The 70,853-nt window shown below is 46.6% G+C and overlaps 4 protein-coding genes across 10 annotated transcripts in view; 1 reads left to right on the forward strand and 3 right to left on the reverse strand.

Annotated features, from left to right (window-relative positions):
- Nucleotides 1–40,103: 40,103 nt before the first annotated feature.
- LOC103629711 (zealexin A1 synthase-like) lies at nt 40,104–42,673 on the reverse strand. The gene is made up of 2 exons (XM_008650824.3): nt 41,564–42,673; nt 40,104–41,119 (listed from the first exon to the last, which is right to left on the reverse strand). The coding sequence occupies exons 1-2, from the start codon at nt 42,482–42,484 to the stop codon at nt 40,481–40,483; spliced, it is 1,560 nt and encodes a 519-aa protein (XP_008649046.1). The 5' UTR covers nt 42,485–42,673; the 3' UTR covers nt 40,104–40,480.
- A 953-nt stretch (nt 42,674–43,626) lies between these two features.
- On the reverse strand, nt 43,627–47,690 carry LOC100217263 (Putative methyltransferase family protein). 5 transcript variants are annotated; one of them, XM_008649254.2, is made up of 10 exons: nt 47,496–47,690; nt 47,267–47,338; nt 47,067–47,123; nt 46,918–46,988; nt 46,738–46,840; nt 46,550–46,600; nt 45,805–45,958; nt 44,691–44,832; nt 44,491–44,596; nt 43,627–44,388 (listed from the first exon to the last, which is right to left on the reverse strand). In XM_008649254.2, the coding sequence occupies exons 1-10, from the start codon at nt 47,614–47,616 to the stop codon at nt 44,207–44,209; spliced, it is 1,059 nt and encodes a 352-aa protein (XP_008647476.1). In that variant the 5' UTR covers nt 47,617–47,690; the 3' UTR covers nt 43,627–44,206. The 5 variants fall into 5 exon arrangements, with proteins under 5 accessions (XP_008647476.1, XP_020394408.1, XP_020394407.1 ...); XM_020538819.2 differs by having other exon boundaries at nt 46,750–46,840; nt 47,067–47,144; XM_020538818.2 differs by having other exon boundaries at nt 47,067–47,144; nt 47,496–47,688.
- Nucleotides 47,691–63,713: 16,023 nt separating this feature from the next.
- On the reverse strand, nt 63,714–68,621 carry LOC103629712 (uncharacterized). Of its 2 annotated transcripts, XM_035960096.1 has the most exons (5): nt 67,233–68,621; nt 65,912–66,128; nt 65,777–65,832; nt 64,606–65,193; nt 63,714–64,519 (listed from the first exon to the last, which is right to left on the reverse strand). In XM_035960096.1, exons 4-5 carry the CDS (start codon nt 64,783–64,785, stop codon nt 63,911–63,913), a joined length of 789 nt encoding a protein of 262 aa, XP_035815989.1. In that variant the 5' UTR covers nt 64,786–65,193; nt 65,777–65,832; nt 65,912–66,128; nt 67,233–68,621; the 3' UTR covers nt 63,714–63,910. The 2 variants fall into 2 exon arrangements, with proteins under 2 accessions (XP_035815989.1, XP_035815990.1); XM_035960097.1 differs by lacking the exons at nt 65,777–65,832; nt 65,912–66,128 and having other exon boundaries at nt 63,743–64,519; nt 67,952–68,551.
- A 28-nt stretch (nt 68,622–68,649) lies between these two features.
- The window catches only part of LOC100501213 (probable E3 ubiquitin ligase SUD1), a 7,707-nt gene continuing 5,503 nt past the window's right edge, over nt 68,650–70,853 (forward strand). Inside the window, exons 1-2 of one of the 2 annotated variants that reach the window (XM_008650826.3) lie at nt 68,650–69,159; nt 70,172–70,849. In XM_008650826.3, the coding sequence (XP_008649048.1) occupies nt 68,923–69,159; nt 70,172–70,849 (915 nt within the window). In that variant the 5' untranslated portion in view covers nt 68,650–68,922. Of the gene's footprint in view, nt 69,160–70,166; nt 70,850–70,853 lie in introns of both variants that reach the window. The other variant, XM_020539372.3, reaches the window with a different exon arrangement.

Genomic DNA, 70,853 nt, shown 5'->3' on the forward strand with positions numbered 1-70,853 from the left:
CCTGACCATAGCCTTTAGTCTTTTGGGACTCTTTCCTCATGCATTATTAAATTGCTACTATTTGACCATCTCTATTCCATTTTGTTATTGACATGCTCGTATCCTTGCATTTTTAATACCCTTATCCCTTAATCTAAAGCACTTACCCTTGTACCTCTACTACCTATTTAAACATTTTAGTTTATATGTCCATGATCTTACTGTCTTTTGAGACCCTTTCCTATTCTATTGATAAGTCGCTATCTTTTTGGTAATTTGTACTTTCTTGGTCTTGGTATGCTCGTACCATTGGAATCTTGCATACTCTTATTTTTATATATGCTTACCTTTATGTCCCAATATCTGTTTGAAATATTTCAGTTAACATGCCGTTGACCACCCTTGCTTCCTAATGATCCATGAGTGATCATTTTATTTTGCACACCTGTAGTAATCTCGTCGTTTCCTTGTAACTCCACTCGGTAATGAATCTTTACTTCAACCCTTATGTTGGAACCTTACCAATCTTACCCTTGATTGTTTTCTCCACTTTGTCGTTTCGCGAGTCTTGTCTTAAGTATATCCTTTGTTATGTTTTTTAATTATTATCATATGCACCCTTGACACCTCTATATCCTACATTGATGTTTGTCCTTCTGCTATGACTGATTTGCTTCTTTGGAATGAGTGTTGATGTGTTGTGGCTCTTGGACCGCAATGGAATCTGTTTACTAGGTGAGTGCCATAGAGTTAAGTAGTTGGGTTCTCCCCCAGCTCTCTCTAATCCGTCTATACTTACCTTTTCTCGTTATTCTTTCCTCTTGCACCTGTCCTTTTGGCAACCTCCAACTCCTCCAAATCAGTCAAGATCAGAGTCGGCAACATCTTCATCAAGTGTGTATCAATGCTCTTGTTAAGGGGGTTAGCCGCTAACCCTGATGAAGACAATGCGATCAACATCAACCAAAAAAATCAGAGTGGCGCAGCGAAAGTGTGTGTGGGTCCTAACCCACAGGTCCAGGAGATCCTTAAGAATTGCATCAATCGGTCTCAAGCATCTGATGGTCAAAGCAACCAATTCACAAGTCAAGCCGGCGGAGGCAAAGTTGAGTTAGAAAAAGCTATGAAAGACTAATGAACCAATCTCATTTTCTTGCTAGCCTCTTCTTGAATCTCGAGGACGAGATTCTGTTTGTAACACCCTGAATTTGGGGGTATAAAATTTCTTTTCTAATATCCACCAAATTCAGGTGTTACTCTCTCAGTTCTTCGCTTTCCTTTCTCTTTTCCCTAAAAATGGAGAATTATTTTGTTTTATATTAGCGTAAACCTAGTGGAATAAGCCTTAGAGGCACTTTGGTTGTTGCATTCATGCCGTTGCATGGTGTTTCTAAGTGCAAAATGGGTTTGAAACATGTTAACATATCTTATAGAAGTGCTCGGTAAATTTTCATATTTTTCGGAATATTTTTCTATTTTCCGGAAACCAAAATCTATTTATTTGTGGAACTTAAAAATGTTTTTATAAATTCTAATTATGTTTTTTGAGTTCATTAGGTGCCAAAACATTTATAGGAATTTTTGAAAGTATCTATAATATTTTGAGCACAAAATATAGATTTCTAGGCTTTTTCGAATTTTAAAAATAGTAAAATCCGAATTTTAACTGAATTATTATCTCATCCAAACCCTAGATATATATACATGTCCGGCTTCATCTCGTCGAGCCCGTTCCATAACACAAAACGTTTTCTCCAAATCCAATCCCTAGCTCCCGGTATTGCTCGCCGAAGTTCGGAGCGGTTCCAACTCCGGCGAGCAATTACTCCCAATCCGTGCATCATCTGTCGAATCCGAGGGTACCGCTGCGTTCGTCTCGTTGAGGGCTTCGTCGCAGCGCATTCGGTTCGTCAATTGGATCCCCGAATCTCCGGCAATGACGGATTTCCTCTCGGCTCCGGTGAGGGTCTTCTTCCACGGTGAGAACCTCAATTGTTGTACCTAGGGTTTCTTCGTGTTCTTAGTTTTCCCGTCCGCGCAGGGCCTCCCTCACTCTCCCCTCACCTTCCCCGGCGGCGGCACCCCTCCCCCTCCGTTTCCCCTCCTCGACGACGCCCCTTTCCCCCTCCCCGGCGGCGGCGACGGCGGTGGCCGGCGGTGGCGTCCGCGTTCCCGTGCTCCCGCGCCCGCGCGCCCCTCCCCGGCGGCTGTGGTCGTGCCCCGCGCGCCCGGTGCGGCCGCGCCCACCCCCGGTCGGCCCGGTCTCGTCCTCCCCTGCGCAGCCCCCTCCTCTTCCCCTCCTCTCTCTTTCATGGATGGGAGGAAGAAGATGAGAGGAATAAGACGATGGCAGTCTCGTAAATTTAGCCCGCGCGAATTACAGTATGGTTTAAAACATTCATAACTTTTGCGTTTTAAACCCGATTCGATCCATTCAAGTTGCGCTAGATTCGTATTAAAATTATCTTAATTCAGATATATTTATCCCAATTTTTGCATATTTAATTTAATTTAGTTAAACGTTTGTTTAACCAGTGGCTACTAGAACGACGTTTCAATTTAAAAACCTAATTTAGGAATTCGATTTACGCATTTATAATTAGTCACCAATATGATTAACCTTAACTGAAATGTTATTTATTAATAATTATTTAGTTTAATCACGTTGTTTATTTATTAGTTTCGCATATCGGTCCGCGCGTGCCGCGGTGCTGTTTCGTGCACGTCGTCGCGTGTCGTTCGCGAGTGTCGCGCGTGTTGTTCGCACGCGTTGTCGTGTGCCGTTCGCGTGTGTCGTGCGTCTTGCCGCGTGCCGTTCACGCGTATCGCGCGTTGTCCGCGCACTAAGTCGTTTGTGTCCGTGCGTTGCGCACATCGTGTTTGCACGTCGTGTGTCGTTAATTCGTCTCGCTTAGAATCGACCATATTCATTAAGTTACTTGCTTAACTGTCAAATATTTAAATAGTAAGTTAGTCAAAACTAAGTAGTAGTAGTAATTTACATTTGATTAATATCCATTAATATAGAAATGTCGGATTAAATGTTCTAATTAGTACTTGTTTAACGTAAACGCGCTAACCCCCTCGACCGTAGCTTCGACTATCGTGGTTCTTTTTCTCGCGTAACCGTAGAGGCGCTCTCTATTTTATATTGCTCGCTTTTATAACATTTTATCTTGTATGGTGTAATGTTCTTATGCACATGTATATGTTTGTTTGCTTGTGCCTGTTCGTCTTCGCTTCGCGTTGCGATTAGATCGCGATTCGTTTCTGAGCTTCGAGGAATCGACGATCAAGCATGGCGACCAAGTGATCAAACTCTTCGAGTTCTATGAGATCGAAGACCCTAAGCATCTGTTTGGTGAAGGCAAGTGTCCTCTGACCTATTATGTCCCATTTACTTTATAATTCATCAACCCGCATACCATGATCAACCTAAGGATTGACTAGCTTTGTATTTACCTTGTCCTTGATTACCTTTTGGGTTATTATTGCTTCGTTTTATGCTATTGCTCAACTCTAATCAATGAACATGATGAGATTTATCAATGATACGATGTTTCCCTTCTTTATTATGATGTTATACTTGTGTCATTCAAGGGGGCTCGAGCGGTTTCTCGAGTGCCTCTCCGTAAGGACCTGTTCGTTGGATGACCGTCCGGGAAAATAGTGCAACCATGAGGGTGGAATGGGATGCCCTTAGCTGAATAATTAGAGGAACCGGGGTGTAGTTCACTTAGCCGTCGTGCCGTTAATGGGGCTCGGTGTATGCGGCTCGCTCTGCCAATTTTGGTTCGCCCCTTGGGGAGGAGTGCGGTGCATTTAGGAAACCTAACGAGCGGCTACAGCCTCGGGGAATCTTTGTAAAGGCTACGTAGTGAAACCCTGCCTATTCACCTTGGTAGTGTTTAAGGATTTGATCGGCCCGAGGCAAGAGGGAATCACGACTTGTGGGTAAAGTGCGCAACCTCTGCAGAGTGTTATGAAACTGATATATCAGCCGTGCTCGCGGTTATGAGCAGCCAAGGGAGCTCCATTGATTAGAGATACTTGATCAGAGATGTATGGTTTACAGGTGGTGATGAGGAGGATGGTTATGATTATGACTATGGTAATGGTAAGTGTTATTCTTTCCGTTTGGAAAGGGTACTTTGGGTTAATAACTTGGGTTAACGCTAAAACATGGCTTTCTACTAGTAATAATAACCAGACCAACTAAAAGCAACTGCTTGACTTAACTCCACATAAAGCCAGTCCACTACAGCCAAACGGGACATTTGCTGAGTACGTTGATGTGTACTCACCCTTGCTTTCACAAAACACCAGGTTGCCTTTGGTGCAATCTATGCTCAGGTAAAGAAGGAGAACGGTGTCGAGGCAGATCTCCGGGAGTTCCAGGACGTCGATGAGTTCGAGGATTAGGCTAGCGACCTCCCCCAGTCAGCTGCCTGTGGTGGGTTGTTTACGTTGGCTACGTTTCGACTCTGTGTACTTTGATTTATACTATGTAAATGGCTCTAGTCTGTAATATTATTACTTACTCTTTATTGTAATTCGAAGCATTGTGCTATGATGAGTCATTTATGTAATCGCTATGTAAGTGAATTACTGATCCTGGCACGTACATGGTTCGCATTCGGTTTACCTTCAAAACCGGGTGTGACACATTGGTTAGTCCTAACACATGCTCTCCCTTTAGAAGTTTGTGAAGGTTCTTCATCCCAACATGTGCTAGACGGCGATGCCACAGCCAGCCCATACTAGTCTTAGCGATTAAGCATGCATCTAGATCGTCCTCCTCTTTCGAAAAATCAACTAAGTAGAGTTTGCCATCTAGTACACCCTTAAACGCTAATGAACCATCACTCCTTCTAAAGACAGATACATCAACATTTGTAAACAAACAATTGTAGCCCATGTGGCACAATTGACTTACAGACAAGAGATTATAGCCTAGCGACTCTACTAAAAATACATTGGAAATAGAGTGCTCCCTTGTGATGGCTATTTTTTCCAAACCTTTAACCTTGCCTTGGTTCCCATCTCCAAAAATAATTGTATCTTAGGAATCTTTGTTCTTGACGTAGGAGGTGAACATCTTCTTCTCCCCCGTCATGTGGTTTGTGCATCCGCTGTCGATAATCCAGCTTGAACCCCCGGATGCATAAACCTGCAAGGCAATTTATACTTGGGTTTTAGGTACCCAACTCTTGTTGGGTCCTACAAGGTTAGTCACAATAGCCTTTGGGACCCAAATGCAAGTCTTGTCTTCTTTGCATTTGGATCCCAATTTTCTAGCAACCACTTTTTCATTTTTACATGAAAGTACAAACGTAGTGTTGCAAGCATGAAAGACAGTAATAGGTTTATTACACATTTTCCTAGGAGCATGAGACACAAAATTTCTCCTAGGTCTACCATTAAATTAGAACTTGAAGCAAACATAGCACATGAATCACAAGCATCATAATCATATCTCCTATTATGACTAGCAATTTTCCTATTATACATGAAAGCATGATTCTTTTGAATGCTATACTAGCCATAGGGGCCTTCCATTTCTCCTTGTTGGGAATGGGAGCCCTTTGGATTGTTAAGTTCTTGGCTTCCTTTAGAAAGCCAAGTCCATCCTTAATAGAGGGGTGTCTACCAATTGTGTAGGCATCCCTAGCAAATTTTAGCTTATCAAAATCAACCTTGCAAGGCTTAAGTTGGGCATTAAGACTTGCCACCTCATCATTTAATTTAGCAATGGACGCAAGATGTTCATCACAAGCATTGATATCAAAATCCTTGCATCTATTGCAAATTACAACATGTTCTACACATGAACTTGATTTATTTTCTACCTCTAGCTTAGCATTTAAATCATCATTCAAGTTCTTTAAGCTAGAGATAGATTCATTGCAAGTAGATAACTCAGAAGATAGTAATTCATTCCTTTTAATCTCTAAGGCAAGAGACTTTTGAACACTAACAAATTTGTCATGTTCCTCATACAAGATGGCCTCTTGCCTCTCTAGCAGTCTATCTTTTTCATTTAAAGCATCAATCAACTCATTAATCTTTTCTACTTTAGCTCTATCTAATCCTTTGAACAAGCTAGTGTAGTCTACCTCATCATCACTAGAATCCTCATCACTAGAAGTAGAGTACTTGGGGGAATCTCGAACACTCACCTTCTTTTCCTTGGCCATGAGGCAGGTGTGGCTTTCGTTTGGGAAGAGCGAAGATTTGTTGAAGGCCGAGGCTGCCAGTCCTTCATCATCGGAGTCGGATGAAGAGCAGTCCGAGTCCCATTCTTTTCCAAGACGCGCCTCGCCTTTAGCCTTCCTATAGCTTTTCTTCTTCTCCTTCTTCCCATGTCTTTCTTCCCCCTGGTCATTTTCATTGTCGGGACATTGAGCAATAAAATGACCTGTCTTACCGCATTTGAAGCAGGAACGCTTTCCCCTTGTCTTATTCTTGTTGGGGTACTCCTTGCGTCCTTTTAATGTGGTCTTGAAGCGCTTGATGATAAGCGCCATCTCATCTTCATTGAGGCCAGTGGCCTCTACTTGTGCCACCTTGCTTGGTAGCGTCTCCCTGCTGCTGGTTGCCTTGAGGGCAACGGTTTGAGGCTCGTGGATGGGAAGTGGACCATTTAGAGCGTCGTCCACATATCAGGCCTCCTTCACCATCATGCGCCCGCTCACAAACTTTCCAAGAATCTCCTCGGGCGTCATCTTGGTGTACCTGGGATTCTCACGAATAAGGTTAACAAGATGGGGGTCAATTACCGTGAATGACCTTCGCATTAGACGAACGACATCGTGATTCGTCCATCTTGTACTTCCATAGCTTCTAATTTTGTTGACCAGGGTCTTGAGCTTGTTGTATGTTTGTGTTGGCTCCTCTCCCCTGATCATCGCGAAGCTTCCCAGCTTGCCTTCCACCAACTCCATTTTGGTGATCATGGTGGTGTCGTTTCCCTCATGTGATATTTTGAGGGTGTCCCAGATTTGCTTGGTGTTGTCCAAGCTGCTCACCTTGTTGTACTCGTCCCTGCACAAGGATGCTAGCAAAATAGTGGTAGCTTGTGCATTCTTATGAATTTGCTTATTGATAAACACAGGGTTATCGGTACTGTCGAAATGCATTCCATTTTCAAAGATCTCCCATATACTAGGATGGAGAGAAAATAAGTGACTATGCATTTTGTGACTCCAAAAAGCGTAGTCCTCTCCATCAAAGTGTGGAGGTTTACCAAGGGGAATTGAAAGCAAATGAGCATTGGAATTAAAAGGAATACGAGAATAATCAAATGAATAATTTGAATTAACCGGTTTCTTTTTCTCGTCGTCGTCTCTTGGTGAAGAAGAAGATTCATCGCTGTCGTAGTAGACGATCTTCTTGATGCGCCTCTTCTTATTCCCGTCCTTCTTCTTGTGACTCGAGCCAGAGTCAGTGGGCTTGTCGTCTCTAGGCTCGTTGAGGAAGGACTCCTTTTCCTTATCGTTGACCACCATCCCCTTTCCCTTAGGATCCATCTCTTCGGGCGATTAGTCCCTTACGTGAAGAGAACGGCTCTGATACCAATTGAGAGCACCTAGAGGGGGGGTGAATAGGTGATCCTGTAAAATTCAACACTAAATAGCCACAAGCTTGGTTATAAAGATGTTAGTGCAATAGAACCAAGTGGCTATAGAGCAAGCTCTTGCGAACCACAGTAATCACAAAGACAACACAAGAGACACAGTGGTTTATCCCGTGGTTCGGTCAAGTAAAACACTTGCCTACTTCCACGTTGTGGCGTCCCAATGGACGAGGGTTGCACTCAACCTCTTTCAAGTGATCCGATGATCAACTTGAATACCACGATATTCTTCCTTATAGTTTTCTTCCCATTTGCGAGGAATCCCCACAAGTTGGAGCCTCTCGCCCTTACAAGATTGATCTCAAGAAAAGCGTGGAGTAAGGTTGGGAAGAGCAACGCACACTAGAATTAAATCCACACCGCAAACACGCACACAAGTGAGAAGATGAGCACACAAAACACGCGCGGGGAGTTTACAACTCGAAAAGTGCTCCAATCTCAAGAACGATGAACGATTGCGTGAAAGTGAGGACTAGAAGTCTTGGAATGCTTAGAGTGTGCTTGGGTGTCTCCTCCATGCGCCTAGGGGTCCCTTTTATAGCCCCAAGGCAGCTAGGAGCCGTTGGAGGCCAACAAGGAAGGCCAAAGTTTCCTTCTGTCGGGTGGCGCACCAGACAGTCCGGTGCACCACCGGACAGCCACTGTTCATGTCCGGTGCGCGATCTCCTTCCTTTTCGAGCGCAAACGACCGTTGCAACTCCGAGCTGGTTGGTGCACCGGACACTGTCCGGTGCACACCTTACAGTCCGGTGCCCCCCGCCGACTGTTGGCACGGGCCACGCGTCGCCCGCGGATTGCGCGACCGACCGTTGTGCTGGCGACCGTTGGCTCACCAGACAGTCCGATGCACCACCGGACAGTCCGGTGAATTATAACCGTACGCCGCCAAACATTCCCGAGAGTGGCCAGTTCGCCGGAAGCCAGCCTGGCGCACCGGACACTGTCCGGTGCACCGCCGGACAGTCCGGTGTGCTAGACTAAGCTGAGTGTTGGCTGCTTAGAGCCAAGTCCTTTTCTTCTTCTCTTTTCTATGTTTCTAGCACTTAGACAAAACATGTTAGTACTCAAAACAATGTACTAAGTCTAGAAACATACCTTGTTACATGATTTGCACTTCTCTTTTCATTTGGCATATACTCAACTTACTTACTATGTGTTGGACACTTAATCACCAAAATATAATAGAAATAGCCCAAGGGCACATTTCCCTTTCAAATCTTAGTAATCAAACTAGCATTATCATTTCTAAGACTAACAATTGAATCATCACAAACATCTAACTTCTCAACCTTAGCAATTAATTTGGCATTTTCATTTTTAAGGTTTGAGATAACATCATGGCAAGTGCTTAGCTCACTAGTCAATTTTTCACACTTTTCTACTTCCTGAGCATAAGCATTTTTAACCTTAACATGCTTTTTATTTTCTTTAATTAGGAAGTCCTCTTGGCTATCCAAGAGTTCATCCTTCTCATGAATAGCTCCTATCAATTCATTTAGTTTTTCTTTTTGTTGCATGTTTAGGTTGGCAAAAAGGGCAAGCAAATTATCCTCATCATTACTAGAGTTATCCTCATCACTAGATGTTGCATATTTAGTGGAGGCTCTAGATTTTACCTTCTTTTTGCCGTCCCTTGCCATGAGGCACTTGTGGCCGACGTTGGGGAAGAGGAGACCCTAGTTGACGGCGATGTTTGCGGCGTCCTCGTCGGAGGAGGAGTCGGTGGAGCTCTCGTCGGAGTCCCACTCCCGACAAACATGGGCATCGCCGCCCTTCTTCTTGTAATACTTCTTCTTCTCCTTCCTTCTTCCCTTCTTGTCGTCGCCCCTGTCACTGTCACTAGAAATAGGACATTTTGCTATAAAGTGACCGGGCTTACCACATTTGTAGCAAACTTTCTTGGGACGGGGCTTGTGATCTTTCCCCTTCCTTTGCTTGAGGATTTAGCGAAAGCTTTTGATGATTAAAGCCATCTCCTCATTGTCGAGATTGGAGGCGTCGATGGGGAGCCTACTTGATGTAGACTCTTCTTTCTTTTCTTCCGTCGCTTTGAATGCGACGGGTTGCACCTCGGTTGTAGAGGTGGCGCCTCGCTCGATTATTTGTTTGGAGCCTTTGATCATGAGTTCAAAGCTCACAAACTTTCCTATCACTTCCTCGGGAGACATTAGTTTATATCTTGGATCACCACGAATTAATTGAACTTGAGTAGGATTAAGAAAAACGAGTGATCTAAGAATAATCTTGACCATCTCATGGTCATCCCATTTAGTGCTCCCGAGGTTGCGCACTTGGTTCACCAAGGTCTTGAGCCGGTTGTACATGGCTTGTGGCTCCTCCCCTTGGTGAAGCATGAATCGACCGAGCTCCCCCTCGATCGTTTCCCTCTTGGTGATCTTGGTCACCTCGTCTCCTTCGTGCTCGGTCTTGAGCACGTCCCAAATCTCTTTGGCACTCTTCAACCCTTGCACCTTATTATACTCCTCTCGACTTAGAGAGGCGGGGAGTATAGTAGTGGCTTGGGAGTTGAAGTGCCGGATTTGGGCTACCTCGTCCGAGTCATAGCCTTCATCCCCCATGGATGGCTCCTGCGCACCAAATTCAACAATGTCCCAAATACTAGCGTGGAGTGAGGTTAGATGGTGCCTCATTTTATCACTCCACATACAATAATCTTCACCGTCAAAGACCGGTGGTTTGCCTAGTGGGACAGAAAGTAAAAGAGTGTGTTTGGAAATGCGAGGATAACGTAAGGGGATCTTACTAAACTTCTTGCGCTCATGGCGCTTAGAAGTGATGGACGATGTGTCGGAGCCGGAGGTGGATGGCGATGAAGAGTCGGTCTCGTAGTAGACCACTTTCTTCATTTTCTTCTTCTTGTCGTCACTCCGGTGGGACTTAATGTGGGGAGGTGATTCCTCCCTCTTCTTGTTGCCAGACTCTCCCGATGGAGCTTTCCCGTGGCTTATGGCGGGCTTCTCGCCGGTCACCATCTCCTTCTTGGCATGAGCTCCCGACATCACTTCGAGCAGTTAGGCTCTAATGAAGTACCAGGAACTGATACCAATTGAAAGTCGCCTAGAGGGGGGGTGAATAGGCAAATCTGAAATTTATAAAGTTTAAGCACAACTACAAGCCGGGGTTAGCGTTAGAAATATAATCGAGTCCGAAAGAGAGGGCGAAAAACAAATCACAAGCAAATAGCGAGAGCGACACGATGATTTGTTTTACCGAGGTTCGGTTCTTGCAAACCTACTCCCCGTTGAGGTGGTCACAAAGACCGGGTCACTTTCAACCCTTTCCCTCTCTCAAACGGTCACCTTCACCGAGTGAGCTTTTCTCTTCAATCAAACGGGACACTTAGTCAACTACAAGGACCACCACAACTTGGTGTCTCTTGCTTTGATTACAAGTGAGTTGAAAACAAGAATGGAGGAAGAAGAAAAGCGATCCAAGCGCAAGAGCTCAAAAGAACACGTCAAAACACTCTCTTCTAGTCACTATTGCTTTGAGTGGAATTGGGACTTGGAGAGATTTTGATTCACTCTATTTGTGTCTTGTATTGAATGCACTAGCTCTTGTATTGAATGTGTTGGCTGAAAACATGGATGCCTTGAAGTGTTGGTGGTTGGGGGTATTTATAGCCCCAACCACCAAAGTGGCCATTGGGGAAGGCTACTGTCGAAGGGTGCACCGAACAATCCGGTGTGCCACCGGACACTGTCCGGTGCGCCAGCCACGTCACCCAACCGTTAGGGTTCGACCGTTGGAGCTCTGACATGTGGGGCCACCGGACAGTCCGGTGGTGCACCGGACAGTCACTGTTCACTGTCCGGTGCGCCATCTGCATCTGCTCTGACTTCTGCGCGCGCAGTCCGTGCACTGTAGCTCACTGTTCACCTTTTGCAGATGTCCATTGTCGCTGTTAGTCGTTACTCCGCTGGCACACCGGACAGTCTGGTGCTACACCGGACAGACCGGTGAATTATAGCGGAGAGGCAATTTTAAAAAGCCCGAAGGTGGCAAGTTCGGAGTTGATCTCCCTAGTGCACCGGACACTGTCCGGTGCGCCAGACCAGGGCAGCCTTCGGTTGTCTTTTGCTCTTTTTATTTGAACCCTTTCTTGGACTTTTTTATTGGTTTGTGTTGAACCTTTGGCACCTGTAGAACTTATAATCTAGAGCAAACTAGTAAGTCCAATTATTTGTGTTGGGCAATTCAACCACCAAAATTATTTAGGAAAAGGTTTGACCCTATTTCCCTTTCACCGGCCCCCAAACGGTAGCCTCGACTGGGACCTGGACCTGTTCACAGCTTCAGCTAGGAAGTGTTAGTAGCACACCCATAGGGCCCATCGTCTGGTATCAGCCATCCTTTGATTCACGCAACATGACTTGCAGGATTTAGCCTGGGGAGCCAAGTCGTGTGTCCGGACCCCCTGAATCATAGCTCCAGATACTAGGACACCCATCGCAGAGTGGTGGCGCGTGTAGGCTTAGGGTACGGAACCAGGCTAAGCAGCTACACAGCTCTGGACCACCCCAGGAGACGAGCGTCCATTCTCTAGGACCGGACCCCAGGTTCTCGGACCCATCAGGCTATAGTTCAAATACTAGGATACATGTCGCAGAGTGGTGGAGTGTGTAGGCTTAGGGTACGGAACCAAGCTAAGCGGCTACACAGCTCCGGACCACCCCAAGGAACGGGTACCCGTTCTCTAGAACCGGCCCCCAGGCTGCCGGACCCCCTGCTTTCGTAGAGGGGTCCTAAACTGCAAGCCTGGCTACTCAATTCGGATGTCATGATACCAGCAAGGGTGGAGAGCTGTATGGGTGGGTTAGATAAAAAATGATATCTAGAAACTGTAACAGAATAAAACCATCACATAAGCATATCTGAGGGGGTAAATCCTTCCTTTCATAACTCGATATGCATGGGTGCAGACCAACAGGCCGGGCTTACGAGGGCGGACCTCACCGGGCTGGCATACACGTATGCACAACCTAGTTACAAAAAGAAGAAACCCCAACCCCTCAGACTTGCTCCTATGGATAGAACTTACGAAGATACTCTATGTTCCAGGGGTTGGGAAGAGGCATTCCTTTAGTTGTGGCAAGGCGGACACACCCGGGTCGGCGTACTTCCGTCACCTTGAAGGGTCCTTCCCGACTGGGGGAGGATTTGTGGAGCCCTTCTTGGTTCAGTACTCACCGTAGGACTAGGTCCCGGACCCCGAGCTCCCTACTATGCACGATCCGCTGGCGGTAGCGCCCGAGCGCTTGGTTGTAACGTGTGTTGGGGGCCTTTGGCTTCCGAAGGTCCTCAAAAACATGATTTAACAATGTTTCTGGAGTATAATACATGAACAGGTATCTTCGGACTCGGATCAGAACTACAACATGAAGAAGCACAAAGAACACGAAGGTTGGCGCAGAGCCGAAGCTATGTGCAGGAGAGCTTCGGCATGATAGCAGAAAAGGAAACCGACTTAAAAAGGAAAAGGCTATTCAGACCTCGATGGGTTACTATAGGGTCATTAGCAAATGTAAAGGGCATGGTGTAATTTTACATGGGCTGCGTCCCGTGCCTATAAATAGGTGAACAGTGCTCCCGTACTGTTCACGCTAACTTGGCATTTGCTTTTGCGTCACGCTTGTACTTTTGCCTTTAAGCCGAAGGTACATTTGTAACTTAATGTCATTTCTATTTTTCCATGATAATAAAATAGAAATGAACTGATAATGGTATATAAATGTTCATGTTATCTTTCGCATTTCATGTGATTCTCGTTTTCACTATCATGTGCCGTAATAATGAAGGTATGACCTTCATGACCTTCGTCCGAAGATCGTTATATCCCAAGGGAAATAATGCTTCGAAGGACGAAGGACATTAATCATTTAACCTTCTTTTGTGTTGCCTTGTTCTTAATTCATAGCATTTGAGAACAAGTCCCCAACATTGGTGCCCACCTCCGGTGAACCCTTTTTGACCACCTTCGGCAAGCATTGACCTTCGTCATGCCGCCAAAGAAAGCTTCAACAACAGGGGCTGCTGCTCTGCAGCCACTGGACCCGAACCAGGAGACCCTTTCTCTTCGGGAAGCCCGAAGCCAGAAGAGGAAGGCCACCAGTCCAACGCCTCAGGAGGACGATTTGGACCAAGAAATCAGGAATATGGAGATGCTGCATCAACAAGTACAAAGGAAGAAAGAAAAGATGGCCCGGCTAGCTGACCTACAAAGGCAGATAGACGAAGCCTCTGAAGAAGTTCGTCATCTTACGCAAGATGAGCAGAACCGGAGGCCCCAGTACAGAGAGCTTCACCAAGAGGGCTTCGTCAACGAGGATGACTGGTATGAGGATTTCCATCATGGAAATTTTGCTTTTGATGATGCTTCTCCTCTGTTAGCAGAACTGCAGGCTACACCTTGGCCCCCGTCTTATAAACCACCCTAGCTCCCAATGTATGACGGACACTCAGATCTGAAGCAATTTCTGATGAGCTACGAAGCAACCATATCTTGGCAATACTGCAGTCATGGCGAAATCCTTCGTCATGGCAGTCAAAAATGTTGCACAGACCTGGTACTCTTCTCTTCGGCCAGGAACAATCACATCGTGGCAAAAGCTGAAGGACATGCTCATCACCAGCTTTCAAGGGTTTCAGACGAAGCCGGTCACTGCTCAAGCTTTGTTCCAGTGCACTCAGGATCATGAAGAATACCTTCAGGCGTATGTCCGAAGGTTCTTACGACTGAGGGCACAGGCGCCAACGGTGCCTAATGAAATTGTTATTGAGGCCATGATTAAGGGGCTTTGGCCAGGACCTACAGCCCAATACTTCGCTAGGAAACCCCCTCAGACCCTGGAGAAACTGCTTCAGAAGATGGATGAATATATCCGAGCAGATAATGACTTTCGGCAAACAAGGGAGGAAGCTTACAGGTTCTCCGAAATGACTAGGGGCTTCGGAGGGAGAATCCACCCTAGGCACGTTAGATCTATCCATTCTACTCAGAATGACGATAGGGGAAGTCAGCAACAAAGGCCGCAGTATTCCTCCCAGGCTTCGGGGCAGCAACAGAACTATCCTCGGTCCCCAGATCCAAGGGGCAGAGGTGCCAGGGGCTTCGGAGGAAGGTTTGGGGATCAGCCCAGGAAAATTTACTGCCTATTTTGCGGTGAGGACAAGGGCCATACTACCAGGATGTGCCATGTCACCATTCAAAAACAGAAAGAGATAGCAGAAGCTGCAGCCCAACAGAGCCAGCCGAAGCAGGTTATGCATACTGCTTCGTACCACTCACCGTACATTCCAGAGTATGTGGGTAACCATCCTGCAGTCTCTGTTGCTTCGGCAAGCCAACCTCAGGCATCTTGGCAACAACCTCCACCACCAATGCAACCCGCTTATCCCCAAGGCCAGCAGCTAGAAGGGAGCCAGCACACTCACCAGCAGCGAGACTTTAGGGAGCAGTCCGAAGCTCGCACAGTCAACAGTACTGTGCCAGAATCAAAGCACATCTACTAAGACATATCCTACCTCTGAAACAGTTTTTACATTTGTTATCATTTACCTTTTTTCAATAAATAGCAATCATTGAAAGTTTAGTTCTTTTGTTGATTTCAATTTCTTGTAATAGCTTTGACATCATCATAATGTAATATACCTTTCTCATAAAACAACGAAGATCCAAAAGTCTTGACGAAGCAACACAAAGCCGTTTTAAGGAATGCATGGCAAATCTTTGCCAGAGCAACAAAAGTCGTTCTTAAGGGAACGCAACGTAAGTTTTCTGCTCAAAAGTTGTTCCAAAGGGAATGCAGAGCTTACAGCGAAAAATAAACGCTAATACCGCCGAAATAAAAGGCGAAGAAGCTCCTAAGGGAGGCTTACAGCGAAAAATAAACGCTGATACCGCCGAAATAAAAGGCGAAGAAGCTCCTAAGAGAGGCTTACAGCGAAACATAAACGCTGATACCGCCGAAATAAAAGGCGAAGAAGCTCCTAAGGGAGGCTTACAACGAAAAGTCAACGCTGATACGCCAAAAAATAAACGGCAAAGAGACTATGTCTTACTGTGGGAACGTACGTGTATCTTCGGCACCAATATCATTTTGCATACCATAGCATCATCGCATCATTCGCATAACATGACATCATACATCACATTGCATCAATGGCACAAAGAAGGGAATACAATGTTAATCTTCGGAAATTGCTTCAAAGAAATTGTGATAAGGCACAAAACAAAGTTTGAAGATGTACAGTTTCGTCAACTTTAGCATCAGAGGAGATCTATTGCTTACGAAGCATAATATTTCCACGCACATGATATTCTTCATGAAGCATGAAAAGAAGGAAAGGTGTTTTTTCGCTAAAGGCTCAAAAACAGTATATACGTAAAAGTTTCATGCATCGTAAAGAACTGAGTTATATACAGCTTATATATTACTTTGAAAACCATAGAATATTACACACTTTGTTCAGCAAATAATACATCAATATTCCAAATATTTTTACAACAATAGCTATTCCTCTTTTAAAACTACTTCTGCAGCTTCGTTCAGTAATTGAAAAACAACTTTGTCCATAATAGCTTCGGCTATTTTAATAATTTCATCTTCCTTTTTTGCTTCGGGGTCGGCCTGTGACCCGGAGGGCTCCAGAGCAGAAGATAATTTGGCTGTAATACAAAAACATGAATAAAGTGCGAAGCCACAATAATAAATCATAAAGTCAAAAGCAATTAGACAATACCTATTCGCTTTTCAAGTTCTGCAGTTTTTTCAGCTGCATTTGCTGCTTCTCTAGCATTGTGGGTATCTTTTTCACTTTTCTTTATAATTTCGTGAGCCATCCCTCGGCCACCATTTTCCCAGATGTCGGTGAAAAAATTTTCGCCAACAAAGCTTGCCTCGGCCGAGGGTCCTTTGTATCTTCAATAGAGAATGCGGCTTCAGATTGGGCCAGAATCTTCACATGCTCGCAACCTACCTTCTCCAAAATAGCTGCAATTCCCCTGGCACCTGTGAAGGCACAGACATCTCCATGGCCACTTAAAATTTCTTCAAAAGATTCGGCCTCGCCGTTGATCTAGTCGATTGGACCTTCGGGATCTCCCAGTACGAAGTTGCCTTCATTCGAATATGCGCCGACACTGGCGAAACTAGTCTTAATTTTCTCCACACATTCCATGGATTTTTCATAACATCTTTCTTTTGAAGACCGAAGTTCTGCAGTTGTTTTCTCCCAATGATTTTTTCCAGTAATCGGTGGCGTCTCGGTCAGCTTCGGCAATTGCACACTTTAATTTCGCTTCCGCCAGCTGTTTCTGAAGATTTTCAATTTCACACTTCTAGGCTTCAGCTTGGGCCTTGGAAGTAGCTTCGCCTTCTTTTATTTTATTAAGCAATGAGTTTAATATTTTATCTTTCTCAAGACCTTTGTTCCTTAGCTCAATCACTTCGGAACGAAGGTTATTCAACGCCATGGTACATCCCTCGTCTTCAGCGCTTTTCTGCGCTCTGAGGGCATTGCTAAGAATAAGGCCCTGCAAAAGGAACGTGGTATTAAAAAATAAGCACACGAATTTTTAAGCACACAAAAAGTTTATTTTCTCACCTTTAAGCTATTGTACGCTAAGCTGTCGGCCAATTCATCTTTTGACAAAACTGAGAGCCCATCTTCTAGTGTTGGGAATCCGAAGCTTCTTGCCATCTCCCGGCAGACAGAGATCTCCTTGCTGTCTGGGAGACAATACAAGAAGTCTTCTTCTCCGCTACCATTGAATATCAGCGCCCCTTTTGGATATTTTAATTTCTGGGCATAATGATGGGCTTCTCGCTTTTCCTCTTCAGATAGCATTTTGCCCGAAGCATGTCGTACAATATAATCATATAATTTGGAAGATGCTTCGGGAGTTGAAGAGAGAGTTTTTTCAGACAGAATTTGCTTTGTGGCTTCCTTTGTAGTTTCTCCTTCGGTTTCCAAGGATTTCTCCCTGGCAGACTCTGAAGGTCCAGTTTCAATCTCAGCCTGGTGCTTTGTAGCTTCGGCTTCAGAGGCTGTTGTTTCAATCTGTGCTTTTTGAGCTTCGGCAATTTTTCTCGGAGTAGAGCTTGAAGACTTTATTGTCTCCAGTACATCTAGAACATTAACCATCCTTTTTCTTTTGGGGGTCACCGCTGGACCTTTCTGAGTTTGTGGCACTCCAACTTCTATCGAAGGGCTTAAAATTTCTGATATTTTTGTCCCTTCAGCTTTCGGCTCTTCAATTCTTTCAGCCTTCGGTCTTTAGCTCTTCAGTTTTCTGCGCAGGTATAGGGTTTTTGGCTTCAGTAGCCGAAGAGGCCTCGCCGACAAACTCGGGCACTATGGCCGGTTCAATAAAGCGCGGTCGGTGAGTAAGGACTTTCACCCTTTTCCTCTTCGGCATAGGCTCGCTTGGAGCAGTTGAAGCATCATCTTTCCCGGAAGTTGCATCTTTTCTCTTTCGCCCCCGTAGAGGGTAGCGGTAGTCAGGGTACACGAACCCAATAGCATCAAAAACTCGGTTGAACCTTTTCTTCTTTCGGCCTCCGAAGGCCGCAGATAACGCAGTATCTTCTGCCTTCGAGTATGGCCCAAGCAGTTCATCACTTGTGGCTTCAATACATTTCAGCCAATCATCATCTGGCTCAACAAATTTACCCTCGTATCTGAAGGTGAACTTCATCCTAATCAGCCCACCTTCGTCAGACTTGGTAATAGTTTCCTTTGGCATTTCCCACTTTTCTACAAGTGGCCATACTCTGAAGGCTATGTGCTCCTGGACTAAATCCCTTGGCCCGATGAAAGAGCAAACTACATCGAAGGCCCTCTGGCATTCTTCGACTGCCTCGTCAATATCCACCTTCGGTTTCCGAAGGCCGAAACGCTGCCAGATAGGGCGCATAATGATATCTTTAATATCTTCTCGTGCTTTCAAATCATTTTTCACATAGAACCATTCCTTCATCCAATCTCCGGGCCATCTCTTCCGAAAGGTTGGCATGGGACAACTTGACCCAGAGCGAGCACCGAAGCTATAACAGCCAAAATTATTATGATATTGTTCTTTACCCCAGGGTTTTGTCTCATATAATAGTTCGTGTATATTGCAGAAACTTTTGCATTTGGTTCCAAGCCTTGGCTCCTCACGGCCCATACGAAGATCCCCATTCTTATGATAGCTTCGGGAGTAAGTTGGTGAAGGTAGACCTGATATATCTTTAGAACATCAACCACAAATCTGTTTAAGGGAAACCGAAGCCCAACTTTAAAAAAGCTCCGGAAGATCACAACTTCATTCTCTTCGGGAGTAGGCACAGTCCTCTCCCCATCATCCGCCCTCACCGTAGACATGTCTCGAAAATATCTTCCCCTCATGTTATCAAGATGACTCTGTTTAATGCTAGATTTTCCGAAGACTGTGTGACTTGGTCGCCACGGTCGATCTTCGGAGTCTTCACCCCCACTTTCTACATCATAGCTGTCGCTTTCACCGGTATCTTCAGATAAGCCTTCTAAAATTTCTCTAGTAATCTTCTCTGTATTTGTTCTCGCTATCGATTCAAGAAATCCCAGATTCTTCTCCTCAGAAAGGCTCAGTTTCATTTCAGCAACAACTTTCTTTTCCTGAGACATCCCTTCGAAAATGCTGAAAATGTGCTCTTAGGGCCGAAGCTAAAAATGCAAAAGCTGGACAAGCGTTTGTAGGCAAAGAGCTATTTGAGCAGGCAAAAGCAGGTGGCAGGAGAGCGTGCCAAATGAGCTCGCGGTCGGATCATATTTATACGCCCAGGGCGTTGCAAGTGGGAGGGTCCCGCTTGTCATTGACTCATGCTATTCTAGCAAAGGGAAGGTGTTTTTTCGGACCTTCGGCTTAGGGCCTTCGTCCATATCACAATCTGAATTTATCATTCTAACAAATTAATATTGCGAGGGGCTACTGTTGGGGGCCTTCGGCTTCCGAAGGTCCTCAAAAACATGATTTAACAATGTTTCTGGAGTATAATACATGAACAGGTATCTTCGGACTCGGATCAGAACTACAACATGAAGAAGCACAAAGAACACGAAGGTTGGCGCAGAGCCGAAGCTATGTGCAGGAGAGCTTCGGCATGATAGCAGAAAAGGAAACCGACTTAAAAAGGAAAAGGCTATTCAGACCTCGATGGGTTACTATAGGGTCATTAGCAAATGTAAAGGGCATGGGTGTAATTTTACATGGGCTGCGTCCCGTGCCTATAAATAGGTGAACAGTGCTCTCGTACTGTTCACGCTAACTTGGCATTTGCTTTTGCGTCACGCTTGTACTTTTGCCTTTAAGCCGAAGGTACATTTGTAACTTAATGTCATTTCTATTTTTCCATGATAATAAAATAGAAATGAACTGATAATGGTATATAAATGTTCATGTTATCTTTCACATTTCATGTGATTCTCGTTTTCACTATCATGTGCCGTAATAATGAAGGTATGACCTTCATGACCTTCGTCCGAAGATCGTTATATCCCAAGGGAAATAATGCTTCGAAGGACGAAGGACATTAATCATTTAACCTTCTTTTGTGTTGCCTTGTTCTTAATTCATAGCATTTGAGAACAAGTCCCCAACAACGTGCATTTCGGATCGCCGCTTGCCATTTGCGTTCGTTGACGAAGTCCACGTTCTTCCACCGTAGCTGCTCCTGCATAGACTCATCAAAAAGTTGGACCCATGGGGAGTCCATAATGGTTTCCGGGGGAAGGCAGGCTCCGACCCCGTAGACCAGGAAGAACGAGGTCCCTCCGGTACCTTGGCTAGCTATCGTCACCGGAGTCTGAGTCTCCGGTGAAAACGTCCTTCAGGATCCCCTTGGGCGACTGATACCCAAGGTCCCGTTCTCCCGCGGCCACCTCGTCGTCGTCAACCCTGTCCTTGCCAGGCCGACGACGAGGTGGGGAGCCATCCCTAGAGGTCTGCTCGTGCCGCTCGCTGACGCGCTTCGCAAGTTCGATGATCTCGTGACACTCCATGGCGCTATGGCGACTGTTGGGGTGTACAGGGCAAGAGCCGTTGTTACCCCTCTGCGGTCGTGGGTGCTTGTTGCGCTCGTTCCGGCCCCAGTCGCAGCTGTGACGACCAGAGCAGTAGACGACGACTTCTCGTGGTCGTGGTTCTTTTTCTTCTTCTTTTTGCCGTCCTGAGCGACGGCATCTGAGCCACCCGTCTGGGCGACCCCAGTCTGTGGTGCCGAGTGCCATGCCCAGCCCCCGGCAGCCCTGACGCACTTGTCGGCCAGAGCGAAGAGTGTGGTGACAGTTTCCACGTCATGTGTGGCTAACTTCTCCAGCATCTTTTCATCACGCACCCCCTGGCGGAAAGCGGTGATGATGGAGGCATCAGAGATACGGGGTATAGTCCCTCGTACCTTGGTGAAGCGGGAGATGAAGGCCCGGAGAGTTTCCCCGGGTTCCTGCCTCACTGCATGGAGGTGAGCCTCCACACCATGCTGTTGGTAAGCGCTGGCAAAGTTCGCTGTGAACCGCGCGCAGAGCTCTTCCCAGGAGTAGATCGATCCTGGGGCAAGGTTCATGAGCCAAGTCCGGGCCGGCCCAGACAAGGCAACGTGGAAGTATGTCGCCATTACGGTGGTGTCTCCACCGGCTGCCGTAATGGCAGTGACGTAAACCTGCATGAATTCCGATGGATTTGTCGTACCGTCGTACTTCTCCGGCAGGTGTGGCCGGAACTTGGACGGCCAGGTCGCCGCGCGGAGATGATCCGTCAGTGCGGCTGTGGCGGAACCACCCGAATTATTTCAGCTTAAGTGCCTAAGTCACGCCTCAGGGGCCGTAACACACTTAAATCGGAATAACCCGTCAGTCCCTCAGATCTAGTCTGATGGAGCCACTTAACCAGGATCAAATTCCACAATCTCACTCGAAGGTGAGTCACGGAAGAAATACAATAAAACAGGAAACCTCAAATTAAGTGTTGAGTTATTACATAGATCGGAGTTTTTGAGTAGCAAATAAGAGTTCAAAAAATAAAATGCAGCGGATAATCGATGTCGTCGGTATCGAGGAAATGGGCAAGGCCTAGCCCACTACTCCTCATGCTCCTCTCCTGCCGGAGAAACATCCCACTCGACCGTCCAACCCGGTGACAGGGTGGTAGGCCAAGTCACACCATCAACCATTTCCTGAATGGTACCTGCAAAAATTATGCCACAAGCAAGGCTGAGTATACTAATACTCAGCTAGACTTAACCGGTGTGAGGAGTCTACTCCTCTACCTCTAGACTATGCAGCTGTTTGGCTGAGGGGTTTGGTTTGCCAAAAGCACTAGCTGTTTCTAAAATCATTTTTTAGCTTTTCAAATTCTATCCTCATTAACTTAGCTAGATTTGCTCCTTCTAAGCATCCATGGTGACAAGCATTTAGTTCAATCAACAAATTATCTCATGTAACCTCATTTCACTTCTTACTCGATGCAGTACAAGGGGTCAAGCAGTCTCATTAGCTGCGAGAAGCAGACGATTCGAATCGAGTTTTAACCTTGCAAGGTAAACCTAAACACACGGCATGTCAGGGTACTCCGACCCCACACATGACAACCGTCTCCATCGATTCCCCGTTCGCGTCCAGGCCTCACCGCCTTGGCATACAATGCTCCACTGACCCCGGCTGCCGCCGTGCAGTGACCGCACTTGTACCCACCATAGCTAGCATGGGAGACCCAGTCTCAGGTCGCATGAGGGATAAAGTCCGCGCCCGGCTTCACTTAGGTACTAGGTTTACCGGTTACCATTTTTCCCGGCATGTACTTAGTACGTTCAAAAGCTTGACTCAGGTATCCACACATTAATCCTTAATTCCTTTTTCCCGTCTCATGGACAAGGCATTCTCCCTGGATCCAAGTCCATAGACTAACATAGATCCCGTTATCAAGATGAATACAATCAATTCCTGACCTCGCGCGAGTGCTAGAAAAATCACTCGACTTCTACCGAGATCCTGATTAGCAAGCAGCTACTCGACCTAGAATACTAGTATTCATCTCAAAAAGGAATCCTAAGTTCATGCAACTAGAGGTTTCAAGCAACTCCTACACTTAAGTGCACATTACAATCCTACAAGCATTAAGTGTAGTAAAGTAGCATATAGTAATACAGTTATGCATATAAACCGGGGCTTGCCTTCAATTGTTGGGGCTGCGGGGAGATCCTCAACAGCAGCCTCGGAAGCTTGCTCCTGGTCCTCCTCTTGGATAGATCCTAGCTCGGGGATGAGCACGTACTCTCTGTCGGCAAGATTACAATCTAATGAATGCAATGCGTAAGATATATGCATGATATGATATGTGCTTTAGAAATTACAACTTTTGACGGTGTATGATCTACTTGAGTTAGATAAAGTTAAACCTTACTTATGTAAGACCTTTGGGTGGTATACTTGGTAAATTGGGTCAAACTTTAGCTAAGGTAAGTGGTAGGTTTATTTTTGGGGTTCCACTGAATTCTTTATAAGCCTTAGTGAGAATTGATAAGTACTCAAGTTAGACTTATTGGGGTGAGGTTTATTTCTTCTTTCCTTTTCTTTTATTCTCTTTAATGTTTTGGAGTGGGTTTGAACTACAAGTTGCTTAAATAAAATTCCAAAAATTCTGTAAACATTACAGTGGCTTGGTACTGGTGTATATTTCTTTGCCTCAAAATTTGGGGGTCAGAAGGTGAATAGTTTTCTCTGGACAAAATTATCAAATTTTAGGGCAGAAGGGGTGCTTTGAATTACAACCATTATTTAACAGTGGGTAATTCTCTAAAACTTATTTTTGCTGGCTTTTAGGTGCTATAAAATGACTTGATACAAATTTCTAGCCATTAATACCTTTCAGTTATTTTACTATGGTTTTCTCAAGTTTCTAGCCAAAGAGGTGCTTTCTACTACCACTATATTTGAAAAATATCAAACAACAGAGTTCTTATTTTTCTTAGTTTTTGTTTTGCGCAAGAGCAATCATTCTGAAGTTTGGCATCTTTTTGCTTAAGGGAAGGGTGGTATGCATTAATTGGATTACATGGCCTTTCTTATAATCTATTAGCAATAGGTATGATTTTGCTCCTTTTTCATGGGTTTGCATTTTTCTCTGGTGGCTTATCTCATTATTGACTTAGCCAAATTTTGGTTGCCCATTATTGCATTATTATGGGTTACTTCATGATTTATTTGGAAAATGCCTCATTATCATGTTAGATTTATTTTCCCTACTTAAAATGTTGGGCTGAGGTGTTCATTATTTTTGCAGTGGGGTTCTGGTGGTTATAAGTCCACTGAATTTTTATTATCAATTTTGGGTCTAGCTTTGTAATTCTAATAATTGATTTCTAGTTCAAATAATGTTAAATAAAACATTTCATTTTAAAACTGATCTGGACTAAAGGTCTCTTTATTTTTCCTAGGTTCTTTGTTACTTAAGCAAACTAGGAAAAATAATTTCACTCATTGTTCATTAATTTCTAATGCCTTTCTGATTTTTCCTAAGTTTTGGGCAAAGTAGCTTTAAATGAATATTACACTATATTCTTCAATACTGGGGTTCCTGCTATTTTTAAACAATGTCTAAATGAGGTTTGAATACCTACAAATTTTCTTAGATTCAGTACAGAAGAAAAACTAATTTTCCTTAATTAAACAAGGTTTGGCCAGTTTCTTTTTTTAATTTTAAACTCTAAAATCCAGAAAAGAAAGCATAGGGTTTATCATTTTTAAATGATAGTTCATAATATTTAGGATCTAGCAAAATTAGTTTGACAACTTTTGATTAAGAATTCATCAAGTTATGGATTTTCTAAGTTCTCTGGTTATTTAAAAAGATTAACAGAATTGATTAAAATGGAAAACCACTTTGCACTAGGGTCCCTGGCGGGTGTTTTAAGTTTTCTTCACGGATCAGTCCCTAGGCTACTATTCACATGAGTCACTGACGTTACAGAAAACCCCTCGGGTTCTTCTAATCCTAACCCGAGGTCCTTCTCCTAACTTAAACAGTAACCGCGGCGGAAGAAAGGGCGGAGGGGCTTACCGGCGGCGAGATTGCTCCGGTGAGGTGGTCGAGGATGTAGGGGAGGTCTCGGGGATCACAGTGATGTGCGGGTCGCCGTCGGGGATGGTCGGAGTCGGCCGGTCCACGTGCGCAGGCGGGGATGCTCGTCGGCGGCGAGGAGTCCGGCCTGCTCACGGCGAGATAGTTCAATTGAACGGGTCAGAGAGCTTCACCAGGGAACAAGGAAGGGGTGTGCGCGAGGAATTGAAGAATGGCTCACCGGAGAGCTTGGTCCACGCGCGCAGGCGGGCGACCGAAGTCCGGTGAAGTCGATCTCGGGCTTCCGGTGAAGTCCGGCCTGGTCCGAGGGCTTGGAAAGCTTCACGGGCCACTGGCGGAGCTAGCCAAAGCACTGGCTCGACTTGGGGGTGGCTGGGGTGGGCTGGCCACGGTGGCCGAAGCTCTGGCGGCAATGGCGGGCGGAAATGAGCTCGCCGGAGCTAAGGAGGGGTGGCTGGCCGGTGATGGTGAGCGTGGGGTGAAGTGAGGCGCGCCCGGGGAGGCTTTATAGGCGCGGGCGAGCACGGCCGAGGGTGGGGCTTCTGACAAGCGCTCGGGGCGTGCGCGGCGAACGCCAGTGCGCGCTCTAGCGCCTGGCACAGCGTCGAGCACGAGGCAGCGCAGAGAGAGGTCGAGTTCAAGTGTGGATTGGCCCCAAATCTTTGAGATTATGGCCATGATCCCGTTGAGAGATCTCTTCCTCTCAGGTTCCTTTGTCGTTTGTGTGTGGAGGCTAGCAGGTTTTGCTGACTGGATTAAGAGATAGAGAGGGGAGAAATCCTGTTTGTCTCACTGCCACACACAGGGAGAAGATCTCTGGTTTGACATGTCCAAGGCACGCGTCCCAATGCCATCTCCTGGCACACGACAGAGGGGTTAGTTAGGCACATTTTTGTTAATGGGGCCATTAGGATTCAAGTTAAGGATCAAGGTGAACATGCTTGATCTTTGGCTCAAGGTCTGAATTTCAGAATTCTGAATTTCAGAATTCCCATTAAGTCCCCACATGAGAAGCTTGATTTGGGGTTTTATTTGAGTTATTTTGGCCAAGCTTTCTCAACCTTTCTTGTTGCTTAATAAATATACTTCAATGTTTATAATTGGCTCAAGCCATGATTTTTAATTTTTCATATCCTTTTCCCTATTTTCTTTAATTTTGCTCATGGGGCTCACTTAGGGTTTTTATTAGGGTTGCAACATTATTACCTTTTTGAAAGACCCATTTGTTTTGATCATGATACTTTTAGGTATATGCTTGGTGGATTCTTTACTCTTAAGTCAATTTGATGCTCATGCTTAATTTGGTTCACATAAAATGATGGTTCTTGGTTTGGCATTTTGAGAGAAACCCTAGGTGACACTGGGGTGTCACAGCCTTCCCCCCTTAAAGGAATCTCGTCCCGAGATTCGGGCCAGAGTCCTCCCAGGGTGAAGTGAAGGGTGAGACTTAAAGGAAATGGGTGATTATTGTCATTATTAGGGTAAATCTACTCTTCGAATGTCATTCTCTTTGCAACTTCAGAAGGAAGCCCTTTTTAAGTTTTACTTCATAGTTACTTCATTCTGAATTAAGATCATATTTTTGAAAATTAGATTCGAAGGGCAGGAGGAGGGGGTTGGGTGTGATTACGTACTAGCTTCCTTAGGTAGGCAATCGGGGAAGTTGGATCTCAAGAATTCCTCGGTTTCCCAAGTAGCTTCTTCCTCTGAGTGATTACTCCACTGGACCTTGTACATCTTGATCAATTTAGCCCGAGTTGATCTTTCTTTGCAATCCAGAATCTTGGAGGGGTACTCTTGGTATGATAGATCTGGCTCTATCTCCAATTCTGGCTCTGCTATGATCTCGGTCGGCAATCGAACACACCTTTTCAGCTGAGATACATGGAATACACTGTGAATGGCAGACATCTTTGAAGGTAACTTCAGCTTATATGCCACGGGTCCACATGCTTCTATGATCTCATAAGGTCCAATGTAACAAGGGGCTAGCTTGCCTTTGATCCCAAACCTCTGCACTCCCTTGGTGGGTGATACCTTGAGGTATACAAAACTTCCCACCTCGAACTGGAGAGGTTTCCTTCTTCTATCATGGTAACTCTTATGCCTGGCCTGAGCAGCTTCTAGATTCTTCCTGATTAGTTTGACCTTCCTTTCGGCTTCAGTCACTAAGTCAGGTCCAAAAACTTCTCTTTCTCCAGGTTGAGACCAATTGAGTGGTGTCCTGCACCTTCTTCCATAGAGAGCTTCAAAAGGTGCCATCCTTAGGCTGGATTGATAACTATTGTTATAAGCAAACTCTGCCAAGGAGAGGTGCTTATCCCAGTTCTTGCCACAATCGATTGCACAAGCTCTCAGCATATCCTCCAGGATTTGGTTTACCCTTTCCGTCTGACCATCAGTCTGTGGGTGGTAAGCTGAACTCCTGATTAGCTTGGTTCCCAAAGACTCTTGCAATTGTTCCCAAAATCTGGCAACAAATTGGGCTCCTCGGTCAGAAACAATGGTCCGAGGTAATCCGTGCAAACACACGATCCGGTCAATATACAATTATGTATACTTCTGAGCCTTATCAGTGGTGTGCACAGGAAGAAAATGTGCCACTTTCGTCAGTCGGTCCACAATAACCCAAATCGAATCATGATGACGAGAGGTGTTGGGCAGACCCATAATGAAATCCATGCTGATGTCATCCCACTTCCACGAAGGTATAGACAGGGGTTGCAAAGCTCCAGCTGATTTCAAGTGGCTTGCCTTTATCCTCTGACAGGTGTCACATTCCGATACATACTGGGCTATCTCCCTCTTCATTCTGGTCCACCAATACAAAGGCTTCAGGTCATGGTACATCTTAGTGCTTCCCGGATGCATAGAGAATTTGGAGAGATGAGCCTCATCCAAAATTTTCCTCTTGAGGTCCTGGTCTTTAGGAATCACCAATCTGCTTTTGAACCATAACACACCCTTTTCATCTTGGCGGAAACAATTATACTTCTCGACCTTCTGATGGAGATTCTTCTTGATAATCTGCACTCCCTTGTCACTGAGCTAGGCCATGATAATCTGGTCTTGCAAAGCTGGCTCAACAGAAATGTGAGACAAAGAACCAGAAGGAATCACTTCAATTTGCATCTTGCTCAACTCATCACACAAGGTGTTAATGCGAGAATCCATCAGAATACAATTGCATTGCAACTTCCGAGTCAAGGCATCTGCTACCACATTAGCTTTTCCTGGGTGATAATGTACCTCCAGGTCATAATCCTTGATCAGCTCTAGCCATCTTCTCTGCCTCATGTTGAGATCAGCCTGAGTAAAGATGTACTTAAGGCTCTTATGATCAGTGAAGATGTTGCAGTGGGTTCCCATTAGATAGTGCCTCCACATTTTTAATGCATGAACCACTGCTGCCAACTCGAGGTCATGAGTGGGATAGTTTTGCTCATGAGGCATGAGTGCTCTTGAGGCATAAGCGATGACTCGGTTGTCTTGCATCAAGACACAACCTAGCTCGGTGCCAGAGGCGTCGCAATATACATCAAAAGGCTTGCTGTTGTCGGGTTGCGCCAATACTGGTGCTGTGGTCAGATGCTGCCTTAATGCATGGAAGGCATCTTCGCATTTCTGACTCCAAACAAATTTGGCTTCTTTCTTCAGCAACTCAGTTATAGGCTTTGCAATTCGAGAGAAATCCGAAATAAATCTTCGGTAATAACCAGCTAATCCCAGAAAACTCCAAATCTGACGGACAGTTGTTGGTGGCTTCCAGTTCATCACCTCTTGCACTTTATCAGGATCGACAACTATTCCAGCCTGAGAGATAGTGTGACCCAAGAATTTGATTTCCTTTAGCCAAAAATCACACTTGGATAACTTGGCATAAAGGTGGTGCTCTCGCAGACGTTGAAGCACTACATGCAAATGCCCGGCATGTTCTTCTTCGTTCTTAGAGTACACCAAGATATCATCGATGAACACCACTACGAACTTGTCCAATTTAGGCATGAAAACAAAATTCATCAGGTACATGAAATATGCTGGTGCATTTGTCAGCCCGAATGACATCACCAAAAATTCATATAGCCCATATCTGGTTGAGAATACCGTCTTCGGAATATCACTTGCTCGTATCTTGATCTGATGGTAGCCAGAGCGAAGGTCTATTTTGGAAAACACCTTGGCCCCGACCAACTGGTCAAAAAGAACATCAATACGAGGCAAAGGATACTTGTTCTTGATAGTTACCGCATTAAGAGGGCGGTAATCTATACACGGCCTCAAGTTTTCATCCTTCTTTTTCACAAACAGTGCTGGACATCCCCAAGGCGAAGTACTTGGGCGAATAAATCCCTTATCCAGCAACTCCTGCAATTGCTTCTTCAATCTGCCAACTCAGCGGGTGGCATTCGGTAGGGCCTCTTGGAAATTGGTGTCGTTCCCGGTTGCAACTCGATGGCGAATTCAATATCCCGGTCTGGTGGCATTCCCGGCAATTCATCAGGGAAGACATCCGCATACTCACAGACTATTGGGATCTTCTTCAGAGGTAACTCTGTCATAGAGAAAGCACATGACTGAGTAGAACCTTGACTAGGCAAAATTAAGGTGAAGTTCCCGCAGAACGGAGAATTAACTTCCACGGTACGGCTGTCTACATCAAGCACAACTTGGTGCAAGGTCATCCAATTTGCTCCTAGAACAATGTCCACATTTTCCAAACCCAACACAAGAAGAGTGGTTTTGACAATGTGGCTTCCCAGTTGAATAGGCACACTTTGGTTTAATTGATTAGTTGAAATTTTACCCCCAGGTGTGACTATCATAAATGACCCTTTTGAGTGAGAGAATGGCAGTTCACATTTAGCACTGAACTTCTGGCTAATGGAACTATGAGATGCACCAGAATCAAACAGAATTAAAGCAGGTTGATTATAAACTGAAAAGATACCGGTCATGATGGGAGCTCCCTTAGGTACTTCCTCCAGAGTAGTGAAGTTGAGCTTCCCTTGCCTGACCTGTACCTTCTGCTTTCTTCCCTTGTCTTGATTTGGTGCTGGCATCTGCCTCTGCTAGTTCCTAGGACAATTCTTGGCATAGTGGCCCACATTGCCACAAGTGAAACACTTGTTCCCATTGCCCTGGCGGAACTGCTGCTGCTGCGGAGGTTGATTGTTCCTTGGGGCGGGAGCTGGAAAGCGGTTGGGTGCCAGCTGCTGCTGCTGCTGAGGTGGCCTGATCACCCATCTGCCTGCCTGCTGCTGGAAACCCCTGCTCTGATTGTGAGAAACAATCCGGAACCTCTGAGCCTGAGCGGATGGTGCTGCCATTGGTGCCTTTCTCTTCTTCTCTGCCCGGTGAGCTACAATGCAATCCTCCTGGGAGATGGCCATGTTGACCAACTCATTGAAGCTATCAGCCTGGACAGTGTTGAGTCGTTCCCGCAGCTTGGTGTTAAGACCCCTGCGGAAGCGGTCTCTCTTCTTTTCATCAGAATTAGCATGGTACCCTGCATAATGGCATAAGTCGTTGAAGGCTTGCGCATACTGCAGTACCGTGCGGGTTCCTTGATTAAGGGCCAGAAATTCATTCAACTTCCGATCAAGAATACCAGCTGGGATGTGGTGTCCTCTGAAGGCAGTCTTGAATTCCTCCCAAGACACTTCACGATCAGCGGGGAGCATAGCACGGAAGTGGTCCCACCAAGTCCGAGCAGGGCCGCGAAGCTGCTGTGCGGCGAAGCGAGCCTTGGCCTCATCAGGGCAGTCTCCCGTGAGGAGGGGAAACTTGGACTCGACGACGCGAAGCCACACGTCGGCGTCCAACGGATCCTCTGCCTTGGTGAACAAGGGCGGCTGCATGCTCAGAAACTCCTGGTAAGTTGCCATTGCCGGAGGTCGCTGATGTTGGCCTCCACCATGCTGCTAGGGGTGAGGCTGGCGCTGCAAGAGCTGTCGCAGAATCTCATTCTGCTGGGCCATCAGCTCCTGCACTGTGGGAGCTGGAGGAGGTGGCAGGGGAACCTGCTCGTTATGCCCGCGACACTGCCTAGCTGCCATCTGAAAACAGAGATTGTCGCCATTGTTATCCCAACTCACAGTTTCGAACGACAAGATATCATCTCATATGGAAGGAAAAATGCCATAATCATAATATTAGGTTCGAAATGAAGATAACATGGTGACAACATCCCACAGATTTCAAAGGTTCACAGGGTTACATCAATTAGGGGAAAGTACCCACAAGCCTAGTCCAAAATCTGATATTAGCTAAGCTCACATAGGTTTCTATCCGCCTAATGGTGCCGAAGTGACTGCTTAGCCCTGAGCGGTGGAAGCGACACTGGATACGGGTGAAGGAGGCATCGCGGAGGTAGTCCCATGGGCATCAGGGGCTGGTCCTAGCTCCTCAGGAGCCTCTTCTCCCTCGCTTCCGGCTTCATTGGCCTCCATCTCCAGGTGGTGCATGTACAAGTGGTCATTTGCTTCTTCGAGTTCCCTCTGCACATCGTGAAGCTGGTTCTCCAAGACATCAATAGTGTTGTCTCAGATCTCCACCTGCTGCTCCAAGGTGGTGATGCGCTGGCTCAGCCTCTCCACCTGCAGATCCTTCTCCACCAACTCGGTGGATAGATCGACCACAAAATCTTCTTGACTGTCGAGAGTGAGCTTGGCAGTTTGAGCGGTGTTAGCAAGGAGTGCCATAGCATCGCTCTGAAGGGCCTGAAGGCGGTACAGCGCACTCATGCACTGAACGGTGACCCTCCCAACCAAGTTAGGATACATCGCCCACACATCCTTTACATGGCTCACGCGGTTACACCACATGGGATCATCCTTCTTCTCAGCAGGGAAGAGTCCCAAGGGGTGCATCACCATCTCCAGGGGATGGTAGCCACAGAAAGTCGTCAGAGTCTTCATGGCTGTCGCTTCAACGGTGTCGTCCGTCCTGAGTCCAATTGTCTCAGAATCAAGAGAACGCCAACCCGGCTGAAGGAGATGAGCCTCCAAAGTCAGCCAGACCCGACAACGAGGTACCCGATGCTCCTCATACAACTGCACCGTGTACAAAGGGGGCGTAGGGTAACCGGCGGAGTTAAGCACTTCCCACAAGATGGAAGGAAAGCCATCACGAGAAAGGAAGTCAGAACTGAAATGAGTGTCTCCTCCACTGGCGGGGGTGGGTGAATTCATCTGCGAAAGGGAATCAAAGGTAAAGATTATGGTGGAAGGAAAAAGAAAAAGAGAGCCTGGATGGTTCTAAAGAAAGTGGGTTAGCTCAAGTTTTTAATTCCTCTTTGTGTTCATAATGCATGCATGCTGGAAGTAACGTTGCCTCTCCAAAAATAGGGTGCTTTCTAGGGCATCCTTAGAAATATAAGTACGGGCCCACGGGGCCTAATTAGTTAGCCACCTATTTCTCCCTCTATGCCTAAGGCCTTTCGTCCTAGGTCTAGCGGTCTAGTCCTGACGATCTGTAGCAGTTTCTAGGCAAGTTTTAGATTTTGAAAATTGGTATTCAGGTTTTACTGTCCTTCTCTGTGGTGGAATTTGCTCCGATACCAGCTGTGGCGGAACCACCCGAATTATTCCAGCTTAAGTGCCTAAGTCACGCCTCAGGGGCCGTAACACACTTAAATCGGAATAACACGTCAGTCCCTCAGATCTAGTCTGATGGAGCCACTTAACCAGGATCAAATTCCACAATCTCACTCGAAGGTGAGTCACGGAAGAAATACAATAAAACAGGAAACCTCAAATTAAGTGCTGAGTTATTACATAGATTGGAGTTTTTGAGTAGCAAATAAGAGTTCACAAAATAAAATGCAGCGGATAATCGATGCCGTCGGTATCGAGGAAATGGGCAAGGCCTAGCCCACTACTCCTCGTGCTCCTCTCCTGCCGGAGCAACATCCCACTCGACCGTCCAACCCGGTGACAGGGTGGTAGGCCAAGTCACACCATCAACCATTTCCTGAATGGTACCTGCAAAAATTATGACACAAGCAAGGCTGAGTATACTAATACTCAGCTAGACTTAACCGGTGTGAGGAGTCTACTCCTCTACCTCTAGACTATGCAGCTGTTTGGCTGAGGGGTTTGGTTTGCCAAAAGCACTAGCTGTTTCTAAAATCAATTTTTAGCTTTTCAAATTCTATCCTCATTAACTTAGCTAGATTTGCTCCTTCTAAGCACCCATGGTGACAAGCATTTAGTTCAATCAACAAATTATCTCATGTAACCTCATTTCACTTCTTATTCGATGCAGTACAAGGGGTCAAGCAGTCTCATTAGCTGCGAGAAGCAGACGATTCGAATCGAGTTTTAACCTTGCAAGGTAAACCTAAACACACGGCATGTCAGGGTACTCCGACCCCACACATGACAACCGTCCCCATCGATTCCCCGTTTGCGTCCAGGCCACACCGCCTTGGCATACAATGCTCCACTGACCCCGGCTGCCGCCGTGCAGTGACCGCACTTGTACCCACCATAGCTAGCATGGGAGACCCAGTCTCAGGTCGCATGAGGGATAAAGTCCGCGCCCGGCTTCACTTAGGTACTAGGTTTACCGGTTACCATTTTTCCCGGCATGTGCTTAGTACGTACAAAAGCTTGACTCAGGTATCCACACATTAATCCTTAATTCCTTTTTCCCGTCTCATGGACAAGGCATCCTCCCTGGATCCAAGTCCATAGACTAACATAGATCCCGTTATCAAGATGAATACAATCAATTCCTGACCTCGCGCGAGTGCTAGAAAAATCACTCGACTTCTACCGAGATCCTGATTAGCAAGCAGCTACTCGACCTAGCATACTAGTATTCATCTCAAAAAGGAATCCTAAGTTCATGCAACTAGAGGTTTCAAGCAACTCCTACACTTAAGTGCACATTACAATCCTACAAGCATTAAGTGTAGTAAAGTAGCATATAGTAATACGGTTATGCATATAAACCGGGGCTTGCCTTCAATTGCTGGGGCTGCGGGGAGATCCTCAACAGCAGCCTCGGAAGCTTGCTCCTGGTCCTCCTCTTGGACAGATCCTAGCTCGGGGATGAGCACGTACTCTCCATCGGCAAGATTACAATCTAATGAATGCAATGCATAAGATATATGCATGATATGATATGTGCTTTAGAAATTACAACTTTTGACGGTGTATGATCTACTTGAGTTAGATAAAGTTAAACCTTACTTATGTAAGACCTTTGGGTGGTATATTTGGTAAATTGGGTCAAACTTTAGCTAAGGTAAGTGGTAGGTTTATTTTTGGGGTTCCACTGAATTTTTTCTAAGCCTTAGTGAGAATTGATAAGTACTCAAGTTAGACTTATTGGGGTGAGGTTTATTTCTTCTTTCCTTTTCTTTTATTCTCTTTAATGTTTTGGAGTGGGTTTGAACTACAAGTTGCTTAAATAAAATTCCAAAAATTCTGTAAAAATTACAGTGGCTTGGTACTGGTGTATATTTCTTTGCCGCAAAATTTGGGGGTCAGAAGGTGAATAGTTTTCTCTGGACAAAATTATCAAATTTTAGGGCAGAAGGGGTGCTTTGAATTACAACCATTATTTAACTGTGGGTAATTCTCTAAAACTTATTTTTGCTGGCTTTTAGGTGCTATAAAATGACTTGATACAAATTTCTAGCCATTAATACCTTTTAGTTATTTTACTATGGTTTTCTCAAGTTTCTAGCCAAAGAGGTGCTTTCTACTACCACTATATTTGAAAAATATCAAACAACAAAGTTCTTATTTTTCTTAGTTTTTGTTTTGCGCAAGAGCAATCATTCTGAAGTTTGGCATCTTTTTGCTTAAGGGAAGGGTGGTATGCATTAATTGGATTACATGGCCTTTCTTATAATCTATTAGCAATAGGTATGATTTTGCTCCTTTTTCATGGGTTTGCATTTTTCTAATGCCTTTCTGATTTTTCCTAAGTTTTGGGCAAAGTTGCTTTAAATGAATATCTACACTATATTCTTCAATACTGGGGTTCCTACTATTTTTAAACAGTGTCTAAATGAGGTTTGAATACCTACAGATTTTCTTAGGTTCAGTACAGAAGAAAAACTAATTTTCCTTAATTAAACAAGGTTTGGCCAGTTTCTGTTTTTAATTTTAAACTCTAAAATCCAGAACAGAAAGCAAAGGGTTTATCATTTTTAAATGATAGTTCATAATATTTAGGATCTAGCAAAATTAGTTTGACAACTTTTGATTAAGAATTCATCAAGTTATGGATTTTCTAAGTTCTCTGGTTATTTCAAAAGATTAACAGAATTGATTAAAATTGAAAACCACTTTGCACTAGGGTCCCTGGCGGGTGTTTTAAGTTTTCTTCACGGATCAGTCCCTGGGCTACTATTCACATGAGTCACTGACGTTACAGAAAACCCCTCGGGTTCTTCTAATCCTAACCCGAGGTCCTTCTCCTAACTTAAACAGTAACCGCGGCGGAAGAAAGGGCGGAGGGGCTTACCGGCGGCGAGATTGCTCCGGTGAGGTGGTCGATGATGTAGGGGAGGTCTCGGGGATCACAACGATGTGCGGGTCGCCGTCGGGGATGGTCGGAGTCGGTCAGTCCACGTGCGCAGGCGGGGATGCTCGTCGGCGGCGAGGAGTCCGGCCTGCTCACGGCGAGATAGTTCAATTGAACGGGTCAGAGAGCTTCACCAGGGAACAAGGAAGGGGTGTGCGCGAGGAATTGAACAATGGCTCACCGGAGAGCTTGGTCCACGCGCGCAGGCGGGCGATCGAAGTCCGGTGAAGTCGATCTCGGGCTTCCGGTGAAGTCTGGCCTGGTCCGAGGGCTTGGAAAGCTTCACGGGCCACTGGCGGAGCTAGCCGAAGCACTGGCTCGACTTGGGGGTGGCTGGGGTGGGCTGGCCACAGTGGTCGAAGCTCTGGCGGCAATGGCGGGCGGAAATGAGCTCGCCGGAGCTAAGGAGGGGTGGCTGGCCGGTGATGGTGAGCGCGGGGTGAAGTGAGGCGCGCCCGGGGAGGCTTTATAGGCGCGGGCGAGCACGGCCGAGGGCGGGGCTTCTGACAAGCGCTCGGGGCATGCGCGGCGAACGCCAGTGCGCGCTCTAGCGCCTGGCACAGCGTCGAGCACGAGGCAGCACAGAGAGAGGTCGAGTTCAAGCGCGGATTGGCCCCAAATCTTTGAGATTATGGCCATGATCCTGTTGAGAGATCTCTTCCTCTCAAGTTCCTTTGTCGTTTGTGTGTGGAGGCTAGCAGGTTTTGCTGACTGGATTAAGAGATAGAGAGGGGAGAAATCCTGTTTGTCTCACTGCCACACACAGGGAGAAGATCTCTGGTTTGACGTGTCCAAGGCACGCGTCCCAATGCCATCTCCTGGCACACGATAGAGGGGTTAGTTAGGCACATTTTTGTTAATGGGGCCATTAGGATTCGAGTTAAGGATCAAGGTGAACATGCTTGATCTTTGGCTCAAGGTCTGAATTTCAGAATTCTGAATTTCAGAATTCCCATTAAGTCCCCACATGAGAAGCTTGATTTGGGGTTTTATTTGAGTTATTTTGGCCAAGCTTTCTCAACCTTTCTTGTTGCTTAATAAATATACTTCAATGTTTATAATTGGCTCAAGCCATGATTTTTAATTTTTCATATCCTTTTCCCTATTTTCTTTAATTTTGCTCATGGGGCTCACTTAGGGTTTTTATTAGGGTTGCAACATTATTACCTTTTTGAAAGACTCATTTGTTTTGATCATGATACTTTTAGGTATATGCTTGGTGGATTCTTTACTCTTAAGTCAATTTGATGCTCATGCTTAATTTGGTTCACATAAAATGATGGTTCTTGGTTTGGCATTTTGAGAGAAACCCTAGGTGACACTAGGGTGTCACAGCGGCGCAGCCCACGCTGGCCAATGGGACACCCGCTTGGGTCCAGGCGCCCATTGGGGTCTGAGGTGGTACCGCAGCAAAGTCGTAGTCGAGGTTGCGACCCTCGACGTTCTGTCGGCGCTCTCGCGCCCTCTCTAGAGAGACACGGGCATCCTCGCTCGCACGCCTGCGGTTGAGTTCTGCCCGCAGGTCATTAGACCTCTCCAGAGAGACTGGAGCGTCCTCTCTCGCACGCCGGCGGTTGAGCTCCGCCCGCAGGTCCTCAGTCGGCACAGACGCCGACGCCTCATGTTGACGTCGGGATGACCGAGGCCTAGGCCTGGTTGAGCCAGAGTGTGCCATGCCGAGTAGGCGGTCGACGTCGTCGCGCCACTGCTTCATGGCCCCCGGCGAGGCCGTGGAGCTAGGAGGGTGGCACAGTAGCTCTCTGGCCACAGACAGTGCCCCAGGCACAACCCTTGTCGCCCTAGACGTTTGCGCGGGAGTGTGCTGCCGCGCCGAGTGCACAGGAACAGCTGCACCAGGCGCAGGGAGATTGATGGCCCGCGGTGTGGAAGAGGCAGCCGCCTCCTCCACTATGAAGTCCTCGGGCATGAAATCATGGTGCTCAATGATGTGCACCATGATGTCGAGCAGGAAAACAAGCAAAAACCTAATGCCTAAGCCCCTACCTGGCGTGCCAAATGTCAGAGAGGGAATTCTCCGGCCGGGTGGCGAAACGCACCCGCCCTAAATCCTAAGATGAGGAGGGGCCTAAGCGTTTTGCCTGCTAGCTAGATGGACGATGAACACAAGAACACACAAGGGTTTAGAGTGGTTCGGACCACTGGGGCGTAATACCCTACTCCACTGTGTGCTATATTGAGCTTGAGAGCTTGTATGAACTTGTGAGTCTGAGTGTCTAAGTGAGCTTGAGCCTAAGTTGGGTCTGAGAGAACTTGTCCTGTAACGTTGTGTGCCCTCCCTATTATAGCTCAAGGGAGGCACGTACAAGAATGCTAAGCCCTGACATGTGGGCCCAGGGGCAAAACGAAAGGAAGTTACTAACGCCTGCAACGCCCGGGCGATCTCCGAGCGCCATAATGTCCGTAGTGCACATAGTATTGATACGCTGTTGCTCCTTCCTTGGTACGCGCGAGTCATGATGAGTGTAGCGCATGCGGCAGCATGGGCGTCTGTAAGACGGCCTGGTCGCCGCCCGTCAGCGGAGTGGGCAGGGCTCAATAAATGCTGAGGTGGCACATTGCCTACCAGTGAAGTGGACAGGGCTCATTAAATGCTGAGGCGACACATCGCCTGCCAGTGGAGTGGACAGGCGGCGCGCCTTATCCGCAATAAATGCAGCGGTCGCGTGGCCTAGAGGCCTTACGTCAGGCTCCACCCGCTGGCTTACGTCACGGGCAGTAGGCCGCGTGGCAGCATCGGGTCTCCGCCTGAGCGGGGAGCAGTCGAGCAGAAGCGCACGCGGTACGGTCCGGACACGCGTCAGCACCGGACCCCCGCCTGACCTTGATTAAGGCCTAGGTATTCTTTGTCTCGGAATCCCGGGACCCCGCTGTGAGTGGCCCGGACCACACACAGAGAGGTCTGGGACCCGTCCTGGGGGTCCGGTTTGTACCCGCGGAGGTCCTGGACCCTGCCCGGAGGTCCGGTCCGTATGTGCAGGGGTCCAACACTTTCTCATGGGGTCCGGACCCATCGTTGATACCTTGGAGGATATTATCTTCTCTGGCCACGTGGCGACCCTGGAGTCGTCCACGTGGTGGGGTCGAGTGCTATTCACCACGCGACTAGAGATAGTCGCGCGGGCACCGCGTCTTCATACTGTAGTAAGGGGTACCCCTGTTTCAGGGTACCGACAATCACTTAGACCCTGCAAGGATTGCCACACAATTAGGTGTCTCTTGCAAGCTTTACAAGTCACTTGAGAGTTTAGAAGGAGATGAAGAAAGCACGATTAAGAAAGCTAAGCAACAAGCGCAACAAAAAAACACAAGGTCACACTGTCTCTAGACTTTCCAAGGCACTAATCACTAATGATCACTAGCCACAATTATGGTACTTGGAGAAGCTTGGAAGCTTTGAATGTGTCTGGGATGAAGTGCTTGCTCTTGTATTGAATGTGAGTGAATGAGATGCTTGTATGAAGTGAATGGAGGTGATTGGGGTTGTATTTATAGCCACCAGCCACTTTCTAGTTGTTGTATCCTTTCTGCCAACCGCGGACTGTTCGCGCTACTGGTCCAGACGGTCTGCCCCCGCACATCAACGACTGAAATCGCAACGATCAGCAGTAACGACAATATCAACGACTATAAGTGCATTAAATGCGCCGCCAGATGCCAGATAAAGTAGTCACGGACGGTCCGGCCGTACACCCCGGACGGTCAGCAAGGACGCTAAAAATGAATTTTACCGAACCCGTCACCTTTGGGTTTCTCTGGTTTTTCAATGAGCGGACAGTCTGCTCCTGAGGCTGGACGATCCGAGCTTAGTCATGGACGGTGCTTTCTTCTCCTTCGGACAGTCCATAGTGTAAATGTGAGTTTTTGCATAGTTCCTGTCCGATGCACACCTTGGTGTCGCGGATAGTCCGCCGGAAGGATCCGTATGGTTTGCGCTAGAGATGACAATGGGTAAAAACCCGCTGGGTATTACTTGCCCAAACCCATACCCGCCAAGAAAAAATATGCCCGCTAAAAAATCCATACCCATGACGGGTATAAAATTTTGCCCAAACCCATGCCCATGCGGGTTTCGGGTACCCAACGAGTTTCCCATACCCACTAACATCAAAAAAAAATAATTTATCATGTAAATGACAATTAATACATTAATAAGCTTAGATAAAAGGAACAAGTGATAACTAATTTTAGCTTAAAATTTGTTACATTAAGTTTATTTCAATTAGAATATATTCAATTAATAATAGTGTACGACATATTTATAACGAATGTTGATTTTAAGGCGGTTTTTAAAAACCCATGGGTTTGCGGGTATGGGTAGTGGAAGAACAAACCCATGCGACGTACCCGTTGGGTTTACATTTGAACCCATTAACAACCCCATGGGTAGAGAAATTGACCTAAACCCATACCCTAATAGAGCAAAAACCCGTCGGGTTTCGAGTACCCATTGCCATCTCTGGTTTACGCACATGTGAATTCTCAAAAAGTTTCTCCTGACCGAAATAATCTACGGTAATACACCGACTTTGAATTGAGATAGATGAACTCATGCATCTGAGAATTAATCAATTAGGCAAGCTAGTTAGCCCATAAAATTTATGATGGCCGTCCAACACTAAAATCAATTATACAAAATAGTTAATATTTATTGAAATGTAAACTTTTAAGTCATGCTCAAATAACATTAAGTGGTAAAACAAATCGTAAGAAAATAAATAATATTTCATATTTTTTTGAATAAAAGGAGTGATCAAAGATTTCAAAAAAAAAAGTCAACGACGTCACATATTTAAGAATGGAGGTAGTATATTTTTCAATTGCGGAAAATTTGATAGCTTCACCGTACCCACATATTTACGATATCGTGCTTGTAATCACACCCATTACATACGTAACCCGCAGGTATACATATTCACGGTAAGATTGTCATCGCTACGTAAAAGACATAAAATTATAGGTTGTGTCATCCTTCTTTGAAAGCCCACAGGTAGGCCCATAATGTAGATGGGCTTTGGACCTATCGTTCTTAAACTACTAGCTTATAGTAGGCCATAGGGGGGAAACGACACACCATGTCCGCGCCCGCCGCTCGCCGGTGGCCAAATCCTCGGCCAGAGCAGCTTGTCGATCACGTGAATGCACACTGACACAAGTAACGAGCTTGCAAACCATTATCGGCGCGGCGATTAGACACCGGGAACGGGGAGGCGCACGCGGAGGATGGGGCGGAGGAGGAGGTCGGCCTTCCGTCTCGCGGTGATGCCAAACGCCTCGGCCATGTCGAACTCGGCGGGGTCAGACACGCCGGGCGCCTCCCAGTCGAAGTGGAACAGCAGGCTGGCGAGCGCGAGCTCGACGTTGGCGAGCCCGAACGCCATGCCCGGGCACATCCTCCGGCCGGCGCCGAACGGCAGGAGCTCGAAGTCGGCGCCCTTGAACTCCACCTCGCTGGCCTCGGCCTCGAACCGCTCGGGCCGGAACTCCTCGGGGTCACCCGGCCAGTACCTGCCGTCGCGGCCCAGCGCCCAGACGTTCACTAGCACGGTGGTGCCCGCGGGCACGTCGTAGCCCAGCACGCGGCGCGGCTCCTGGGACTGCCGCGGGAGCAGCAGCGGCAGCGGCGGGTGCAGCCGGAACGTCTCCCGGATCACGAGGTGCAGGTACCGCAGCTCGCCCAGCTCGTGCTCGGCCACCGCGCCGCGCGCGCCGAAGGCCTCGCGCACCTCGGCCGTCGCCCGCTGCATCGCCTTGGGGTTCCGGATCAGCTCCGCCATGGCCCACTCCAGCGTGGTCGCCGACGTCTCGCTGCCGGCGCCGAAGATGTCCTGCACAGGGAACAGAGGCTGGTCGTCATCGATGCATGGATGGACGACGACATGTCGACGACGAACACACGTAGGAAAGATTTAGACAGACAGAACACGGGGGGACGCAAAGCCTATTGTTAAGCTTTTTGTAGAGTTCCTTGTAGCTTTTTGTCATCGGCAGTGGCACTGTCTATGTAAGTCCATGCACATGGTGTCACATGTTGGTTTGTTCGTTGCCTTGTCATTACTAGTAAGACGTGAACATCTCAGCATTTCAGGGACAAACGATGCCTCATATTGCAGCAAAAATGCAATCTATACTAGCTCACACCATGCTGCAATTTTGCACTGCCACCAATGACGCGAGAAAGACAGATCCTTGCGGTTTTACCGTGTGGTATCTAAACTCTATGATTGAAGTAAACGAGCAGTTAAAAGTAGTAAGAAAAGGAGAGATCTTACAAAGATGACGGCTTTAAGCACGTCCATGTCGAGCGGGATTTGGAGGCTGCCATCCTTGTGTATCTTGAGCAGCACGTCGAGAAGGTCCTCGCCTGCAGCCTCGCCGGCGCCGGCGCCGGCGCCGGCGCTGTCCATCCTCTGCAGGTGCTCCTTGATGATGCCGTCGAGGATCCCGAACACCGTGTCCCGGCACTCCTCGGCGCGCCGCACGGCGCCGCTCAGCAGGCCGACGAGGCGGGAGGACGGCCACAGGTCGGCCGGGTTGAACCCCGCCGACAGCCCGATGGAGCGGTCGAGCTCCCGCAGGAACACGTCGCGGTCCCTGCACCGGTCGCCCATCACGGCGCGCACCGTGGCGTCGGCCACGAGCGCGGACAGCCGCGCGCGCATCTCCACGGGGCGCGGCGGCGACTCCGCCGCGGCGGCGGCGCACGCGCGCAGCGTGGCCGCGACCTCCTCCTCGCGGATGGCGCGGAAGGAGAGCACCCGGCGCGCGCTCAGGAGCTCCGTGATGGCCACCTTCCGCAGCTGGCGCCAGTGCTCCCCGTAGGGCGCGAAGATGATGTCCCGGCCGTTGTTCGTCAGCACGCGCACCGTGGCGCTCAGCGGCCGCGACGCGAACGCGGTGTCGTGCGTCTTCATCACCTCGCGCGCCGCCTCGCGGGAGGAGACCACCAGCGTCGGCACCTCGCCGACGCGGAGCAGCATCACGGCCCCGTGGCGCCGCGCCAGGTCGCGCATCGCGCGGTGAGGGAGCTGGCCCGCGAGATGGTGCATGCTGCCGATGATTGGCAGCTGCCACGGCCCCGGCGGAAGCCGCAGGCCGTGGCCGTCCACCGGGCCGCGCCGGCGCTTCGCGAGCACGACAACGAGCAGCGACACCAGCGCCAGTCCGAGGTAGACGTAGTAGTGGTCATCCATCGGCGTGCGCGCACGGGACGATGCTTCCAAGCCCAACGACAACGTTGCTACTAGTAGCTCTTATGTTTAGAGCTTACGAGGGTGCGGGGAAATGTTCTTCACAAATTATACTACTGCTTCCCGCAGTCGCAGCGTCGTTTTGCAGAGTGCCAGAGTGGACATCGAAACGGTTTGGGCCATGCCCAGATGCCGAACGGAACAAGACAAAGCTTTGCACACATGTTTATGTATCCGGTGACATGACACTCTCATAACAGTTTTAATACATCGGATTAAAGTCAGCTGTTCGTACTACTGCAGCTACAATTTATAAAGACAAAACAACATAGAAACAGTAGAAACCGGTACGTATTAAAGCCAAACGAACAAGCTTGTTCTATGACGTATATGTTTCACTAAAGACAACACTGTTAGATCTTATACAAATTTATGGTATGAGCTATTTAATCATAGTTTTCTATTAAACTATGCTTACAAAATCTAATAGATTTATACTATAGAGCTGTTGTAAAAGCACCTTCCAACCAAAAACTGCAAATGTGAAATCCTCTCGTTTCCGAAATAGATATTATCTATATCATGAGGGTTAAATCTATAAACTAAAAGTTTGACCCAATGACGTCAAGAGCATCAAATATTTACGATTACATGGAGGATGCAGGAATTGTTGACTCATAAATTGGCCTTTTCTTTCTTTATCCAGCTGTGAGCCTGTGACTGGGAAGGCCGGCCTTGTCCTGGAATCAACCAGATAAATTTCGTGGACATTGTCAAATACGCGTGCATACAAAATTCGAAAGCAACAAATCAACTTAGGGCTTGTTCGGTTAGCTCTCAATCCATATGGATTGAGTGAGATTGGATGAGTTTAAATCTTAAACAAGTCAAACTTTTTAAGAATTTTTTTCAATCCCATCTAATCCATGTGTATTAGGAATAACCGATCAAGCCCTTAATAGAAACGACCCTTAATAGAAACGACGACGAACACTTGACGAGTCACAAGTACTCGCGATAAGACCCATCATATTTATATTACTCTCCCTGATCTTGAAAAAAAACGGTTGTCTATAATCTTGTACATACCAAACCTTGACAAGTTTTATTACATTTATAGAAAAAAATTAGGAAACATTTATATCTGCAAATAATTTTATTAGAAAAAATAGATTAAATAATCGATCTAATAATATTTATTAGTATACATCATTGAAATTACTAACCTTTTATACATATTTAGTTAAAATTAAAATTAATTAACTTGTGATGAAATGAAACGAGAGCACCAGCCGACGGAGAGAGTATGTTTGAGCACGACAGGGTTGGATCGCAATGGCGTGCCAAGAATCTTGGACCAAACAGATGCTGTTTCCGGGCGACAAAGAAAACGAGTCCCAACGGCGTTATTATATACGTATGATATACTTAAGCTAAGCATGCAGAGCATGTTCTTGATTGTCCACCACTTAATATATGCCAGCCACCACTGCCCTGCCCTGCCGCAATTAGGTGTAACTTATTTCTCTCTTCTGATGACCTCGTTTCTGTCGCGGTCCCCGCAGAGAAGATGCCGAACTGCGATTCTTCGACACCACACGGATCTTGCACCAAGCAGCAGTTTTCATTTTTGTCAAGATAGTATGGATGCCCGTGGGAGGGGGTCCCGTCTTTTTAACGGAATTCGTCTTTTTGCACCAAGCACTCATTGCTCTCTTCGTCCTCCTAGAAGGAAAAGACGGTTTTTGTAGAGTTACTGTGCTGTTTCTCCTCCGGACTGTACATGATCATCCACATCTCTAAATCCTTGCCCCTCTCATACTCTCTGATGTACTGAGGAATCTCTGCAGGGTCTATCTGCTTTCCAACAAAACCTGGTCCAGATCTGTTGCTCGGATCACCGTGCTCTGCAGATAATAGTTGGGATGAAAGGGGTAAAAAAAGATTTAGATCCACTTGGCAGCGCTCGTTTCGTTAGCGAAACGGAGAGACCTTTGCAAACAGTTTACCATCTTGGGCTGTGAAGAAACTTCGGAAGTGCGTGTAACCATTGGCCACGACATCTAGTTCGTCTACACTGAAGTTGTATCTCTTCTCCAGGGCCAAGTATAGCACCTACAGAGTGAAATGCAAACAAAAATGTTGACTTAGGAAGGCGCCTTAATTCAAGACTTTGGACCTGAATAGTAAAAGCTGAGTTCGATGTTACCTTCTTAGCACCGACCGACATCAATTTCTTCACCGTGTTGAAGAACAAATTTGTGAGATCATCACTGTAAATAACATCTGCAGCAAACAGGACTGTTGCTTTCTCAGCCTCCTCAACTTCACTTGCAGACCATAAATACCGACTGCACCACAGAACATGGAATTAGCCTTGTGCCAAAGAAACACTTGAATAAAGCAAAAGCAATTACATAGGGGAGTTAGAGAACTACATTAATGTCTATGTGAGGATTCTATAAATTGGTACTGTCAGGTGAACAACCTACGACCTCCATGCAAAAGAGTGCGACAAATTCAAAATAATTGCATGCATCAGTTCTCCTTGTGTAGCCAACAAAGGTGCTTATACATCTGAGGCTATGACCAGCTACCACCTTTCTGGAGGATGCTTCTGCCCTTGTTTTCATCTGTACACCGGGGCTTACTCCAGAGACTAATATAGGCAATATAACATATGTGTAGCAACTCAAGTGCAGGAAGGGCTCCCCCTCCATGGACCATGGCCTAGAAGCCCCACTGGTTAAACAGTGCGCATAAGGTGCCTTCATTTACACCTGAACTTCGCATAAATCCCCCCTGTCAACTGCGATCAATTTTATATCCTATAGTTACACAGTTAAATTCATGTACTGGGTTCTACCGTACAACAAATGCAATGTGCAAAGGCATGCTGGAATACTTTGTTTATAAAAATAGGAAGTTGTAAAGGCAACTTATGATCTCATATTCAATCTCCACTTTCTTATGAATCACAGTTTTGTGGTGCATTATGATCAACTAGTACAATGCTCGTGCGTTACGACAGCACACAAATTATTTTGTAAAATGTTAGAACACAACGATTACATGAAAACAATATTCATATTTTCTCTTCCTAATTTTAGTAGGGGCCAGCGGCTGCGGGGCCCGACGGGAGGAGGGAGGTGCAGCATGTGGGGCCGTTCAGGCCGATTGTGTCAGCCCATCACGTGGGGGAGAGGGAGTAAACGCACGACCTACACGCTTCGCGCGTGGCGCACGACGACTGTGGAACCGTGGAAACTGGTGCTTTATATAGTAAAGATGATGAAAGTGAGATTAATTGGTGTAGAGAAAACCTTGGATCAGAAGGGTCATATGTACCCACAGGTGGAGGCCATGCCATTTTCCAGTCCAGTTCTCGTACACAGACTTTAGCTTCATCGAACCTTAGCATACCAGAGTTGATATGGAGATTAGCCAAGCAATTATCAAGGATATCAGTGCCTCTATCTGTTCATCCCCATTGGCAAATAAATTTTGTAAGGATCGAAGGTAGCAAAGTGGCTAAACATATGAAAAGAAAATTTAAATATGCATAACTTCAGGGTACATGCGGGTAGCGGGAAGCCAAATTGTATCACAGAATGCAGAATATATAAATGTGAATTATTTTAGATTAGAGCAAGATGAATATGAATTCAGCCAGTCGTGTCATATGAACCCACTAACAGGAGATTGACATTTCAACAATACAAATGACCTAAACATTCTTTTTCTAAGAAATATATCATATTAAAATTGGGACAATCAGGTAGATACACAGTATATATATGGATGTGCCTCTGAATTTTGTGAAAGTAATCAAGTAATAAGGATCATGATTGTAATCACACTTCCACAGATATTGAATTTATGATTCCAGCAAACTTTTCTTATTTCTAGTTGGGACATCTCAAAGGAATCTAATTGTCGAACAGAAGCAAAAGGATCAAACTACCATACATATTAATTGTTAGGTTGACATGGAACATGAAATCTATTCACTGAGTAAATTGCGATGCAAACAATTTCACCAAACTAAACTCTAAATGAGAAAAGTACCTGTAACAAAAATCCTTCTAGCAACTCGAGCTAGTGCTAAACCTACCAAACCTGTTGAACATTACTGAGTTAGGATGAGATAATGTAGTGGACTTGTACAGAGAGATCCAACAAATAATAAACAAAGCAGGGAACTATCATCCTAAAATCCCATATCACTAATTTCATGTCAAACTATCTATAACCACCTGTTCCAGCACCTATCTCAATGGCAGTAACACCATCAAAGTTTGGCGATGAAAAGCTTTCGTGCAGAATAAAGTCAGATAATAGTAAGGCCGCTTTCCAAACCTGCACGGCTGCACATCAGTAACAACAATGAATCACACAAGTACGTGACAGAAAAGCACCATAGATCATTTTCCAACCTGAAGCCCAACGCTCTTAAGCGAGCTGGTAACACCATGCTGAATAGTGAACAGATGGCGGTCACCTCTAGCTGCAGGCCAGGAAAGCTTAAATGAGAAGCTCACCAATCACAACAACGCAATACGTAGAAACCAGCAATTCAGTGTACCATATTTGTTTCTTCTCCTCCGGTCCAGAACGAGATCCCCATCCTCATCCACGGCGACTGCGTCAGGGGAATCACCTCCTCAACAGAGTAAATCATGTTACCCCAACGAGCAATTCAACACATATGCACCAAACTAACCTCTACGTCAACACGAACTAACGCAAATACACATCCACTGATCCACAGTCCCACTCAGTTACCAGAACCGCTAGTTGCTGCGACTAGCTCGCTCCCGCCGCCGCCGCCGCCGCCTCCTTTGTGTCCATATGGCCCTGAAAACACAGAATCAAAGTTCAGGAGAGTTGAGTACGAATCATGCCGTGTCCGCACAATCTCTCCTCGGTACGCGCCGAGAGGCAGTGCATGGAAGGTATATGATGAAAAAGCGCGCAAAGGGAGCGCCCGGCTAGAGCAGTGAGCTGCAGGTACCTAGGGGCCGTGAGGAGAAGCTGAAATGGGAGACGAGGAGGCCAGAGAAGTGCGGCGGGCAGCCCAAGTGCACCTCGCTCATCACCTGCTCATCCTCGGCTCCGCCGCCTGCGGCTTCCATTGCGGTAGGCGGTGGCCGGTGGGCTCTCCTCGTGCGCAACCTATTCAGACGGGCACCTCGCTCTCAAAACCTAGACTGAGAGAGGAGGGAGGCCCGCCCTTATAAGTGCAACACGGTCCCCTTGGCTAGGCGAGGTGGTACTAACCCAGAGCGTGCATACCGGTCTCTCACATCCCACCCCCTAAGAGGCCCAAAGCTCTCCCAGGCAGTAGCGGCAATATGGGCTCCGATACCAATTGTAACGCACCCATTGGGTCAGTCCGCCCAAAGCTCACCATCGCCAGCGTCGGACGTTCATGCGCTCGTGCGCAACCTATTCAGACGGGCACCTCGCTCTCAAAACCTAGGCTGAGAGAGGAGGGAGGCCCGCCCTTATAAGTGCAACACGGCCCCCTTGGCTAGGCGAGGTGGTACTAACCCAGGGCGTGCATACCGGTCTCTCACAGTTTCTTGTTCTCCATTTTTGTATTCGATGGGTGGATGAATGTTTACTATTTGTAATTAATTAATTTGGTTCGTCTACAGTTTGTATCCTAATACCAATATTCCTTTAAACCTGTGTAGGAAAAAGAAGCAGAGAAAACATACCACAACACCGTGGTTTGTGTTGGACACCAAAATGAGCGGACGGTCCGGCCCATTGGCCCGGACGGTCCGCGTGTCCCGAGATTAGATTAACTCGGATGTTTATCCTTATCTCGTGCGTGGTTATTCATCTAATCACGTGGGAGTTTGTTGGCTATCTCTTAGGAAAAGGTCCAGACCTCCTCCCCTATAAATATAAAGGGGTACGGCCGATTGAGAACCCCAAACACATTCCAATCGAACCAATTATCTTATTTACTTTTCCTGTCCTAGGAGTAGATGTAGCATAATTCTAGTTGTAGCCTTCCGCATATCCACCTTCACCCCTATTCGACTCTACGTCGTCTAGATCCGTCTTGGGTGGCCTGCCGATCCCAAGACGACCCTAGGATCTCACCCCTCCCAGGGGCAAGATCTAGTTGTCCACCCAAGACCTCTTCCTCGATTTGATCTCTTAATTCCTAGGCGACTCCACGTCGTCTGGGGACGCCCCGTGTGACCTGTCGACCCGGAGCACCTTAAGATCTTTGAAAGGGAATTAGGCTTACACCTAGTCCCTAATTAATTTTGGTGGTTGAATTGCCCAACACAAATAAATGGACTAACCAGCTTGCTCTAGTGTATAAGTTATACAGGTGCAAAAGGTTCACACTTAGCCAATAAAAAGACCAAGTATTGGGTTCAAACAAAGGAGCAAGGGTCAACCGAAGGCACCTCTGGTCTGGCGCACCAGAGGACTCAAACTTCGAACTGCTCACCTTCGGGAATTTCCAGAGGCGACTCCGCTATAATTCACCGGACTGTCCGGTGTACACCGGACATGTCCGGTGCTCCAAGGAAGAGCGGCCTCCGGAACTCGCCAGCCTCGGGAATTTATTGAAACTGCTCCGCTATAATTCACCGGACTATCCGGTGTACACCGGACTGTCCGGTGTACACCGGACTGTCCGGTGTAACAGCGGGGCAACGGCTATTTCGGCGCCAACGGCTACCTGCGACGCATTAATTGTGCGCGCTGCGCGCGCAGTGGTCAGACACGCCCATACTGGCGCACCGGACAATCTACAGTGCATGTCCGGTGCGCCACCGGACATCCAGGCGGGCCCAGAAGACAGAGCTCCAACGGTCGACCCCAACGGCTTTTGGTGACGTGGCTGTCGCACCGGACATGTCCGGTGTGCACCGGACTGTCCGGTGCGCCATCGAACAGACAGCCTCACCAAACGGCTAGTTTGGTGGTTGGGGCTATAAATACCCCAACCACCCACCATTCATGACATCCAAGTTTTCCACTTCCCAACTACTTACAAGAGCTCTAGCATTCAATCCTAGACACACCAAAGAGATCAAATCCTCTCCAAATTCCACACAACGCCCTAGTGATTAGAGAGAGAGATTTGCTTGTGTTCTTTCGAGCTCTTGCGCTTAGATTGCTTTCTTCTTTCTTTGATTCTTCATTGCGATCATACTCACTTGTAATTGAGGCAAGAGACACCAATCTTGTGGTGGTCCTTGTGGGAACTTTGTGTTCCAAGTGATTGAGAAGAGAAAGCTCACTCGGTCTGAGTGACCGTTTGAGAGAGGGTAAGGGTTGAAAGAGACCCTGCCTTTGTGGCCTCCTCAACGGGGAGTAGGTTTGAGAGAACCGAACCTCGGTAAAACAAATCCGCGTGTCTCACTTCATTATTCGCCTGCGATCTGTTTTGCACCCTCTCTCGCGGACTCTATTATATTTCTAACGCTAACCCGGCTTGTAGTTGTGATTATTCTTGAGAATTTCAGTTTCGCCCTATTCACCCCCCCTCTAGGCGACTTTCAATTGGTATCAAAGCCCGGTACTTCATTAGAGCCTAACCGCTCGAAGTGATGTCGGGAGATCACACCAAGAGGGAGATGGAGACCGGCGACAAGCCTACTACGAGCCAAGGGAGCACTTCATCGGAAGAGTCCCACACCAAGCGGAAGGAGAAAAAGAAGGACTCCTCCAAACGGAAGGAGAAAAGATCTTCTTCTTCTCACCACAAAGAGAAGAAGGAAAAATCTTCTTCCCACAAGTCGCATCGGAAAGGCGACAAGCACAAGAGGATGAGGAAAGTGGTCTACTACGAGACCGACACTTCATCAACATCGACCTCTGACTCCGATGCGCCGTCCGTAACTTCTAAGCGCCAAGAGCGCAAGAAGTTTAGTAAGATCCCCTTACACTATCCTCGTACATCTAGACCTACTCCATTACTTTCCGTTCCATTAGGCAAACCGCCAACCTTTGATGGCGAAGATTATGCTAGGTGGAGTGATTTAATGAAATTTCATCTAACCTCACTCCACAAAAGTATATGGAATGTTGTTGAGTTTGGAGCACAGGTACCATCTGTAGGGGATGAAGACTATGACACGGACGAAGTGGCCCAAATCGAGCACTTTAACTCCCAAGCTACAACCATACTCCTCGCCTCTCTAAGCAAGGAGGAATACAACAAGGTGCAAGGGTTGAAGAATGCAAAGGAGATTTGGGACCTTCTCAAGACCGCGCACGAGGGTGATGAACTCACCAAGATCACCAAGCGGGAAACGATCGAGGGGGAGCTCGGTCGTTTTCGTCTTCGCCAAGGGGAGGAGCCACAAGATATGTACAACCGGCTCAAAACCTTGGTGAACCAAGTGCGCAACCTCGGGAGCAAGAAGTGGGATGACCACGAGGTGGTTAAGGTTATTTTGAGATCACTTATTTTCCTTAACCCCACTCAAGTTCAATTAATTCGTGGTAATCCTAGATACCCACTAATGACACCCGAGGAAGTAATCGGAAATTTTGTGAGCTTTGAATGTATGATTAAAGGCTCAAAGAAGATCAACGAGCTTGATGAGCCCTCCACGTCCGAGGCCCAACCGATGGCGTTTAAGGCGACGGAGGAGAAGAAGGAGGAGTCTACACCGAGTAGACAACCAATTGACGCCTCCAAGCTCGACAATGAGGAGATGGCCTTAATCATCAAAAGCTTTCGGCAAATCCTCAAGCAACGGAAGGGGAAGGATTACAAATCCCGTTCCAAGAAGGTTTGCTACAAGTGTGGTAAGCCCGGTCACTTTATTGCTAAATGTCCATTATCAAGTGACAGTGACAGGGATAACGACAAGAAGGGCAAAAGGAGAGAAAAGAAGAGGTACCACAAGAAGAAGGGCGGCGATGCCCACGTGTGCCGCGAGTGGAACTCCGACGAGAGCTCCACCGACTCCTCTTTCGACGACGAGGACGCCGCCAACATCGCCGTCACCAAGGGACTTCTCTTCCCCAACGTCGGCCACAAGTGCCTCATGGCAAAGGACGGCAAAAGGAAGAAGGTTAAATCTAAATCCTCCACTAAATATGAATCCTCTAGTGATGATAATGCTAGTGATGAGGAGAATAATTTGCGTACCCTTTTTGCCGATCTTAACATGCAACAAAAGGAAAAATTAAATGAATTGATTAGTGCTATTCATGAGAAGGATGATCTCTTGGACTCACAAGAGGACTTCCTTATTAAGGAAAACAAAAAGCATGTTAAGGTTAAAAATGCTTATGCTCTAGAGGTAGAAAAATGTGAAAAATTGTCTAGTGAGCTAAGCACTTGCCATGAGACCATTAACAACCTTAGGAATGAAAATGCTAAATTAATTGCTAAGGTTGATTCTCATGTTTGTATTGATTCAACTTCCAATCCTAGAAATGATAATGTTGATTTACTTGCTAGAATTGATGAGTTGAAGGTTTCTATTGCTAGCCTTAGAAATGAGAATGAGAAATTAATTGCTGAGGCTAAAGAATTAGATGTTTGCAATGTTACAATTTCCGACCTTAGAACTAAGAATGATATGTTGCATGCTAAGGTTGTAGAATTAAAATCTTGCAAACCCTCTACATCTACCGTTGAGCACACTTCTATTTGTACTAGATGTAGAGATGTTGATATCAATGCTATTCATGATCACATGGCTTTAATTAAACAACAAAATGATCATATAGCATTATTAGATGCTAAAATTGCCGAGCATAACCTAGAGAATGAAAAGTTTAAATTTGCTAGAAGTATGCTCTATAATGGGAGACGCCCTGGCATCAAGGATGGCATTGGCTTCCAAAGGGGAGACAATGTCAAACTTAATGCCCCTCCTAAAAATTTATCTAACTTTGTTAAGGGCAAGGCTCCCATGCCTCAGGATAACGAGGGTTACATTTTGTACCCTGCCGGTTATCCCGAGAGCAAAATTAGGAGAGTTCATTCTAGGAAGTCTCACTCTGGCCCTAACCATGCTTTTTCATGTATAAGGGTGAGACATCTAGCTCTAGGCAACCAACCCTTGCCAAGTTGCCTATAAAGAAAACTCCTAGTGCATCAAATGATCATGATATTTCATTTAAAACTTTTGATGCATCTTATGTTTTGACTAACAAATCCGGCAAGGTAGTTGCCAAGTTTGTTGGGGGCAAACACAAGGGCTCCAAGACTTGTGTTTGGGTACCCAAAGTTCTTGTTTCTAATGCCAAAGGACCCAAAACCGTTTGGGTACCTAAAGTCAAGAACTAAAATTGTTTTGTAGGTCTATGCATCCGGGGGCTCAAGTTGGATACTCGACAGCGGATGCACAAACCACATGACAGGGGAGAAGAAGATGTTCTCCTCATATGAGAAAAACCAAGATCCCCAACGAGCTATCACATTCGGGGATGGAAATCAAGGTTTGGTCAAAGGATTGGGTAAAATTGCTATATCACCTGACCATACTATTTCCAATGTTTTTCTTGTAGATTCTTTAGATTACAATTTGCTTTCCGTATCCCAATTATGTCAAATGGGCTACAACTGTCTATTTACTGATATAGGTGTTACTGTCTTTAGAAGAAGTGATGATTCAATAGCATTTAAGGGAGTGTTAGAGGGTCAGCTATACTTGGTAGATTTTGTTAAAGCTGAACTCGACACTTGCTTCGTTGCTAAGACTAACTTGGGTTGGCTCTGGCACCGCCGACTAGCCCATGTTGGAATGAAGAATCTTCATAAGCTTCTAAAGGGAGAACACATTTTAGGACTAACCAATGTTCATTTTGGGAAAGACAGGATTTGTAGCGCATGCCAAGCCGGGAAGCAAGTTGGCACTCATCATCCACACAAGAGCATCATGACAAGTGACAGGCCACTGGAGCTCCTACACATGGATTTATTCGGCCCGATCGCTTACATAAGCATCGGCGGGAGTAAGTACTGTCTAGTTATTGTGGATGATTATTCTCGCTTCACTTGGGTGTTCTTTTTGCAGGAAAAATCCCATACCCAAGAGACCTTAAAAGGATTCTTGAGACGGGCTCAAAATGAGTTCGGCTTAAGGATCAAGAAAATTAGAAGCGACAACGGGACGGAGTTCAAGAACTCACAAATAGAAGGCTTCCTTGAGGAGGAGGGCATCAAGCATGAGTTCTCTTCTCCCTACACCCCACAACAAAATGGTGTAGTGGAGAGGAAGAATCAAACTCTTTTGGACATGGCAAGAACCATGCTTGATGAATACAAGACACCGGATCGGTTTTGGGCGGAGGCGGTCAACACCGCTTGCTACGCCATCAACCGGTTATATCTACACCGAATCCTCAAGAAGACATCTTATGAACTCCTAACCGGTAAAAAGCCCAATATTTCATATTTTAGAGTTTTTGGTAGCAAATGCTTTATTCTTGTTAAAAGATGTAGAAAATCTAAATTTGCTCCTAAAACTGTAGAAGGCTTTTTACTAGGATATGACTCAAACACAAGGGCATATAGAGTCTTTAACAAGTCCTCAGGACTAGTTGAAGTTTCTTGTGACGTTGTGTTTGATGAGACTAACGGCTCTCAAGTAGAGCAAGTTGATCTTGATGAGATAGGTGAAGAACAGGCTCCATGCATAGCACTAAGGAACATGTCCATTGGGGATGTGTGCCCTAAGGAATCCGAAGAGCCTCCAAATGCACAAGATCAACCATCCTCCTTCACGCAAGCATCTCCACCAACCCAAAATGAGGACAAGGCTCAAGATGATAAAGAGGAAGAACACAATGATGAGTCACCTCAAGATGACGACAATGATCAAGGGGGAGATACAAATGTTGAAGACAAAGAAGATGAACAACCAAGGCCGCCACACCTAAGAGTCCACCAAGCAATACAACGAGATCACCCCGTCGACACCATCCTCGGCGACATTCATAAAGGGGTAACCACTCGATCTCGTGTTGCACATTTTTGTGAGCATTACTCTTTTGTTTCCTCTATTGAGCCACACAGGGTAGAGGAAGCACTTCAAGATTCGGATTGGGTGATGGCGATGCAAGAGGAGCTCAACAACTTCACGAGGAACGAGGTATGGCATTTAGTTCCACGTCCTAACCAAAATGTTGTAGGAACCAAGTGGGTCTTCCGCAACAAGCAAGACGAGCATGGTGTGGTGACAAGGAACAAAGCTCGACTCGTGGCCAAGGGGTATTCACAAGTCGAAGGTTTGGATTTTGGTGAAACCTATGCACCCGTAGCTAGGCTTGAGTCAATTCGCATATTATTAGCCTATGCTACTTACCATGGCTTCAAGCTTTATCAAATGGACGTGAAGAGTGCCTTCCTCAATGGACCAATCAAGGAAGAGGTCTATGTTGAGCAACCTCCCGGCTTTGAAGATAGTGAGTACCCTAACCATGTCTATAGGCTCTCTAAGGCGCTTTATGGGCTCAAGCAAGCCCCAAGAGCATGGTATGAATGCCTTAGAGATTTCCTTATTGCAAATGGCTTCAAAGTCGGCAAGGCCGATCCTACTTTATTCACTAAAACTCTTGACAATGATTTGTTTGTATGCCAAATTTATGTTGATGATATTATATTTGGGTCTACTAATGAATCTACATGTGAAGAATTTAGTAGGATCATGACACAGAAATTCGAGATGTCGATGATGGGGGAGTTGAAGTATTTTCTAGGATTCCAAGTCAAGCAACTCCAAGAGGGCACCTTCATTAGCCAAACGAAGTATACTCAAGACATTCTAAGCAAGTTTGGAATGAAGGATGCCAAGCCCATCAAAACTCCCATGGGAACAAATGGGCATCTCGACCTCGACACGGGAGGTAAGTCCGTGGATCAAAAGGTATACCGGTCGATGATTGGTTCTGATAGTCGCCTAGAGGGGGGGTGAATAGGGCGAAACTGAAATTTACAAAATATAAACACAACTACAAGCCGGGTTAGCGTTAGAAATATAAACGAGTCCGTGAGAGAGGGCGGAAAACAAATCGCAAGCGAATAATGAAGTGTGTGACACGAGGATTTGTTTTACCGAGGTTCGGTTCTCTCAAACCTACTCCCCGTTGAGGAGGCCACAAAGGCCGGGTCTCTTTCAACCCTTCCCTCTCTCAAACGGTCCCTCGGACCGAGTGAGCTTCTCTTCTCAAATCACTTGGGAATCAAACTTCCCGCAAGGGCCACCACACAATTGGTGCCTCTTGCCTCAATTACAAGTGAGTGTTTGATCACAAGAAAGAATGCGAAAGAAAAGAAGCGATCCAAGCGCAAGAGCTCAAATGAACACTACAAATCACTCTCTCTAGTCACTAGGGTTTTGAATGAGATTGGGAGAGGATTTGATCTCTTGTTGGTGTGCTTTGCAATGAATGCTAGCTCTTGTATAGTGGTTGGAAGCTGGAAAACTTGGATGCAATGAATGGTGGGGTGGTTGGGGTATTTATAGCCCCAACCACCAAACTTGACCGTTGGCTGGGCTGTCTGTTCGATGGCGCACCGGACAGTCCGGTGCACACCGGACAGTCCGGTGCCCCCTGCCATGTCATCACTGCCGTTGGATTCTGACCGTTGGAGCTTCTGACTTGTGGGCCCGCCTGGGTGTCCGGTGCACACCGGACAGGTACTGTTTGCTGTCCGGTGTGCCAGTATGGGCGCGCCTGACTTCTGCGCGCGCAGAGCGCGCATTAAATGCGCGGCAGAGAGCCGTTGGCGCGGAGATAGCCGTTGCTCCGAAGTCGCACCGGACAGTCCGGTGTACACCGGACAGTCCGGTGAATTTTAGCGGACTAGCCGTTGGAGTTTCCCGAAGCTGGCGAGTTCCTGAGGCCGCTTCTCCATGGCGCACCGGACACTGTCCGGTGTACACCGGACAGTCCGGAGAATTATAGCGCGAGTGCCTCTGGAAATTCCCGAAGGTGGCGAGTTTGCGTTGGAGTCCTCTGGTGCACCGGACAGTCCGGTGCGCCAAACCAGAGGTGCCTTCGGTTGGCCCTTTGCTCCTGTGTTGAATCCAAATTTGATCTTTTTATTGGCTGAGTGTGAACCTTTAACACCTGTATAATCTATACACTTGAGCAAACTAGTTAGTCCAAAGATTTGTGTTGGGCAATTCAACCACCAAAATTATTTAGGAACTAGGTGTAAGCCTAATTCCCTTTCAGGTTCATTGCTTTATTTATGCGCATCTCGACCGGACATTATGCTTTCCATTTGCATGTGTGCAAGATTCCAAGCCGATCCTAAGGAATCACACCTTACGACCGTAAAAAGAATCTTGAGATACTTGGCTTACACTCCTAAGTTTGGGCTTTGGTACCCTCGGGGATCCACATTTGATTTGATTGGTTATTCGGATGTCGATTGGGCGGGGTGTAAGATTAATAGGAAGAGCACATCGGGGACTTGCCAGTTCTTGGGAAGATCCTTGGTGTCTTGGGCTTCAAAGAAGCAAAATTCGGTCGCTCTTTCTACCGCCGAGGCCGAGTATATTGCCGCAGGCCATTGTTGCGCGCAATTGCTTTGGATGAGGCAAACCCTGCGGGACTATGGTTACAAATTAACCAAAGTTCCTCTTCTATGTGATAATGAGAGTGCAATCCGCATGGCGGATAATCCCGTTGAGCATAGCCGCACTAAACACATAGCCATTCGGTATCATTTTCTTAGGGATCACCAACAAAAGGGGGATATCGAGATTTCATACATTAACACTAAAGATCAATTAGCCGATATCTTTACCAAGCCACTTGATGAACAATCTTTTACCAGACTTATGCATGAGCTCAATATTCTTGATTCTAGGAATTTCTTTTGCTAATTTGCACGCATAGCACACAAGTATACCTTTGATCATGTCTCTTTTATATATGCTATGACTAATGTGTTTTCAAGTGTATTTCAAACCAAGTCATAGGTATATTGAAAGGGAATTGGAGTCTTCGGCGAAGACAAAGGCTTCCACTCCACTCTACTACTCATCCTTCGCCGTCACTCCGAGCATCTCTCCAACTTTGGTATAATCTTCCCTCATTTATTTTATGTACTTCGTTGGGCTCTAATGATTCCGTTTTTGGCGATTCATGCCAAAGGGGGAGAAAATATGAGCCCAAAGCTAAAGGACCGCACCACCACCTAATTTTAAAAATTTGGAGATTTTCAATTGGTCAATTTCAAATTAGTATCTTATTATGTTCTAAAGGGGGAGGAAGTAGTATTTCAAAAATGATATATCAAAACCCTCTTGAACACTAAGAGGAGGATCTCATTTAGGGGAGTTTTGTTTAGTCAAAGGAAAAGCATTTGAAACAAGGGGAGAAAATTTCAAATCTTGAAAATGCTTTGCAAAAATCTTATTCATTTACCTTTGACTATCTTGCAAAAGGATTTTAAGAAGAATTCACAAAAAGATTTGCAAAAACAAAACATGTGGTGCAAATGTGGTCCAATATGTTAAAAACAAAGAAACAATCCATGCACATCATGTAAGTATTTATATTGGCTCAATTCCAAGCAACCTTTGCACTTACATTATGCAAACTAGTTCAATTATGCATTTTTATATTTGCTTTGGTTTGTGTTGGCATCAATCACCAAAAAGGGGGAGATTGAAAGGGAATTAGGCTTACACCTAGTCCCTAATTAATTTTGGTGGTTGAATTGCCCAACACAAATAAATGGACTAACCAGCTTGCTCTAGTGTATAAGTTATACAGGTGCAAAAGGTTCACACTTAGCCAATAAAAAGACCAAGTATTGGGTTCAAACAAAGGAGCAAGGGTCAACCGAAGGCACCTCTGGTCTGGCGCACCGGACATGTCCGGTGCACCAGAGGACTCAAACTTCGAACTGCTCACCTTCGGGAATTTCCAGAGGCGACTCCGCTATAATTCACCGGACTGTCCGATGTACACCGGACATGTCCGGTGCTCCAAGGAAGAGCGGCCTCCGGAACTCGCCAGCCTCGGGAATTTATTGAAGCTGCTCCGCTATAATTCACCGGACTGTCCGGTGTACACCGGACTGTCCGGTGTAACAGCGGGGCAACGGCTATTTCGGCGCCAACGGCTACCTGCGACGCATTAATTGCGCGCGCTGCGCGCGCAGTGGTCAGACACGCCCATACTGGCGCACCGGACAATCTACAGTGCATGTCCGGTGCGCCACCGGACATCCAGGCGGGCCCAGAAGACAGAGCTCCAACGGTCGACCCCAACGGCTTTTGGTGACGTGGCTGTCGCACCGGACATGTCCGGTGTGCACCGGACTGTCCGGTGCGCCATCGAACAGACAGCCTCACCAAACGGCTAGTTTGGTGGTTGGGGCTATAAATACCCCAACCACCCACCATTCATGACATCCAAGTTTTCCACTTCCCAACTACTTACAAGAGCTCTAGCATTCAATCCTAGACACACCAAAGAGATAAAATCCTATCCAAATTCCACACAACGCCCTAGTGATTAGAGAGAGAGATTTGCTTGTGTTCTTTCGAGCTCTTGCGCTTGGATTGCTTTCTTCTTTCTTTGATTCTTCATTGCGATCATACTCACTTGTAATTGAGGCAAGAGACACCAATCTTGTGGTGGTCCTTGTGGGAACTTTGTGTTCCAAGTGATTGAGAAGAGAAAGCTCACTCGGTCTGAGTGACCGTTTGAGAGAGGGTAAGGGTTGAAAGAGACCCTGCCTTTGTGGCCTCCTCAACGGGGAGTAGGTTTGAGAGAACCGAACCTCGGTAAAACAAATCAGCATGTCTCACTTCATTATTCGCCTGCGATCTGTTTTGCACCCTCTCTCGCGGACTCTATTATATTTCTAACGCTAACCCGGCTTGTAGTTGTGATTATTCTTGAGAATTTCAGTTTCGCCCTATTCACCCCCCCTCTAGGCGACTTTCAATCTTTTTCCCCCAGGGGACGAGATCTAGATTCCAGCAAGGAGGAGGAAGACGACCCTGTCGCCAGGTCGCGGACCGTCCGCCCAGAGCTGCGGACCGTCCGGTGTGACGCAGGGAAGACATCGCTTCTGCGCCCAGGTCGCGGACCGTCCGGCCCAAGGCCGCGGACCGTCCGCGCCGTCGCAGAGGGCACTACCAGGCGATCCGGCGACCTGTCGCAGGCCGCCACTACTGTTCACCTTGCGGAGCCGAACCCAAGGTGCCAAGTACCGCCAAGCGATTCATTATAGTGTTTGGTGACCAAAAAGACACCAACATACTTTTGGCGACTCCGCTGGGGACGAGGTTGAAGATCTACAAAATCAGGCTTATATGGCCGATTCTAAAGATCTCAACAGGGCTTCTCCAAACAGCAGCACAAGGCTGACTAATTTATCGGCCGCTGAGCATAAAAGATTAAAAGATGACATGAAGAAAATAGACGAGAAGGTCCAACGTGCTCAAGGTGGCGGATAAATGGTTCCTCTCGCACTTCAGGGTGGATTGCCACCAGAAGACCGTCCAAGAAAGGGAAATATACGCCGATTATATGTCATCTGTGCTGCAACAGCTCCCCACAATAGGTGATGCCAGGTCAGTCGATGATATTCCATCTATTAAAATTTCTTTTGATAATCGGATTAAAAGTATCACAGAGGATATAGAAAGGATGGCACATGCATTGGGAAAAACTCACATGCCTAGTTTTTTATCACATAAATTAGGCGCCAAAACAATTGCGCCAAACACATCGGCAACAAATAGGTTTCCCCAGCCATACTCTGGTATGCCGATGGACTCATATCCAGGACGACCGTCACCACCATCTTCGCTAAATGGTGTGTCAACTCTGAGCGCGGCCGGACCGTCCGCACACAATAGCGGACCGTCCGGCCCTCCGTCAGACCGTCCGGCACCCTACGCCGGACAGTCCGGAGTTACACAGAGCCCACCACAAGGGTCACAGGTGTTGCCTGACGTGACCGGACAGTCCGAGGATAGTACCGGACCGTCCGATCCACCCGCAGACCGTCCGACTGTGCAGGTCGGACCATCCGGAGCACCAGAAGTCACCTGTGATCCGCCTAGTGCGGAAGGCCGACATAAATATAATCGACCACCCAAGCCCCAAGAACTAAAAAAGTCACATGTCCCTGAGCTTGTTTGGCCCACTAAGGCCAAACCTTCTGTTCGCTCTCACCCGCACTCGACACAAAAGGAAAAAGTTAAGTTCACATTTAATATTACTAAATGTGATAAAATATTTGATGAGTTGCTTAAACATGGTAATATTAAATTGTCACATATAATTCCTCCGGTTGAACAATTAAAAGGGCGCGTTTATTGCAAATGGCATGGCTCCTTTCTCCACAACACCAATGATTGTGTCGTCTTCCGTCGGCAAATACAATCTGCTATAAATGAAGGCCGGTTGAGGTTTCAAAAAGAGGTGAAAATTGACAGACCACCTGTTCCTGTCACCACATTAGAGCCAACGAGCAAAAAGGCCATAATTCGGCCTTGTGCGGCCGATAAAAGTAAAAATAAAAATATCGTCATTGGTGATAATCGCACACCAAATATGTCACGCAGAATGGTTACTCTGAAGGCTCCGGACAAAAGAAAGACCGGAGGCACCGGGAGGCAAGCACGATTGGACACCCGATCACGGTCACCTGTCCATCATACGCTGGACGATCCGAGTACTAAGGCCGAACAGTCCGAGACAGGCGCGGATAGTCCGGCTATGATGGCCGGACGGTCCGCAGATGGTCAGAAGCAGCAACCTCAGACCATTGGACCACAACGTTCCAACACAAGTGTTAGGAAACAAAACACTACTAAGACGTCTGGACGACTCAGTAGAGTCAGCCCTACTTTTGGTCAGTTGCTTGCCAAATATATGAAGAAAGTCGTTCCACACAACCGGCCAATAAAACAAACGAAGTCAAAAGGGCGACCTGTGCGAAAGCAAAAGCCGACTAAACGGACCCAAATGGTAGCACAACCAAGATCGCATTGTCATCCTCCTCCAGGGATAGCATGGTGCGTCCCGTTCTATCCATCGCCAATGTGTTGTCCTGCTCATGTGTGGGGTGGTACGGCGATGAATTCGTATTACTGGCCCAATCCGTTTGCTTATTTGGGCTGGGGGGCACCACAAGTTTTTGCCTATTGACAGGTTGATCAGGTAGATATGGCCAAAGAGGATGCGATCCGAAACGGTCTCTGTGCATTAAAGTCCCATCAAGTATTTATATTATCTGATCACAAGAGCCGATGACTTGCATCGAGCTGAGTCCTTACTTCGGGAACAAAACCTCATGAGGTCAATTGTTTCCGAAGTTTTCGCTGATGCTTTTGGTTCGCCAAGCTCCACCAAAAGGCAGGGGGGCATATGTTGGACACCAAAATGAGCGGACGGTCCGGCCCATGGGCACGGACGGTCCGCGTGTCCCGAGATTAGATTAACTCGGATGTTTATCCTTATCTCGTGCGTGGTTATCCATCTAATCACGTGGGAGTTTGTTGGCTATCTCTTAGGAAAAGGTCCAAACCTCCTCCCCTATAAATATAAAAGGGGTACGGCCGATTGAGAACCCCCGAACACATTCCAATCAAACCAATTACCTTATTTACTTTTCCTGCCCTAGGAGTAGATGTAGCATAGTTCTAGTTGTAGCCTTCCGCATATCCACCTCCACCCCTATTCGACTCTACGTCGTCTAGATCCGTCTTGGGTGGCCTGCCGATCCCAAGACGACCCTAGGATCTCACCCCTCCCAGGGAGCAAGATCTAGTTGTCCATCTAAGACCTCTTCCTCGATTTGATCTCTTAATTCCTAGGCGACTCCACGTCGTCTGGGGACGCCCCGGGTGACCTGTCGATCCGGAGCACCTTAAGATCTTTTCCCCCAGGGGACGAGATCTAGATTCCAGCAAGGAGGAGGAAGACGACCCTGTCGCCAGGTCGCGGACCGTCCGGCCCAGAGCTGCGGACCGTCCGGTGTGACGCAGGGAAGACATCGCTCCTGCGCCCAGGTCGCGGACCGTCCGGCCCAAGGCCGCGGACCGTCCGCGCCGTCGCAGAGGGCACTACCAGGCGATCCGGCGACCTGTCGCAGGCCGCCACTACTGTTCACCTTGCGGAGCCGAACCCAAGGTGCCAAGTACTGCCAAACGGTTCATTATAGTGTTTGGTGACCAAAAAGGCACCAACAGTTTGGTGATGGTGATCCCACAGGACAAGATGCTAATTAAACAGGACAACACATAGGAGACAGTGTGTAACAGGATGTGTTTTTAATGCTTCAGTTAGTTTCTGTGTGGCATATCGCATAGGAGACAATCAGCTGAAAACTGAACCTGAAACAAGTTGACAAACTGCTTCACCGACGAGAGGCGGCGCCAGTAGTGCGAGTGCCGGAGGATGGGAGGCTTGTGGAACCACCGGGGGAGCCGGACGTCGATGCATCGTGTGTGGGGCTTCACCGACGAGACTGGAGCTGGATATCTCCTGGAGGAGCGGGGACAGGGAGAAGGGGATCTCGGTGAGAATGATGGCAACACGTCAACAACACCCATACGTTGGCGGTCTCAATTCAACGAGACCCTCGACCGAGATGCCCAATCTGGCGAACACACTCGATGGGAGTGTTATAATCCCAAATTTCTCTGTATTCTAGACCCGTTAGGCTATCCGCACTCATATAACTCTAAATTTCTACTCTAAAAGGAATATTCCGTCCTTGTTAGCAAACTTCTTTACTCTATACCATAAATCTCCGCAGCCATATTTACTCTATATCTCAACTCTATATCAACTACCACATATTATATCATTTCTTTTCCATTCTCTTCCATTCCCCACCCAACTACCACCATTCTCTTCCATTTGCTGCTACCGAATGGTGCTGCTTGTACAGGCTGCTGTCGAATGGTGATGTTGCCTGCCAATTGGTGCGACTGCAAGGTGCTGCTGCAAGGCAATTTTTCTTTTTACAAAAGCAAGTGGCAACCAAGCGGCTGCAATGTGCTGCTGCAAGGCAATTTTTCTTTTTACAAAAGCAAGTACCAACCAAGGCTGCCACAACTTGTCTTTTTACAAAAGCAAGCATAGACCAAGGCTGCCACAACTTGTCTTCTTATAAAAGCAAGCATCTTTGTGCTCACGGGTGCAACATCAGTGACAAAATTTGTAGGGAAGTGGTTGTTCAAAGGAAGTGCACATATCATAATAATGGACAGTGCACATAAAAATGGATAGTGCACATATCATAATAATGTGAGCATATTATTCTGCAATCATAAAAAATGGAAATTGTCCTCACAAATTAATACACACAGTTACAACATGACTGAATTGTGGAAAATTGTCCTCACCAGTACAACAGGATTGAATAATGCAATTGTTCTAACAATTACTACATAATAGCATATGGGAAAATTATTCTAACAGCAACACATGAGAGCCTTATGGGGCATGCCTCCCTTGGCGTCTAGCAGCAAGCTTCGCCATTATGTCCTCCTGCAAAGCTTCATAATACATTCTCAGGGAAGGTGTGCAGGAGTCCAAATTAATACTCAGAATCCTCTCATCCTCCTTCTTCTCCTCCCTGTCATGCTTCTCACGCATGATTCTAACTTTCTCTTGCTCAATATCTAATACCGATTGGTTGTGACTACACATTTCCTGGTACCTTTTCTCATCAATTGTAGCAAGCTGCTGGAATCGCTCGCCTTTGCGCACGCTTTCTTCTTGCATGATATTTATTTTTTGAATGGACAGGTCCTGCATCCTACTAGCGTACTCTGAAGAAGATGTATCACCTGACACCGATTTAGATTTCTTGTTCGCTGCTTTAGCTCTGTCCCTACCAACCGGCCTTTTTCCAGCTGACTTGTCTGCATCACCGTGCACCCTGTTGGAGTCCTCTTCCAAGCCGTCGCCTTCTAGATGAGCTTCAGTCCCAAGTTGTGTTGGGTTACCCCATTTGGGCTCGTCCTTCATACGGCCCCAACAGTGCATGAATCCAAACGCATGCCCTTCAACCTCCGCAAAGTTGGTAGCTGCAAGTGATGTCTGCAAAGACGAAAACAGATTGTATGGGCTTGCTAAAACAATGTCATCGAACAAATATAACTGTTTAGGAAATGGAAGCAACTTACTTTGTCAGCATCTGACATTCCACTGGGATTTTGTCGCAGGGCTTCTGCATAGTAGCCTGCAAATTTTCCAACCTCAGGCTTGATATTATTGGTCCAGCGGCTCTGCAGAGACCTGAGGCTTCTTTCTGAGTTTGCCCCCCTCCGAAAATTATATCGTTCCACCACCCTCTTCCAGAACATGTCTCCTTTTTGGCCGTTACCTATGACAGGATCACAGCTAACTTCCAACCATGCTTTCACCAGGTTTACATCTTCTTGTGGGCTGAAGTTCCCTAACTTAGTCCTTCCTCGTTTCAGGATTGAAGGTACTGAATCCTCTGGATGAAGTACATCTACCTCATCAGCCCCCAGAACCACATTCGCTTGAGTGTGGTCAACTGATACTATGTTAGGTCCAGAAGGAGGAGGAAAGATGCTAACATTATGTGGGGGTGATGGATTGGCTGTGGATACCAGCCACCAGGCTGAGGTTGCATTGGAAACATGTATGGGTTCCAGGCAGGTGGAGGAGGGGGCTGGTATGGGTTCCAACCAGCTTGACCTTGCGGCTGTGAGCTATCACCCCTGCTGTTGTGTGTGCCATCCATCCTGCGCAATAGGAAATAAATAGGTTATTCAACACCTGTTTGATATAATTGTTAAAAAAATGAAAGCTGGTCCTGACAAATGATACAGGCATATAATTTATTAACTTTATATTCAAAACCTAAAGCCTGCCTGAGCTTCTCAGAGTCATTTGAAAAATGATCAACTGAGGAAAGCACACTGTCAATGGCATCGCTCAATTCTTACTATAATAATGATGTGTTACCTCCTAAGGTATTTGTCAAAACAATAATTTTGAAAGACATTCGTGTTGGTACTTTGTCAAATCTATAAATTTAGAAATTAGGATCACATTCGTTCCTGTTGGTGTTCACAGCCCAAGTTATATAGTTCAAAAATTACCTACAGGATCACATTATTAATTCACATAGGGAACAAGCAAGACCCATGAATAAGGCATATCGACAAGTGCAGTGGCGGACGCAAGATAAAATTATAGGTGGGGCGATATTATAAAAGCTAAATCACCAGACTAGATCACAACTCACAAGATAAAACTAGTTTTATGATGACAATATGGAGGCTAAGTAATAATATTAGAAATGTTTTATAATAACATGCATACCGAAATTTCTCTCTTAATTTGCAGTGCGACACCAAAATCACCAACAAAAATCCAATCTACAATTAGAAAAGATGTAGATTAGATGAACATCAATACAAGAAAAGTACATTGACGAAAATAGTGCAGTGAATATACCACTAAGTTGTCAATCTTGTAGTTGTGACTCGAGGCAATTGCATTCTTCTAGTTTTAAGACGCTGGAATCTTCTAGTAATAATCTCATCATCAAGGGATTTGAATATCTCTTTCTCCGTATAGCAAACCATCAAATCATTCATCCAATCATCTTCAATTTTGTTACGCAATTCTCTCTTAATGATGTTCATTGCCGAAAATATTCTCTCAACACTTGCTGTTGAGACGGGTAATAACAAGGTCAACTCAATTAGCTTGAAAACCAAAGGGAACACAAGATGCTTTTTAGTTTCAACCATCTTCATAGATAGAGATGCAATATCTTCACAAGTACCAAAAGCGGCATGCCTTCGCACGTGGACAATGTATGTCTCAAGTTGCTCTCTTAACATTGCACATTCAATAACTGAAAAATACTTATCATATAGAGTACCAAGTCGAACAAGTTTCTCTATATCAAAACTGCAAAATAAGTTCTTTGGATCGAGGCAAGAAAAGCAAACAAGCAACTCGCTAGAAACTTCATTAAATCGATGGCATAACTCAGTGTTGATTTTATCAAGAACAACAAAGAATATCTCGGTGCGGTAGTAGTGAAGGTTTGTGATTGTGAAGCCATCTCGCCTTGAACGACCTCTAATAGGCACTTCTTCATCCATATCTACCACAGGAATACCCTTTTGAGCACATAATTCTTTCACGCTTTGAAAGAATGACTCCCAACCACTATCTGTCCTCATTGTAGCCATTCGGGTTTTCACAACATCAAGTAACTCCATAGCATGAACAATGTTGGCATTCTTCCTTTGCAAGGTTTGAGAGAGCTCATTTGTGATTGCAAGCATTTTCAACATCAATTTTAAAATGAAAACAAATTTGAAGCTCTCCATTTTTTCAATCAACCCCGCTGCCTGTGTTGGTACACGACCATCTTCATGCACAATGGTAAGAACATGCAATACTCAGTCCCACATTGTCTCTAATCGAAGCAATGTTAAATAATGTGAACCCCATCTTGTGTCACCAGGTCTAGCAAGGTTAGTTTCTTGATTCACACCTCTACCAGATAAAATTTCACCCCTTTCTAGTTTTTCTAAAATATTCTGGTGGTGTTTTTCTTTTAGAGCATCCCTTCTCTTGCAAGATGAGCTTGTGGTGGTGACAATTAAGTGAATGTACTCAAAGAAGTCATGAACCGATTGGCAACATGCACTACTAGCAATAGAAACCACCACAAGTTGGAGTTGATGTGCAAAACAATGAACATAATAGGCATGTGGATTAATATCAAGTATCTTTCTTTGTAAGCCATTAAATTCACCTCGCATATTCGATGCTCCATCATATCCTTGCCCCCTTATCTTGGATATAGATAATCCATGGTGATCAAGAAGGCCAAAAATAGCTTCCTTCAAGGCATCTGATGTAGTATCCTTGACATGCTTGAGGGCAAGAAACCGTTCCATCACATGGCCTTGATTATTCACATATCTATCTTACAAAAATAATTAGTTAGCTAGGCAACACAACATGAAAATAAAATATGAAACTACAATATGCAAATAAAATATGAAAGTACTATGTGGTGTCCTGTGGTGTGGGGCGATGTCGCGATGACGCGATCGGCGATGCCGCGGTGGGATGCAGGCGGCCGGCGGCGGCAGGCGGCCAACACAAGACGTGACGAAAGAGCTGAGATTCTGGCCTCCTGGGTGAACAACGAATGGGCCAATGGGGCATGGGCCGTGACCGGATGGACGCTGGAACGAAATGGACCTGAGACTCCTGCTCCCTCTAATCTAATCCTATATGGTATTATGAATATTACAAAAATTGATGTGGGGCCATGGCCCACATTGCCCACACTGTAGATCCGCCTCTGGACAGGTGTATATATCAAGAAATCGTTAGACACATTGTTAGCCTATAAATAAGTATTTCAGAGTTCACACACATACATATATATTTGAATCTCATTCAAAACAAGTTCACAAACAATGAATCTCATTCAAAACAAGATCTACTGGATTCATAAATTACCTAAATCGACGAAATGGACGAGCAGACCGCGCGGTGGAACTCTCCTCCGATGATGCCTCTACCTCCTTCGAACGTCGTCGCTTGCGGTTCCCCTTTGCGCTTCCCTGAGCAGATCCGACTTCTTCCTCTCCTCCCCCAACCTCCAAGCCTCCGGATCTGGGGGACGACTTTGCTTGCTCCAGGTTGCCGCGTCGGGGTCCGGTACCGCCTCCGCCTCCGGATCCAGGCTTGCCGCGCCTCCGGATCCAGGCTCGCCGCGCCCGCCTCCGCCTCCGGATCCACTCGCCGCGCCCGCCTCCGCCTCCGGATCCAGGCTCGCTGCGCCCGCCTCCGCCTCGTCCGGCGTGCTTCCCGGCTCCCCCGCTTCAGTCTCGCCTAGATGCGTCGCCCGAGCCTATGCCTGCCTCGCCTGCGCCTGCTCGTTGCCCGGGCGACGGAGCACGTCCCTGCCTCGTGCGCTCGGAGCACGTCCCTGCCTCGCGTGCCGCCGACCAGCCGCGGGCGAGGGAGCAAAACGCCGGCGCTCGGACGGAAGGCGCGTGCGCGTGCGGTAGTTTGCGCCGAGGAGAGGAGAGCGAGATAGAGTTATGCCAGATATAGCGTTCACTCTTACGCTGCATAGGGTAGCTCATCCTGTCTCCCGCTGCGGCAAAAATTTCTACGCTAAAGGATAGCGTTCGCGTGTCCAGTAGCGAGTGCGGCTAGCCTTATTACGCAGGACATGGGTTGGGACAGAAGAATTGCACTGGATTGCAGCAGACCAGCTCCCACATTCCCAATCCCACCGCCTCGTCAGCAGCGCGTACGAAGAACCCCACGACCCACGTTCTTTTCTTCCTCTTTTCGCTGCCATTTCCTCCCCCACCACACCAGGGCCCAGGCCACCGCCGCCTTCATCCCCTATCCGCGTACCGCCCCCCGGGCGATCGATCGAACGCGGCTAGCCTCGCCGCCGACCCGTCGAGGCAGCCATGGCGGAGATCGCCGAACGGGCCGTCGCGGGCGAGGTGCCGGAGGAGCCGCGGCCGCCGCACGGGGAGGAGGACGACGAAGGGGAGGAGGAGGGGGACGTGTGCCGGATCTGCCGTAACCATGGCGACGAGGATCACCCACTGCGGTACCCGTGCGCCTGCAGCGGCAGCATCAAGTTCGTGCACCAGGACTGCCTCCTCCAGTGGCTCGACCATAGCAACTCGCGCCAGTGCGAGGTAAAACCGCCTCCGTCCCTGCCCTCACCCCGCGGATGGATACGCCGCTGGGTCGTTGCTTTAGGGATTGGTTAGTTCGACTGCGTGGTCGAATCGATCGGCTGAATGTTGAGCTGGTGCTATTGGTGCTGTTTCTCTGCTTTGACATTATATTTGGGTCAAAATAGGGGATTAGGGTTGAAAATCATGACAATTGGATGCTTCTGATGATTATTCGGGTAGCAAAGGAATTTTCATAATGCTCTGATGCTGTTGTGGTTTCGGAGTATTTTCAGAGGCATAAAAATCTTTAATCTGTAGAGTCTGCCTGTGCTTCTTAGCAGTGAAACTATTCACTTGGTATTGATGACTGGTTTGCAGTTTCAGTTGCCTTGTCTTCTCGTAGGACCCCTTTGTAACAAGGGGAGAATAGATGAATTCTAGAGGATTGGAATCATTAGAAAGAACCCCCTATTGTATAATTCATTTGAGTGCAGATTTAGCTTAGTGCACTCGTTAGCTAAAATACCATGTTGCAATGTTTAAAAGATGGTCACAAAAACCATGTATATAGTACACATAAAGTTAAGAATAGCTATAATATTTCAGTTTGAAATTCATCATAGATGTAGAGAAGCAAAATAGACAAGCAGTCAACCTGGCACTGTCCATCATGTGCTGACAGTCAGTCAGTCACACTTCTGTTTTTTTAATCTCAATACTAAAGATGAATTTCAAACTGAATTGTTACGGCTTTAGGTGAACTTAATGATTTTTGTGATGATTTTTTAAACATTGCAACATGGTATTTTAGCTAAAGAGGGCGCCATATAATTTTCCAATTCATTTTGTTAGTCTATGGCAAATGACTGAACAAGTGTTTGTTGGGGGTTCCTAGCACAACTCAATGGCTGGGTGGTAATGGCTTGTATTGCAAAGCAAAAATAAACTCATGATGACGATGCGTGTGTCTTGTTTGTCTTAACTTCATTTTCTCTAGATAATTTCTGATTTATGCATATGCTCAGTGCAGGTCTGTAAACATGCATTCTCCTTCTCACCCGTGTACGCTGATAATGCTCCGACAAGACTTCCTTTCCAGGAACTGATGGTTGGTGTTGGAATGAAAGCATGCCATGTGTTTCAGTTCATCCTTCGGCTTGCCTTTGTTCTCTCAGTTTGGCTCATGATTATCCCATTCATAACCTATTGGATATGGCGGTTAACATTTGTGAGAAGTCTCAGTGAAGCTCAAAGGCTGTTCCTCAGTCACATCAGCGCTCAGTTGATCCTTAGTGATTGCCTTCATGGGTTCCTTCTCTCAGCTATCATTGTCCTTATATTTCTTGGAGCCACCTCATTACGAGACTACATAAGGCATTTGCGTGAACTTGGTGGACACGATGCTGAGAGGGATGATGGTGGGCGTGAAAGGCATGGTGCTCGGGCTGTTAGGAGGCTAGCTGGTCCTAATAATAGGGTTCCTGCAGATGGAAATGTTGATGAATTAGCAGAAGCCCAAGGAATCGGTGCTGGTGAACTTCTGAGGAGAAATGCTGAAAATGTTGCTGCTCGATTAGAACGACTTGAGGCTCAGGTTGAGCAGATGCTTGATGGTCTAGATGATGCAGATGGTGCAGAGGACGTTCCTTTTGATGAACTTGTTGGTATGCAAGGCCCTGTCTTCCACTTGGTTGAGAACGCAATAACAGTGA

Source organism: Zea mays, chromosome 6 (genome assembly GCF_902167145.1).
Source record: "Zea mays cultivar B73 chromosome 6, Zm-B73-REFERENCE-NAM-5.0, whole genome shotgun sequence".
Taxonomy (NCBI): Eukaryota; Viridiplantae; Streptophyta; class Magnoliopsida; order Poales; family Poaceae; genus Zea; species Zea mays.

Coding starts and splice junctions, on each gene's coding strand:
- LOC103629711 (XM_008650824.3), bottom strand. CDS start 42,484: ATGGATGACCACTACTACGTCTACCTCGGACTGGCGCTGGTGTCGCTG. Junction 41,120..41,563: donor TGCTTAAAGCCGTCATCTTT/GTAAGATCTCTC, acceptor TTCCCTGTGCAG/GACATCTTCGGCGCCGGCAG.
- LOC100217263 (XM_020538818.2), bottom strand. CDS start 47,616: ATGGAAGCCGCAGGCGGCGGAGCCGAGGATGAGCAGGTGATGAGCGAG. Junction 45,959..46,549: donor TAGAAGGATTTTTGTTACAG/GTACTTTTCTCA, acceptor GGGGATGAACAG/ATAGAGGCACTGATATCCTT. Junction 44,389..44,490: donor TTTCTTCACAGCCCAAGATG/GTAAACTGTTTG, acceptor TATTATCTGCAG/AGCACGGTGATCCGAGCAAC.
- LOC103629712 (XM_035960096.1), bottom strand. CDS start 64,785: ATGTTCTGGAAGAGGGTGGTGGAACGATATAATTTTCGGAGGGGGGCA. Junction 64,520..64,605: donor GAATGTCAGATGCTGACAAA/GTAAGTTGCTTC, acceptor TCGTCTTTGCAG/ACATCACTTGCAGCTACCAA.